This window comes from Trachurus trachurus (genome assembly GCF_905171665.1).
Source record: "Trachurus trachurus genome assembly, chromosome: 16".
In the NCBI taxonomy this organism is placed as follows: Eukaryota; Metazoa; Chordata; class Actinopteri; order Carangiformes; family Carangidae; genus Trachurus; species Trachurus trachurus.
Window position 1 is genome coordinate 10,679,695 of NC_139902.1, and position 66,997 is coordinate 10,746,691.

At 42.9% G+C, this 66,997-nt stretch overlaps 2 protein-coding genes across 4 annotated transcripts; one reads left to right on the top strand and one right to left on the bottom strand.

Annotated features, from left to right (window-relative positions):
* The first annotated feature begins 33,964 nt into the window (after positions 1-33,964).
* LOC310998735 (polycomb protein SCMH1) lies at positions 33,965-50,303 on the top strand. Of its 3 annotated transcripts, XM_083988914.1 has the most exons (17): positions 33,965-34,011; positions 34,687-34,818; positions 36,478-36,549; positions 36,831-36,908; positions 37,186-37,256; positions 37,375-37,609; positions 38,112-38,200; positions 38,472-38,718; positions 42,501-42,745; positions 43,156-43,347; positions 43,929-44,055; positions 44,396-44,596; positions 44,884-45,054; positions 45,568-45,690; positions 47,769-47,900; positions 49,212-49,345; positions 49,522-50,303. In XM_083988914.1, the coding sequence occupies exons 3-17, from the start codon at positions 36,525-36,527 to the stop codon at positions 49,639-49,641; spliced, it is 2,190 nt and encodes a 729-aa protein (XP_083845040.1). In that variant the 5' UTR covers positions 33,965-34,011; positions 34,687-34,818; positions 36,478-36,524; the 3' UTR covers positions 49,642-50,303. The 3 variants fall into 3 exon arrangements, with proteins under 3 accessions (XP_083845040.1, XP_083845039.1, XP_083845041.1); XM_083988913.1 differs by lacking the exon at positions 33,965-34,011 and having other exon boundaries at positions 34,618-34,818; XM_083988915.1 differs by lacking the exon at positions 33,965-34,011 and having other exon boundaries at positions 34,618-34,818; positions 38,475-38,718.
* A 6,720-nt stretch (positions 50,304-57,023) lies between these two features.
* Positions 57,024-59,927, bottom strand: cited4b (Cbp/p300-interacting transactivator, with Glu/Asp-rich carboxy-terminal domain, 4b). The gene is made up of 2 exons (XM_083988962.1): positions 59,740-59,927; positions 57,024-58,725 (listed from the first exon to the last, which is right to left on the bottom strand). The coding sequence occupies exon 2, from the start codon at positions 58,714-58,716 to the stop codon at positions 57,928-57,930; it is 789 nt and encodes a 262-aa protein (XP_083845088.1). The 5' UTR covers positions 58,717-58,725; positions 59,740-59,927; the 3' UTR covers positions 57,024-57,927.
* Between the last annotated feature and the right edge of the window lie 7,070 nt (positions 59,928-66,997).

Here is a 66,997-nt window from a genome sequence, read left to right on the forward strand (position 1 = left end):
GGATGTTTCTTGCTCTTTGCATGTGGTCATGAACTTCTCCATAGGAGTGCACCTGATTTTTACATATCAAACAAAATGTTACCCAATGCACACCTGAGGAAGGTTCAACAACATTTTGGTCATGAACCCTCATTTTCACGATGTAAAACAATACATCTTTATGTAACAGCCACTAGGCATGTGTACGGTTACCCGGGTACCCGAGTACCTGAGGAGGCAATCTGCTAATCGGTTACGAATTATTACCCAGTTAACCTAGGATTTTTGCTGTGTAAAAGCATTTTAGGATCGAGCCTCGAACTTCGAAGAATCTGTGGTGGTTTCCTTGAGGTAAGCCGTAGGGAGGGAGACGATAGGTATCATCAAGTCTGTTAGAAAATAGGCTTTCAGCCTACGAACATTCTGAAACCTTCCGAGTTATTTCCTGAGATGATGCGAGGCAGAGAGGAGCGTAGTCGCCAAAATGTAGCGTGGACTAATAAATAAGCACTGCTAATGACAAAAAAAAAAAAAAAAGTTTTCCCCTCCGAGGCAGCCGGGGCATAAATGTGCTCTGTCTGACAGAGCGCATTTAAGAGTCATTCTATTTTTATTAAAGTAATCGGTTACTCGAGGAAGACCGGGTTAGGTTACTCGGTTAGAAAATTACTCGAAATGCCCAGGCCTAACAGCCACTAGCTCTAACAACCAAGTGAAATGAGGAGACAATCAGTACATCAGTAATATATAATTAACCGTTAAAATATCCTATAATGTCATTATTATTATTATTATTATTTTTTAAATATAATGTATTTCCTTGACTATACCTCAGAATATGAAAATCTGTAAAATACAAACAATGTTCATGATCCTGTGTTTTCAAAGGTTCTGGGGTTCTGATTGGTCATCGCAGCATGTGGCTGTATAGTAAAATGTGTTGTTTCATATTATGAAATATTATGACTGTCAAAGATTCACAACCCAAACATTGTTTCAGCTCTGACAGTCTGCGGGTATTGACCCTTTTCTTTCATTCTCAAGTACACACCCGGCATATACGTATGTCTTATTGTTGATGATTTCGTATTTTCACTTGAGTGATTTCAAGCTCTTCAGAATCAAAAATCTATTGGGTGCAGTACCTTTAGTCTAAAGACCAGCCTCTTATAAATAGAAAAACATAATTGAACAGATATTCAATATGGTGGCACAAAACAACACATTCAGACACAAACAAGGATTAAATCAATTAAAGAAATATACATTGAATCTGCTGCAAACACCAGCACACACTAGAGTTAAAGTACGGTAGGCTACTATCATTTATAGAATATAGTGCTCCACTTGCACTGTAATGATTATAACTCACAACTTAGTGAGTGAGCATTATTAACATTAAGCTGTGGCTTGTATGTGTTGATATATCTCTAGTTTTTGGAGAATATTTCCCATGTCCTCAGGGGCCACCATAGTTTTTACCCAAAAGCAATCCTGCTTTTTTTCATTGATATGAATATCTAATTCCAAATGTGTGTGTGTGTGTGTGTGTGTGTGTGTGTGTGTGTGTGTGTGTGTGTGTGTGTGTGTGTGTGTGTGTGTGTGTGTGTGTGTGTGTGTGTGCACGCCCTGGCTACATCTGTGTGTGAGTGTGCTCTCTTAGTGCGGGTGGCAGGAGCTAATATCAGATTACGGATGTAAATTGGCAGAGTGGCTCTCTCTCATTATCACTAATAAGACTATGGCCTCGCTCTCTGTGCCCTCTCTCTCCCTCGCTGTCTTCCCCTCCTTCTGTGGTCGGTTAGATGAGAGAGAGATGAGCTGATAGAGAGAGAGAGAGAGAGAGAGAGAGAGAGAGAAGAGGGTTGCTGCAACCCTGCTCCTGAAAGCAAATGATTTCAAATGGGTCCACATGTACATGCGATGACACACACTGATATAGCACATACACACACATACCACAAATCTCACACATCACTAGCAAAGACGACTAATGATCCCAGTCTGGACTGCACTGCGAATTATTCTCATGTATAGAAACACTTTCTTTTCTTTCTTTCTTTCTTTTTTTTTCTTTTTTTTTTAAATAAATCCTCTCCACACTGAAGCCTCCTTCCTCCTTTTTGCCTTTCTCTCTCTCTCACAATGCGAAGTGTAACATGTACACACCCACTCACTGTCACCGTTTCTCCCCCTGTCTTTGTCTCATACACAATTACACATGTGTGCACACCACCATTCTTCAGACGTCAGTCCAAGGACATTACACTAAATTAGACAAAGATTTATTTTTAGTCACAGAAAATTTCTGAGGCAGAACTAACGTGCTACGTACAAACTAACACTCAATTATTCTCTCTACTTATAGTCACAAATGCAGTGTAGTTCATAATCTGAGTAATAAATCTGTTTGTTATATATGTATTTCTCCAAAGATATGCATTAAGATTAACGATCCCAGAAAGACACAGAGGCAATTCTATTGGCACTGTAGTCAATCATGTAGCTGACTGGATATATGGAATTCAGAGATATCGCTGTAATTCATCTGAACATGTGTGCACACTTGTTTTCAGACACATAAAACAGTGGTTTGTGTGTGTGTGTGCACAAGATTTTTATTTATGGACATATGGAATTATTCTAGCACATAAACTTTGATTGAAATGTGCTGAGAAGTGTGTTTAACAACGTATTAATAACACTGTTCTAACTGTGGGACACAGACACAGCACCAGTAAACTCACAGAATGCAGTCGTATATTTATTTAGTTTTATTTTTTTCAGTTCTTCTCCGTCTCTCTCTGTCTCTGCTTCCCTGTCTGTCTTCCTCGTCTCTCCATGGACCACATTTTCTCAGTAATTACATTTCAGCCATTATTCTCGGCTGACATTTCTGTTCAGTTAATCATGCCCATTTCGCCATCATGCACAGGTCAAAGTGTGTGTGAATGAGAAGAGGCTAAGTGTGTGTGTGTGAGAGAGAGAGAGAGAGAGAGAGAACCTGAAAGGATGAAATTACATGTGAGTTGTGCACGCCTGCCAGTATGTCTGCTATGTGAGCCCCCTCTTGACTGTACATATACGTTTCGCGATGCGTGTTAGCTGCACATTTTCATCTATTATCACATTGAGTCATCCGTCTTGAATACGTTGTAATTAATGCACCCGGATCAGAACAGAACGAGGTCCGCTGGCCAAGTATGTGAACACAAACAACTAGGAGCTGCATGCTGACGCTCCCCGCGATCAGATGATCCCGATCAGCTATTCATGAGGATGATGACATGAGAAAAGAAGCAGCTCTGGTGGTTTCTGAGGACATGGTTCTGCAGCGCCTGCTGGAGGGGAGGAGTTGAGAAAGGTGGTGTCCAGACAGAGTGTGAGGAATCTGTAATGATTTTCTCTGCCTGTTTCCTGGTTCTTGAAGAGTGCAAGTCCTGGAGGGTGGGCAGGGGAGTGCCAGTGTGTTTTTTAGGGGTGGGAATCTTTTACTATCTCATGATTAGATTCGATTCTGATTTTTGGGGCTACGATTCGATTCAAAACGATTTGATTCATAATGATTTCTGCTTCAGTCTATCGGTGTGCAAAGGATCCTCATGATCTACTCCAGTCTGCTTTGCAAGACAGAATGACTGAAGTGTCTTATTCACATTTATTGAGTTTGAAACATGTATCCATGCTTAGATGGAATTGTTGAAACTGTTGCATAAAAGTAATATCACATATTGCTTAAGTAACAAAATTAAAAGTGCCTCTTTATTAAAAAAAAAATAGTGCAGTTAAACATGCTGCCTTTTAAATTCTAAGGAAATGGAGGCCGACAGCCAGCAGATTTGTTTCATTATTTTATTTTTTAAATCGATTTTGGGACATTTTATATCGATTCTGAATCGCCACACCTCTAGTTTTGTTGTTGTTGTCCTCACACACATCATGTGTTCATCTCTGCTGCATATGTACACGTGTTTGTTGTTCCTATACAGTTTGTCGTGACACAGTATATGACCAGGGTAATGATGTGCAAAGTGATGATGTGCAGCCACCCACTCTCACCAGGAGGGTCACAGCCCTTGCCCTCGGATGCACCCTCGCATACGTTTGCGTGTGCGTACGTGTGTCTGTTTCAAGCCAATCTGGCTGGCGTCTCCTCGCTCCTCTATCCACTGCGGGCCGTCTGCCGTCTTTTATTTCTGCTTTAATGACCTATAAAGGGACTGTTACTTTTTAAATAAACCATAAAGCACGGGTCATAAAAGGGGAGTGCAATGCTGGGCTTAGGCCAAGCTCTGAGAGAAGTGTGCGTCTCAGTGAGCATGTACGCCGGGGTGTGCGTCTGTGGATGCGAGTGTGTGTGTGTTAGCAAGCACATGTTTGCATATGCAGCAATGTGCCATAGCACACGGAACTAAAAACCAGCAGCCAGAGATATTACAGTCTGAGAGAGCTCCTGGATCAACTATGTGTCAAACGCAAGTCTGTGAAATGATAAACCTACATAAGTGGTGACCTTGCTTCACATAGAGACGAGTGGGTGGGTGAGGAGCAGGTCCAAGGCTAGAGCTTTTTTTTTTTTTTTTTTCCAAGCCACTGTCTCTGAGCTGCTGTAGTGGGTGTAGAAAGAAGCGAGCCTGGGGCGGCTTCAGTAGCTCTTCATACAATGAATAAACCCCTTTACTGCAACTTGTATCACGAAGGACTCTTTTATATTCCCACGACCGACACAGGAAGCTTATGAAAGTGCTTAGAGATGCTGAGAAGTGGTTGAGGCAGGTTCAACCAAGCACTACTGACAGTAATATATGGGTCTTAATAGGTGCATGCTGGTGATATCTGCAGGAGGTGTAATTTCAGTAATGCTTGTGACAGAAAAAAAGAAAAAAAAAGTTTAGGAAACAGTAAAGTGTCTGTCTCAGAAGAAAGGTCTTTGCACCATGCATATTTACGTCTTAGTTAGAGGATTGTGTGGGTGCAAGTCATCCCTCCCTGTCTCTCTCTTCTACCACCTCCTTATGCGCCGCGATTCCAAAGCCGAACATAAAAAAGGGGGGAAAAAAAATAATTGCCCGTTTTAGCAGAGTGTAACGTCGAAAATGTGTGTCGCTCATGCAGAGCTTCAAACGGGCTCGGCGAGGAACAGAGAGCAAATCTTAGCACGCCGCGTTTAGGACATCAAACGGGCCGCAATCAACCGCTTCGCAGAGAGGAGGAGGGGTGACAGGAGGGGCTCGGAGGTGGCGGCGGCAGTTGGGTGGCGGCGGCGGCGGTGGTGGTGGTGGTGGGGGGGCTCATTTCCTTTGACGTTCATGCACTTCTTCCTCTCCCACTAGGAGACGTTTAGCTACTTCAAGCGTCTATCGAGAGAAACCGAGAAAGAGACGCTGAAGGTATGTGGAAGTGGAGCGGAAGGTGCAAAGGTGACACAGGTTGTGCCAACAGGTGACGAGAAAGCAAAGAAGGAAAGACGGACACTGCAGGGTGAAAAGAGCGAAACCCAAAAAACTTTTTCAAAAATGTTTCCCTTAGATGTCATCATCTGTTTGCAGTCGTTTCATAATTGAGAGACAATCTTATTTTCCATGCAAGTGACAAAATAGACTGATCCAGCTTTTACATACAAACAGTTCTTGTTGCAGAGCTCCGTCGCTGTTGCTCAGCCCTCAAGAGGAGCGGTTTGTTGGAAAAACTTTTTCTGTTAATTGAGAATAGATGCTTGGCTGGGATTTAAGAGACAAGACCATTAATTGCATAAACTGAGTAAAAGGAATAAAATATTGCCTCGTATCTAGAGCTGCAAATATAATGATTACATACATTATTGATTAACCTGCCAATTTTTTTCTTTTATTAATTGACTCAAGTCAGTTAATCCGAAAATGTGGCAAAATAATAAAAAACAGCTGTTTATTGGAACCAAAGTCGACATTGTCAAATCGCTTGCTCTCTCCAACTAGCAGAGTGAAAGATGCAAAATTTACAAAGGCATTAATACAGCAAATTCTCATATTTAAGCCACTAGAACTGTTCAGTATTACATCTTTTTTTAGCCACGTTAGTAGCATGGCTCAATTGCGGCCTTTAATATCTCAACACACAATGAATAAATTGCCGTTAAAGAGGATGCAAGACTTTTACACTAAACAACTTCAGAGTAGTTGCTATGGGGAGAATGGAAGCCTTCTGCCTTCCACCTAATGTCTCTTGGCTGAAAACCAACCTTGCAAGATCCGCGCTTCCAACCCGTTGTCCCAGCTCTTGTCTCGGCAGCATCACAACACAAACACACCCCATAATCCATAATCTCTTGTTCATGACAGATAAGACTACACAAATATACATATCGTAAAACATAAATACCGTCATCCACCGCTCCATGGTTTGCCTTCTCGCCAGCTTCGTTGAAAACAAATGCACATGGCCGGGAGGAGGGTTAGCAAAACAACGGAAAAGCGACCAGACTTGCAAAGTTCCCCTTTAAATTCTGGTCTACATTCTGCTGTGGTGATCTCTTGACATTTCATCTAATATTGCCAGCTGACAGTCACTTGTGAAATATGTTTTCTTGCCCAGTCATTTGGTTAGTGGATGTTAGCATGCTAACACACATAACTAAGATGATAAATGCGATAAACGTTACGCCAGGATCCACGCGTTCACGTCGTTGTTGTGAGCATGTTAGCGTTCTGATATTAACACTTGAGTACAGCCACACAGAGCTTCAAGATGCTGCAACTTCAAGTCTTAATGATTAATAATTTAGTCATTCAGTCTATAAGTAGTGAAAAAATGAGGGTTTTCTTCTTTGGAGAGCCTGAGGAAGCATCTTTAAATTGCTTATTTGTCTGATACAGTCCAAGAAAGATATTAACAGGATAGATATTTAATTTAGAAAAAACAGAGGAAAATGACAGATTCAATGTGAAACCAGAAAATGTTTGACATCTTTTCTTCATAAATCAAATAACAACAGGAAAAACTCAAATAGTTATTAAAAATGCTGTCAATGAATTTTCTCTCATTCAACTAATGCATATTGACTATTAAAGGCTCCTTTGCACTCCATCTGTCACATCACCATCATATTGTGCTCACACTGTGTCCATAGTATTAATATGTAATTTAAACCATTGTGGTTTGTGTAATTAGAGAGACTTAATATACCTTAAGTGAGAAATATGTGCTTCGATATCGATGCACCTGCATTATTCCACACTGAGCTTTTAAATGGCCGGCACTTTGCAGCGTGGAAAAATGTTTCACCGCTTGTCCTTCACAATCATCAAAACACACTGCACTTGTTGTAAGCAATGTTAACAATGTGAGCACTATTTACAAAAACTGCCGAGCAGATGTTTTCTTCCTCGATGTGACAAATATGTGCTGACAAAAAATAACCAGATATATTCAAAATGTCAAGGTGTGCATTTAATTCCTTTGAAATGTACCTTTTTCAAATGCTACAAATTTGCCCTTTTATGGGCACTGCCACAGTGACAAGCTATTTGTTGCAAGCTGTTCTTTAAAATGCAGACAAAACATGCAGGGAGAAACCTTTCCTCTGGATGCTTACTTCAGGGTAACAGTCTTGTATTTCATAAACCTGCAGTAGATTGACAGGCTGACAAGCTGCAATAAAGTGTTCTTTGATCCCTCTCACACTCGGAGCTGCACTCTGCTCATTCTAGTCCTCAACTTAACATGTAACTTTTACATTACAAAGATCCTTGCCTCCAATCACCTCTTCAAACACGTCATCTCTCCACTAGTCGCGCTGCATTTCTCCTCTCTTCTCCTCGACCCACCTCCCCTTTCTTTCTTTCCTCCCTTCATTCTGCCGAGTCGCTCTGTGCTTTTCATTCTTAATGTTAATTCACCTGTGATCTTTCACTGCTCTCTCTCTCTCTCCGCTCTGTCTTTCTCTCTCTTTCCCCCCTGTTCTTTTCTCGCATCTCTCCTTCACTTCTTTTGTCCTTGATTACCTAGTAGTGAGCTCCTGGCTGTGTCTCCCTGCCACTGGGTAATGGACTATTTGCATGCAAATGGCAGTGCCTGGAAAGATTAGACAGGGTGGAGTGGATGGTGGAGGAAGCAACGGAGGAGGAGGAGGAGGAGAATGAGGAAGGCAAGGAAACAGACAGACTTTATTGAAGGAGGGAAAGGCGGTGGAAAAGAAGCTCAAAACCAGATGAAAGGCAGGGATGAGTGCATTCTGCTTTTTATCATTTTGGCTGTCTGGAGGTCTAGATGATTGTCTTCGTTAAGACGCTATTATTGACAGTTACTTCTATGTGTGTGCGTGCATGTGCATCCTGCTGCTGCTGTGTGTTTGCGTGTGTGTGAGTGTACATGATGCTCAAAGACTGAGAGAGAAAAAGTTTGAACGCCTGTGCCTCAGTATTTGCATGTTTATGTGCGCCTAACTAGCTTAGCTCCAAACTTGGGGAAGATAGGGCACTGCGGCATCTCTTTTTCTGAAAAATTAAAGCTGGAGACCAAAGGTTTTTTGTCTGGAGAGAGAAGCCCAGGCCTCGCTGCCTCCTCCCCCTCCTCCGACTCCTCCAAATAAATAAGAATTTTTGATTACAGTAATCAGGGCCATTAATAATGCAGACGCTGTGATGATGCAGAGGAGATGAAAGATGGCTCTTCTCAACCTTTCTGTGTTAGGAGCGAGGGGAGATAGCTGCTAGCTAGCCACACACACACACACACGCACACACACACACACACACACACACACATACTCACAAATATTCAGCATCAGTGGAGACTTGAAACCCAAAACACAACCTAAAAGAGATATAAAGTTTTAGGGCTATTTTCATCCGACTCCCAATTATATTTGGTACAACAGTCTCGACGAGAACAAGGGTTACGTTTAGGTCACTTTGAGAGCCGTTGATAGACATTATAAATATCTGACGTGAGTAAGCAGCTGTATGTTTCACATTGAGAATTGGAGAGTTGTGAATTGGGTTTGCAGCATCTTTCTTGTTCTCTTTAGCACTTTGTGAATGCTCCCTCTCACACCTGCCTCCCTCTCTCGCCCTCTTACACACACACACACACACACACACACACAAAATCAGAACATATTACATACCTCACCTTCTTCTATCTCTCCCTGTCACGCACACACACACACACACACACACACGCACACACAGTCTCCTCACACCGTGTATACCTCTCCTTCCCTGAGGGTGAGTTGGCAGCGGGCCAGCAGAGGGGAGAGAATGCATAAAGAGCTTTTGTGGCTGTTGTCGTTAATCAGGCCCGTATGCTTTCTGACAGCAGCATGCGAGGAAGGAAGACTGTCTCTCCTATAGCCTCTCCATATGCTTGCTCTTCTCCATTAGCTTACATCAGCCAGACAGACAGTCTCCAGTTACAAAATGCTAAAGCGTAATGGCACACAATATCGAAAGAGAAAAGGAGGCAGAGGGAGGGCGAGACATGGGAGAGAGGTGTATAGCACCAGGGTGGCATAAGCCGGGCGCCCCGCCACCCCCCACCAGCGTCCTGAAATTCACGTTGGAGCCAAAAATGTGGGTGAGTGAACAGTTGTCAACGAGGGGTTAAAGACGGAGCTCTCTGTCTGCCTGTGTATGTATGCATGCTGGCTGGCTTGTGTCTGCTGGCCCATCTGTTGGCACGTCCATAAACGTGCACTTCTGGACGTGTGTATGTCTGCAAACATGTAGGATCAATCATATGTGATAATATCTATGTGTGTGCGTCAATGCGTGTGTATGCGCTCATCACACATCCACAGAGAACATGTCAAAGACTGTGTCTCCTACAGGTGTAAAGCCCCGAACATCTGGCTGGCACATTTCAAACGCCGGGAAAGGCAGGAGAGGTGGGGCAAAGCCACAGCGTAAGGGCTGTACCACAGTCATTAAACAGCAGAGGTCCAGGGGGTGGGGTGGGTTGTGGGGGGGGTAAGGACCAGGACTGTACCACTACGGCATACACCTGCTCCTTGCGTGTGTGCCTACCAGTACTCTTCCACTATGTGTTTGTGCAGAGCAGTGGCCAACCGTAGAAAATGACATCAAGGCTTAAAAAAGCAGACATCTGGAGCCAATCAACACTGCAATGGTTCATCAGCAGTGACAGGGGAATACCACTTTACAAACTTAGATGCATCATTCTAGTGGCATGGTCCAGTCAGTGATGACAGACCAACTTTTAAAAGTAAAGAAATCTGAAAGTTGGGATGTTGCATCAGTATTGATCGGCTCACCCAACATGAGGGAAGAGTATTTGAAGACTTCTGATGTTAAATAAATTCATCCCCCCTTAAAAAAAGAAAGAGGAGTCATTCAGGAACCTGGTTTGAACCGGCTGTCCTGAGGAAACATCACTCGCTAAAAACGCAGGCGTTGGCTTCTGTATGGCTCATCTGACAAGACTTAGCATGAAGTTAAATTGATTTCAGGTCCAGTGTGTAATAATTGGCAAGGTTTATTGGCAAAATATGAATAAACTACCCGTGAATATATTTGTATAAGTGTATAATCGCTATAAAATAGAAATAGTTTGGTTTTCGTAGCCTTATAATTATTCTTTTACATATGTACAGTACATATAACAAGGGTCTTGCTTTAGAGGGTGTCGCCATCTTGCGCCGCCATGTTTGTACGGCAGCCCGAATGGAAAATCCAGCCAGCCAGAGAGCACGTTTTGCGAGTTTCGCGTTCATAAATAAACCAATGAAGAAGAAGGCAGAAGGAAAGAAGGAGGAAACCTCATCGCTCCATGCTCCTGAAATACTTCCAGTCGTGGTAAACAAGTTTTTTTGTCCTCGGAGGCCACCGTCACTTTGCTGACGGGAGGGGCGAGTGCAAGCGAGCGAGTGAGCGCTGCGATCTAGAATCTGAACGCTAGATATCACGGTTTTCCCACAATTTTACATGCTGCACCTTTAAGTAAAAGATGAAAAAAAGACATTTTTAGGTTAGGTAATGAGCTCTTTTTTGTGACTTACCCAAATCAGAAAATGGGACAGTCAGTCACCTACACCTACATTTTCTGGCCAGGTGTGGAAAGGTGTCAAGACGGGCAGAGATCCAAGATGATTCACTGTGCTGGCAGAAGAGGTGTTTCACTTGCTGAGGAAACTCGCTGGAAAGAATCTAACATGTGAAAAATTATGAAAAATACATGATATGATGACATGTGATCCCATCCCCCCCTTAACCTTGGATTTAATTCTTGTATTCTGTGATTTTACAAGGAGATGGAGCTACCTGTCGGTTACGTGTGAATCATGCAATAGTTATTTCTCTATAGCCTTTTTTTTTTTTTTTTTTTTTTTTAACTTTTTAAAATAACTTCCTTTATTTTTCAAAATACCACTTTCTGTGCGTGACTCATTTTCCATTCTCGTTGTGAATGAGTGTGTAGAGGTGGGATGCTGAAAGGTCTTCACTCAGGTTTTGCGAAGCCTGTCAGCTTTACTGCATTGTATTTAGCCTTGACAAATGTTTCATAAGCTGATGATAGCCGGATGTAACCCACGATGATCTGTGATGGCAGCCAATTCCAAATGACTATATACAGTCAATGTAGTTATTTCCATCATATACTGCTGCTGCAGTTACTTCATATACACGGTAATATAAGCCTAAGGCATTTACAGTATGTTGTATGTTTTTCAAGACGTTATGAAGAGTCTGACGCGGTGATGTAACTAATGCATTCATTACATTATGCGGAGGCCAGTAGTTAGCTATAGACAACACTTGACCTCTGCTGTATTCCACTTAACATCATCTGCAGAAAGGGATTAATGCACTGTACACACACTCAGCATGGAGTTTACACATGAATGATGGAAGCACGGTGCCGGATTTAACATTCATACTATGGGCACTTACATGTCAGCACACATCAGCTGGAGTCAACTGTGCTCATGGTGTACGTGATTCACATGACAGAGTGGAGAATTAGGCTCAGAGCGAAGATTCTCAATGGGGTCCGCAGCGTCGCTCACGTCAGCTTCAATCGAATCTGGGTGAGTCAGGTTGAGAGGGTGATGCATGGCCCGGACTCTCAATGCTTGTTCTGTTCGATCGCGCAACGAGCCCGCGTGGGTTTTGACTCAAAGTCAGTCCCAATTCACTGCAGCGCCTGCTCGGATTTTTGGCTCGTAGTTGCTTCCGCCCATGATTCAGACTGATTCAGACTGGATGTCCACTCAGTTTATCATCTGTTCTCGTTTGATAGAGAGTCACTTTATCTGACAGCGGAGTCTCTTCCACCACGACTCAACATGAACGTGCCGGTCCAGTCTGCTTCAGTCACACAGCCTGCGAGTCGTGTAGCATGTCATCTGATGCCCGCTGTGCCTGCAGATGCCAGGACGGCTACCTCCGCTGTAGGACGGGGCACAGGTCACCACCCCTCTGCCTCTGCCTCTCTACCCTCTCTTTTTTCTCTCTCCTTCAATCACTCTGCCTCCCTCTCTCCTCTCTGCTCCCTCACCCACCCTCTTACCCTCTCCCTCCCTCCCTCTCTCCTCTTTTTTCACTCCTCTGCACTGACACGTTAGTCAAATCTGCCCATTATGTGCTTCGTTGGCCATGCATCGGTTTTTATATCTGGCATAAAGCAGTCAATGACACTGAAAAGAGAGAGCACATGAAAAGAAAAAAAGAGAGGGTCCACACAGAGAAAGGAGTCTTACGGTTTGGTAGCCTTTCAGTGTGAGCATCTAAGAGTAGGCATCAGTCGTCAGTGTCACTGTTTGTTTTTCTGAATGCTTCCTCGTCATTGGTGTATACAGGGGAAGACAGAAGGCTTGTTACAATAATTATACACTCTGGAGTACGGCCTATCATTTGCCACAAAAGACAGGAACAAGAGCGGACCAGAGCTGTTTTCCATCAAAAACTCTTGGGGTTTATGATTTCTGCAGTCATAACTGGCTGTATGCATAAATATACACTTGTCATATGTACTGTATTTACATATTTAAATGGTAATTGGCTGGTAATATCTGGACGTTTTGACAGCAGTAAAGTAGTGTGACTAGTTTTTGATTTAAATTAGGAACTGTATGTGCCATCTCAATACAAACTTAGGAGGCTGAGCAGTAACTCCATGCTATCACACATTTTTGTCAGCACCAATAAAAATAAAATCTTGTGGTTCAATCCAGCCTGAAATGGTTGACTTTTTTTTTTTTTCATCTGATTGTCAAAAGCATCTCTTGAGAAAATTGGGCCAACATTTAAGGTGGAGTAATTCATTCTGTGATGTTGTGCACTGTGCTCAGCCCTATCATTATACCATTTAATTCATATAGATTCCATTAGGACTGAATGCTGTGTTTTCAAGCCAAGCCGTCTGACAGTGTGGCTTCTAAATTTTGTTCCGGGAAGCCACCGGCCGAGCTGCTGGAGGCATAAAAGCAATTCTGGATCCTGCACAGTGTTGCAACTTTTTGAAATATAGGGCTTTGGCCATGGCTATAGTTGCCTGTGATGGGAGTGAGCTGTGAAGACTATAATCAGTGTCAGCTCACACAGCCAGACCTGACACCGCACACTGTGAGACGCAATATCTCTCCCTCTCACATACAAACACACATATGCACATCATGTGCACACACTCTTTTTCAATCTGTCCCTCTCTGTGTCCCTCTCTGTCTCAGTCTCGCACCCACGCTTTCTCTCTCTCTCTCTCTCTGTCAAACACACACACACACACACACACACACACAGATGGATGCTGGGTGCCATTACAGTGAGTGACCAAGCACACAGGCATCAGGGGCGGACTGGACAAAGAGATTGTCACTCCACGTTCAGTGTGTGGAGTGTGTATTGGCTTCACCGACACAGGAATGGCAGGACTTGTGTCTATCTATGTGACAGTGGATGTGATACCCGATGAAGTGTGTGTGCGCGCGCGTGCGTTCGTGTGTACTTATGTGCATTCCTTGCCTTTTATCTGGGTATAGCCTCAGAGCAATTCACAGCCTGTCACTCACTCTCTAGGACTGGCAGTAAGAGTGAGAGGGAGAGAAGGATGGGGTGCAGAAAGAACGGAGGAGCAAGAGAGTCAGCGGCAGGAGAGAGAGAGAGAGAGAGGAGGAAGAGAGAGGGGGGAGATTAAGAACAGTTGGGAGAAGGGAGAAGGACAGTGAGTGGCTGAGAGGGAGGACAAGAGAAGAAAAAGGAGAGATGGTGATATAGAGCACGGCAGAGGCAGTGTGCTCCCTTGGGTGCATGGGCTAGGGCAGCCCGCGGGCGCAGTTGGCATGCAGCTGGGCACACTGTCGCTCAGTCCCTACGGCAGGCTGTGTGCTAGCACTGCCTTCCCTCAGAGAGCAGAGGTCGAAGGGAAAGAGGAGTGTATGTGTGTGTGTGTGTGTGTGTGTGTGAATGTGTGTGTGTGGCTGCTGCCTCATCAAAAATGCCAACACTGCTACACATATCTGTTTATGGGCTCATTGCTCAGTCTTGTTGTTGCTCAGGGGGACCATTTGCAGTCACACTTGCATAATGATAATAATAGGGTGACTTGGAGTGGTTGTGCTGTGTGTGAGTGTGCTTGTGCTTGTGCTCGTCTCGCATGTGTTTATGTGCGTACCGGCTCCTTCATTTCCTCCCTCCATTCATCTGTCTATCCTTCAGCTCTCCTCATCTCTCCCACTTACCTCAATCAACCCCCCCACCCCGCCCCCCAACTCCCACCTCTTGCCCTCCTACAGTACGTCTCTCCCTTATCATCATGTCCCTAACTTCTCTCCGCCCTACTCCCGTCCCCCGTCCTGCCTTCCTAAAACCGAGCACCCACACACACATGCCTCGTCGTGACCCATGTGGGCACACCGCAAACTGCCGGGGCACAGCCCACTTTAACCATACACCGGACGAAAGGTGATGATTGCATCACATGCTTCGCTGGTCTCCAAGCTCCTCCGCCGAAACCAGCACCCCCACCAACCCATCATTAGTTCACATGCCACATTGGGTACGCTCATTTTTCTTCCTCCCCTTTTTCTAATTTTACAGGGCTGGGATCATTTTACACCCAGCATGTTTTTTCTTTTTTCTTTAACCGCAGCGTGGTTTGGGCCTGCAAAGAATTTTACAGAGGCAGAGAGAGAAGACAGAAAAACAGACAGGGAGCGAGGGGGCCCTCCCAGTGTATTCCAACTTACAATATAAATGCATTAATTAATTCATGAAATGAAACAAGAGCGTACAAAAAAAGAGAAAAAAGAAATAAAATAATAAAAGATGCAAGAAGGGACCAGGGGACTAACAGTTGATGTCTTTTTTTCTCACAGTAAACTGGTGAGATTAAGTTAGCCTGTTTTAACTATTGGAGATCTACTTAAAGGGACAACGAGGAGTTTGTGTCTGGTTATAAAAAAGTCTCATATTAATGTGGATGAATCTACGTTACCCACACTTGTTAATGGCTCCATTTTCAATAAATATATCATTTTGTCTTTATCGTTATTTTGGTATTTATTAGTGGTGGAAATGCTGGGTGAGCCGACCAGCGTTTCCTACCAGCGAATAACGCCGCCAAATCGCCGTTTATGGTCGGAACTACGACGGTATCTGATCGTCTTTGAACCTCCGACTTTCATTCTTGATGAATGACAACATTCTTGGCAAGACGTCCATCTTGCACCGGTCCAAGAATTTCACAGTGCGCGGTGCGCGGATGCTCATGGGAAATGTAGTGTGAAAACACTTTGCTTTCCAAAACTCCTCGTTGTCCCTTTAATCAACCAGCAGTTGCTCACAAAATTAGATAAATATGCATTTTCTAGCACCTTCTTCAGTATTACTTAAACCTATTAACCCTATACTTTGAATATCATTTTATACATAATAAATACATGTAATTAAAAATGAGAAAAAAAGACCATAAGGTTTTAAAGTGGTCCTGACATCAATTTGATGTTTCAAATAATGCAATTTAGCATTTAATAGCTAATTAGCAACCTTATAAATGTTAATTATGGTGAGTCTAACTAAAACCTTAGACCAGCTGCTGTGAATTAGGGGTTACCTTTACTATGTATATACTAAACTTCACTATTTACATAGTAAACAGCTGTGGGATTGGCTGACACCAGTTAAACAGAAACAATCTCTAATTTGCCCTGGAGTAACCCAGACAATCTCATAAATGTTTGCAATGTGTGATTTTCATACCGAACACTGTGAGGGTGTAGAGGTAAACACTGCTGTACAACCTGCTGTGCAGGTGTCATTTCTGCTTGCAAGCACTGAATTCCTGTCTCAGGATGCCTCCACTCTGTCTCATGTGTCCAAATGCCTTCTACCATATTAAACAGTGCTGCTCATTCCTCTAATTCAAAATCTCTTGAATTGAGGAAGTAAAGTTTTTTTTTAAAAGGAGAATCACACATACTGGGCAGTATGCATTCTCTGCCTTTCCAGACATAACCTGTTACCTCACATGTTTTCTTGAACCATCTGCTGTGGTGCCCAATGCCCATATCATGTGGCATCTGTGCCCACCAACTGAAAGAAAAAAAAAAAAAAAAAAAAAAAGTGTGTCTGCCATGCCACATTCCTGCCATCTTACTAACCACGTTCCTGCCATAGCCTGGTAATTAAAAGCCTTTACCTCCAAATCCCCACCACATAACCTAGCCCAGCAGTGAACTAAGAGCAAAGAAACCCATTAAAATGGGAAGTGCATGCCAGCTTCTTAATCGAAACACATGTAAGCCATTAAGAGTACACTTCGAATTCTCCTCTCTGAGCTACGGGGGGAAACGAGACACAGAGGGAGAAACAGCCAGAGACAGACGTCAGCTTGGAGAGAAGAATTTGGGATTCTCATCTCACTTAAAACAACTTCAAAGTCGGCAGCAGAGGGAAATAAACTGAGATAATAGTAAAAGAGACAGAAAGAAAAGACACAAGGAAAGTGAAGAGACACTGGGGGCTTTGATTAGTGGGCCGGATGATGGGAGTATATGGGCTGTTTAAGCACTGAATCCACACTCTGGCTAGGCTTTTGCATCTTAACCCCCCACCCCTCCTCCTCAACTTTCAGATGGTTTGGCCGGGGGTTCTTTGAATTGGGTCCCTATGGCGACAGCCCGGCTGGCGGCCAGAGCAGCACTCTTTCCTGATGCTGTTTGGAAGTGGCAGGGATCACAGAAGGCCACTTCTGAGCAAAGACACTCTGTGAGGGCTTTCAGTCTGTCTCCCTGTCTGTCTGTGTGCTGAATCTCCCTCGCTTAATTCAGCTCAATTACTGCTACATCACCAATGTCTTCTTTTATTTTGATAGTTGTGAGGACGAAATCTTGTTGTTGTTGTAACTTTATGGAATTTATGCCGCTACTGTGTCTTTTATTCTTGCCCTTACCTGGAATTGTAATTCCTAATTCAACCTCCTACCATTGTCCTGTGGTTGTTACATAAGCCAACCCATCATCACACATGCACACTCACGTACACATAGCACCCGTTCATAGACCCCTCTCTCTCTCGTTAGACTCAGACATGCACGTTGTTTCCCTTCATATTTCACTGTCATGATGTTGAGAGAGGCACCAATATTTTACAGATTTAATACAATGGCATTTTCCAGTGCTGGTGTTCAGTAATGTAAACTAACAGCAATGGCTTGGGGTTTTTAGTGGGAAGGGTTTAGAAAGTAGTATTTCAATGGTAATTTCTTGAAATTACAGGATTTTAAAATAAATGCACTTGAGTCATTTGTCTGTTTTGTGTCCACTGCAAAGTTCCTCAAGCAAATTGTTTGCTGAGGTGGTAAGCCACCTACATCTGGATTGATATCAACCCCCAATCAATTTAGTCAGTAGATGAAGGCCTTGACAAGCTAACTAGTTACACATATATATTTTCCCACTTCATAAAAATGTATGACTCTTTTATGCCGTTAGCTGAAGTTCATGTGAGGTAACCTTCCTCTTTTTTTAAAGACACCCTGCACTCCATCAGGGTTTCATAAAAAATGAAAATGAATCAGCTTTTCTTTTAATAAACAGACATCTACTACTGATGTGTGTTTGGTTTTTAATGTCCTCTAGAAGTGTCCTGGGCAGAGAGAGAGGCTCACAAGTGGCAGCTGGCTGCTAAGAGGGAGTCTCATGCGCGCACACACACACTCAGACATACACATGTTATGGGCTATGTCCAAAGTTTCTTCCTTCTCTCTGCTCTGTTTTGTCTTAATTTCTCCCTTTGTAATTTTTCTTGCCACTGATGTTTTTTATATTCTCCTCCTTTTTCCATCTCTTTCTTATTGTCAAATCCCTCATGCACTCTCTTTGTACATAAAGATACACACTCACATTCTCAAGCACACGCTGCAAACCCTCATAGAAACACTCCTCTATCCTGAATCATGAATCCCTCTCTTCTCTCTGTGCCTTCCTTTTTTCTTTTCTCTATTTGCCCTCCCTCCCTCCTTCCGTTCCCTCCTCCTAACCATGCCTCCTCAATGTCCCCTTAGATGCCCCTTTTCCTCCCTGCACCAGTCTATGTCTCTTTTCCCCCTCTATGTATCCTTCTCTCCTCTACCCTTCCACATGTCTTTCCCTCCCTTGCTGTCTTTGATATAGTTGGCCTCTCTGTTGGCTGGCCTGACAGACCACTGTGGGCTTTTTGACCAGGGTCACGGCACAGAAATCCCCATTCAGACCCCCCTCAGCGCGACATGGACACATCTAGCACATGGCCTTAGTCACACTTAACACTGACAATAATGGCATGACTCTCTCTCACTCTGTCTGTGACCTTCTTATGACGAGACCCAGGAAGCACTTAGATGTGTGTGTGTGTGTGTGTGTACGGTATATACTTTATTTAAGGTAAACTTACCTTCAACATGAAAAGCTTCCACTTACATTATGCTGCATTGTGCTGTATGTTGACAGTGTGTTTCACAGACAGTAAGTGTTTGCTGTTACACACCTTAAAACGAGTGTTAAATGATGAGTGATTTTCATTTAAAACAAAGAAAACGTGTTTGGCTTTCAGCTGTGCCCTGTGAACCTCTGCCAATTATGTGCTGTAACTTGCTTTTCCATGCTGTATGTATGTAAGCAGACGTCCACAGGTGTTGAACAGCGTGGCTGTTTGTTTTATACTTCCACGGATTTCCGAATGCGAAGCCTAAGCGTTTTCTCCTCTTCTCGTTTGCTCGCTTTGCTCATCTGCAAAGCTTATGCAACCTACAGCAATGCATAGCACCATTCCCTGCATAGAATCACAGACATTAACGGTAAACCACACACCAACCGGCCACATCATTAAAAACCTTTAACTGGCTCTAATGATGTGATGGATCGGTGTAATACCTTTAAAGCCTTAAACCCACATCGCTACCTGTCTCTTGAAAAGAAGTTAGTTCAAGCAGGGACGCAAAGTTGCCTTTGCCTCAGTTGACTTGGATCAACCCGCTTCACCATCCAGAGGCTCTTTCATGATATGCTTGACTACCAGCTGACTCACATTCACATTCATACATGAATCATGTATGAATCAAACTCAAACAAGTGACCTTATAACCTCATACTTTTCACTATTACTGAGCTGATACCTTTATGTGGACGCTTGTTTTCTGCTGCAGCTGCCTCCTTCTGTATTTAATCTCGTGTTATTTGACGTTACTAAGATGTGATGTTCGTGTTTGTCGTTTCTCCAGCAGACTCTCGGTCGATTCTTTGAAAGCTTCCAAAAGGACGACGCCACTGTGTAACCATTTCATATAAAAAAGAAAATTCCTTGACACGTCCCTGATTGAACTATACATTTTCCCTCCTGTGTTGCCCTGCAGCTGTGTCATGTCATTCTGCAGCAGAAAGACAGACAAAAGCAGATGTTTTGGAATTTTAAGTGAAATTCGCAGAAGGCTAAACGCTTTGTCTTGGGGTTTTTGGCGTGTTTCAGTCGCTGATGAGTGGGTCAGGTGGACAGTCAGGGTGATAAACAGCCTGAGAGGAGCAGAACAAAAAGAGGTGGAGAACGGTGGAAAGACAAAAGAGGCGGCAGATGTTAACTGCCCAATGACATAGCCGAGGGGTAATTGTACAGTGCCTGGATTCCTCTGTAGTGAGCGGTCTATATTGTGCACGCATATGCCCGTGTTTGTACAGTATACGTGTGTGCGCATGGCTTTGCGCGTGTGTGCGTGTGTGTACATTGCAGCCACAGGCAGACACATGGGAGCCTGAGGAGTGGTGAATATTACAGAGGAGTGGACCACAGAGGGACCAGGCCCATCGCCAACAGACAGGCCCCACTCATAAATCCTTTCCACACTGACGCCTCTCCCCTCTGTCTCTGTCTCTCTTTCTCTGTCAATCTGCCTTTTTTCTACCTCTTCCACTTAACGTTTCCCTGTTGCGTCTCGCTCACTCCGCATGACTTTGTCTCCTTAGCTGGAAAAAAGGGTAGTCACTGATAAAATATTCAGTAATGGTGCATCCATCCCTTAGTGGACAAGATCGGCGGGTGGGGATATAGAAATAGGCCCTTGTCCTAGGTCTTGTGGTAACAGCTCACTTATGTGTCATAACATTGTAATGCGTGTAAAGAATATAACCTTTGACCTACTTTGTACAGCTGCTTGTTAACTTCAGACTTGAACATTTCTCAGCCAAACTCAACTAAATTCTAGCAGACGGCAGTCACCTTTTCACCCTCAAATCATCAAACCTCCTAAATCCCAAATCTTCTCCTCCATTAAAACTTCATGGATTTTATTTGAACTCACATTCTGTCAAATCCTCACGCGCTGTCTGAGACAACATGTTTCCCAGCCACAAAGAAGTTTGTGCTCTTAGAAGTTTGTTTCAGCAAAAAAAAAAAAAAAAAAAAATCCTAAGCTAGCAAATGAACTCTGGAAAGTAATTGGGGGGAACATTGGTGTGGTTGAAATGGGTGCGCAGCATGTTCACATCTGTCTTCCAAAACAATAATGTTGCTAACCTAATATGACACAACCAGTTGCAGTCAACACTAGGCTACCTTCATCAACAGCAATCAGTTCAGACAACGGTGCTTTCACGGTTAGAAAAACTGCTTTCAGTTTGACTTCACCAAAGACGTAGCGCTGACATTTTCATGTACTGGTTCACCACTGCTGCAGCTCTGTACCACAGTAATCAAAACACAACCACTCTATCTAAGCCTCACTTACCTTGCAGGCCAGTCACAACACCTCAACTCATATTTTGGCGGATCCCGGTCAGTCACACATAAGTACCATGTAGTTGCAGTGTTGCTACTCAAGGCTTTCAACCTCTGTGCCCTCCGTCCAACGGGGACCATCCCTTTAATTGTGAATGTCCCCGACTCACTGTTAACTGAGTGAGTGAATGATGGTGTTTCTACCACTGCTCAGTGGAGTGATGAGCCACGGTCCACCAAGCTGCTGTTTTTTCTTCTCTGGAACTGCAGGTAGACAGAGGAGCACTTGCTGCCCTCAGAGCAAATAGACTATTTTCATTACATGTATTATTATTAAATAAAGGAGAAGAACAACTATGCATAAACATAACGGGTCTTAAATGTGTTCAGAAATGGCCGTTTGTCTCCTTCCACGAGTTTCCACGAGTTGTGAATGTGTGCGAGTGTGTTTAGCTAACGTAGCTAACTGTTAGCTCGTAGGCTTGTTACATTATAGCTTGCTAACTTAGCTAACAAGGCTAAGTGATGGACCGCAGGGATCTGGAGGAGGAGAGTTTGTGTCGATGGTGGTGGACGAGTCTCCTCCATCGTACCACTCGTTTTTCTCATACATTTGATTGACGGATGACGGATCCAATAGCATTGGCTGATGAATCGTGAGCAACGTGACGCATATTTGTGCGCCTGCGTTATCCAATACGGAAAAAAACTACCCCACTTTCACCCCGGATTTACTCGAAAATAGAATTTTGCACAAACTTTGGTCTACATCGTCTGATAGACGAGTGATTACACTAATTTTAAGACCCATTAGTGGGCTCAAATTAAATTTTCTTTTCTGAATACCTTTAAGGTCTTCTTCAGTTTCGCCCATTCAGACCAGAACACATTGTGGAGTATAGTGGGAGATACGAAAAATAAAGTCATTGAAGTTGTATAGCCTCAGACGAAATCATGCTTGCAGAATTGTTTTGCAAAACAACCCCCACAATGCAGCTTCACCATGGCATCAGTGGCTGATGGAGTTCACGTTGACTCGTGCCCATCTGTCCACCGTGACTTCTTCCTTTTTCCACTCACCAGCCAAGGTGTCAGAGCAGCAGAGATCTTTTCAGCAGGCAGAATGTGTAGTGAGTGGCAGAAATGAGATTGATTTTAATCAGAGAGCCTATAATTACATTGCTGCTGTTGTTGTCACTGATGCTGACAACAGCCAGCCCTCCTCTTTGCCTGTCCTTCAGTATGACTATATCTCTTTGTCTCCATGCCTAAAGCCTGTCTCACTGTCCGTCTGGCTGTGTCTCACCCTACCTCCCTGTATTCCTCTCTGAGAACCTGCTGCCTGCCGTCCTGTCTTTCTGCCTTGAGTTCCCTGTCTTAAAGCATGTCTTTCTATTAGTCACCATATAATAAGTGGTGTTTTTACTTATTTATGTGCATGTCCCTGTGAACAGACTTTTACACGCACGCTTCTGCCAGAAGGAACAAATAGAAAAGTAGCCTTGAAACGGTCGCTCACAACAAATGACCTTGGGACAATTCACAACCTTCTGTTGGGGTCTTGTGTGCTGCTGTCGCTTGTGTTTCTGTCCCCGTCTTACCTTGTGTATATGAATGTACTGTCTCTTGCAATGTGTGGCCTTGTGCAGCCAAACACTTCCTTTTTACAACACCTGCCCGTGAGTTTGCTTTTGAGTTCAGCTATTCACATCACAGTCTTTGTCACAGTTGGGAAAAAGCGCACAAATTTATTAGAACTCCTTCAGTTTAAATGCAGCGTTAACATGTATTTGAGTTTGTGTAGGACGTGACCTTTATTGTAAAGGAGTGTCGCCAAAAATGTAAGGGCATTTATTTATTTAATTTTTAATTTCTTTATTTTACAAATGATAGCAGTAAATTTCTGCTTTAATACCAACCAGTGGCAAATGGCACATGTTCTTTGCACCTGTCTAACGCAGTTAATTTTTACATGCGCAACTCGGACGAAACTCGTGTCTTACTGTGACTCTGAGAAGCAATGAAAAACAAACAAACAAACCCACTCTTACAACCGGTTAAAACAAAGGTATAAAAAAAGAACTGCCACAGACAAATGAAAGCGCACTAATGTATGATGTAGTTTACATCTCACGCCTTCTTTGTTTGTAGTTGTTCATTAAAGCAATACAGCAGAGTCTGCCACGCTTTATTCTGCTGCAACAAGTGATGGCGTTTCATGGCAACATTTGGAAGTGTTATGTGTTGGTGGGAGTCATGTGCAGGGTCAGAGTTCAACAGTTTCCCAATCACAGCTACTGCTGCGACTGATGTAAACCCAACCTGCTGAAAAATTTAATGAGTAAATGTATCATTATTAAACAAAAATGCATACATTATTCAATACAACTATGAAAAGATGGTTTGGAAAGAGGACACTTTTAACTTAGACCTGCTGGAACAAAATTAAAATGACCTGCTGTAAATTGTGTAAAGAAAAATGACATATGATCATAACAATGGATTGACTTTTTGGGCTATTTTGATTTGCGATTGTTTGTTTATATATTTTTTATATTCATTTTTATGATTGTTTATTTTGTGGTTTTATTTATTTTATACTGAAGAAGACATTTTGGCAGAATTCTTACATACAAACTTTGATTACCGTGTGGTGTAAGATGGTTTGTGATACAGTATGTGACAGGCAGAGACAAATAAAGACTTACAACCCTTATTATGTTTGAATTAAAATTCTATATTTAAAGTTTGAATTAAGGAAACTAACTTGAATAATTAATTGGCAAATATGTTTATATAACAGTATAATGTTTTTTTTCAATACAAAAGTCAAATTAAAATTTAATCAACTGATTGTAATTGCTTTTCCAAATGCAGTACGGTACCACTTCGGATATTTACTAAAGGTTAACTGTCGATATCTATATGAAATTGTCTAACATATATGTAGAGCTGATTCTCTCATATCTAAATTAAACATCACTGAGTAATTCTCGCAGTACAAATGCATTGATTCAATCTCTAGAAATCTGAGTAAAATTTAAAACTTTGATTTGAGCATAGTCCTGATAACATGGAGCCAGGTCGGTGCCTGGTGAAAAAGGTCCTGTGGTCCTCCTTGTTCAGGAGCCACTGCATCCGTCTGTCTGTTCATGTTTGACATGGCAGGGTGCAGCGTGGTGAACTCTGCTGCCTGGTGGCGCACAGGACTTGTGACACTGCTTATCCCCACACAGCGAGACGCTGTCGCCGCAAGCATGACAGAAGGGCATAGGTCAACTCCTCTCTTCTCCTTCCATCACCCTGAATGCCAGCGGGCAGAACGGACTCCCAATTAAATGACTGTGATTCCCTCATAAACAAGGTCAAAGGGAGAGTTTGGGGAGAGCCAGAGCACTGGTTTTGGACCAAAGAAGCAGAGGGAGGGAGGACAAGCGGAGGAGATGTAGCAGCAGAGGAAGGGAGAGAGATAGAGGCCGGGTGAGTGCGCATGGAGAGGGAGGGAATAACTGGGAGGAAAAAAGAGAAACAGAAAGAAGGGAAAAAGAGAGGGAGATTTGAGAGACAGAAGGAAAAGGCAGTATTAATATTCACAGACTCCCAGCGCTTCCTAAATATTTTATTACTTCCAGCTGTTTGATGTTAAGGAGACTCACCAGAGAGCCCCCCCACTCACACACTCACACACACACACACTCACACTAATAAAAATGGATACATGCACATACTATCACAAAGCCACATGCGAGTAAATACCAACACACACACACAAGCTCGCAACCACATACAGTCACATGAACAATATGTGCAGAAACATGAAGACCAACACACACACACACGCATATGAAAACATGCATGTTTACAGCCCAAAACTAGCACACACACACACACGCACACACACACCAAACCACATGCAGTGTCGACACATAGCTGTACATAACCATAACATGCAAAAAGTAAGAATGCATTTAGAAGAACTCACACACATGCAAATGCACCAACACTGTACATCGATCCTAATCTGTTTTTCAGGAGTACTATCACGTTTATTCATTTATTTATTGGCTTATTTATTTATTTATTTGCGTATTCATTATTTGTTGGACTGACTCTCTTTTTATTTGCGAGCTCGGTTCCGAGGGGAGAGCAGGAGAACATTCATCTTCTGATGAGAGCAGTCATTAATTCAGAACAGGCCCATCCCTCGCTGTCTCCCTCTGTCAGTCTGTCTCTTTCTCTCTGTCCATCAGACGGGCTCCCTCGCTCTCTGTCTCTGCCCATCAGCCCGACTTTCTGCCACTGCCTCTCCCTCTGTGTCAGTCTGTCTCTCCTTCTCTGTGTTTCCCAGTCTCTCCCAGTCTCAGTCAATGTCTCTCTCTCTCTCTCTCTCTCTCTCTCTCTCTCTCTCTCTCTCTCACACTGCTTTTTCCGGCATCACAACCTTCTCCTTCTGCATGTGAGACTGTATCCTGTGCAGATTCGTTACGAAAAATGCTGTCTACGTCTGAAAGCGATGCGTCCAGTTCTACAGATCTGCTTCCACTCTAAAACACGAACAGGAAAATGGCTGAATTTCTTCCTTCTCTTCACTTTCTGTTGACAAACATCGTCACACATCACCACAAAATCTCAGCTGATTGACCCACGATTACCTAACTACCACGTGGACACCAACCAGTCTTGCGTCACTGTTATATAAAAACCCAGCCCTTTTTCTGCCTGTACTTATATATGAGGCCAAACTTTTCAATTATATCCACTCTGGGTCTGAAAAACATTTAGTGTGGACATAGTGCAAACCGAAAACAGCACCACGTTAAATGCGGTTTGCTTCGCTGGTGAGGGGGTGTGTGTTCTCAGTGCCTTTGATGATGAAATTTGATTCAAGAAGGCCAGTTTAAAGGTTCATCTATGACTTTTAAGGCTTATCAGATGCCAAAACACAGCACAGTAGTTTATAATACTCTGAGGATTTTACGACTCTGGAAAGAGACAAACATTTTATCCTTAAACTGAAGAGTGTGGCGTTCACATTACACTACTAGGAATGTGTGTTTGCAAAAAGTTTTCATTTCAGCCTCCTGAAAATAGAAAAAAGTAGAATCTGCATGTTCTTTTGTACCTTTCCCATTCCCATCATTCGGCTGCTTTTCGATCACTTGACCTCTGGCATTTTTCTGATTGGATTTTTAAAGGTATATTGTGTAGGAATTACTCCCATCTAGCGTTGCGGTTGTATATCGCAAGCAACTCAATCGTATTTTTCATGCTGCATTCAGGTGAAATTGGGCAGACGGCAGACGGACGACAGCCGCTGCACGTAACGGCATAAACAAGCCTCTATGTAAACAAGTGGTCCGTCAGCACGAGGCAAAACAATACACGTGACAATATGTTGTCATGGCGATGTCGAATTATTTACCTGACCCACGTTTTACCGGCTTTCTCTCGACTTCTGTGACCAAAATGACATCTGGTTTGTTACCGACGGCCGTCTGCCCGACTGCACATGAATGCAGCATCAGTGTAACGCTCCATTCCTCCTCACTGCGTTACCGCGGTGACGCCACCTCGACCTGAGCCGACAGCTCCGGTGTCTCCGGTGAGTTTCTGTGGTTTCCCACCGTCACGCTGCCACTGAACGTAGAAACATGGAGACACCACATGGCAGCCAGCACCGAGCTTACCCGCTCCATGTAGATATGAATGATATGAAAGGCAAATTCAGAGCTTACTGGAACACTTCAGTTTGTTGATGGGGGGGATTACTGATTAATGAAAAACATACTTTTGAACCAAATAATCAATTTTCGTGAATAGATAACAGGGGAAGTTACACAATGTCCCTTTAACCCCTCTCCTTTGTTCATACATGCATAGGCCTATACCTTCTCATGTATTTTCAATAAGAGTTTCCGTCAGGGCTTTGGGAAGTATGAAGAAGGATTGTAAACTACCATATGCTTTTATCCTTTACTCAGTGAGGGTAAACATTAGGAATACGGTGTTCACACAGTCAAGTAGTTTCCCTGGAGTGTGTGCTTGCATGAACCGCCAAGATTGGACACAGAGCTGTGCTGGTGGATGACATGTTGTGTTGTTGACAGATAACCCTGGATGTTAAGATCTCTGCACTGGCATCACCGCTGTGCCCACGCTGTTGGTCTCACTGAAATAAATTGGGGGCTACTTTTTTTTTTTTTTTTCACACGATGCTGAAACGGTCTGGACGTAGCCTTACTGTGGACATACTCTAACTTGCAAAACCCCCCACCACCCTTATTCTTTCCCTCTGTCTCCCCCCTCCCTCTATCTCTCCTCCTCTGATCCGTCTACCCCCCATGTTCCCAAGCCTGTTAATCAGCAGATTGTTAATGAAGGCCTGAGTTCAAAGACAGAGAGAGGGAGAGAGAGAGAGAGAGGAGGCACAGAGCAGTAAGATAGGGAGGAGTTTTGGACCAACTGTCTGTTTGTCAAAACATGTCCACCCGTCTGTCTCTTTGCCTGTCTTCTCCTCTGATGTGAGTCCCTCAATGAGCTCCCCGCAAGGACCACAACACAGGATTTGCTCTTTGGGTTTCCCTTTCATGTTCCATTAAATGTGAGCGAGAAGGAGACAGAGAGACAGCCAGAGAGGGTGAGAGAGAGATTAATTACATGTTTCAATAATGGAGATGAATTAGTATTATTTAAACAGTGACAGTATCAACTAGTTGTCAAGCATTTTGCGAGGCACACACTGGAGTTCTAACTTTAATGGGTAAATTCATGTCTCTCCGTGGCAGCCTGAAAGTCATCTCTTCACATCTTTTCTCTTCTTCCCCTGCTCCTGTACATCAACCACGCTGGCATCTGAAATTGTTGTTTTCGTGCATATCATTTCATGTTTATTCCTACCTATATTAAGCTTCCCAAAGTTTGAAAATCTTACTGACATTTAGCTTTTTGCTACTTTTACCAGAACTTAGACAACCCACAGCTTTTATGGAAGACAGCAGCACAGAGGAAACTCTCAAAGTGAAAATGGTCAAGTTGAAGCACTAACCAATCAAACCCTTCCCCCTCCCCATTGTCCTGGTTGATGCCAACACAAAAGCGAAAATGTAAAAAGGGAAAAATCTGACATATTGCCCATGAAGATGTCACAAAAGCCCTGGAAAACCATCAGGGCTCCGCAGCCTTGGCCCCTATTTTAGTGGATGACAGGAAACAGTGAGGGGAGAGGGAACGAAGGCACTGAGTTACTGTAGAGAGGAGAGCGTGAGCTCTCAAACCACATCCCGACACCACAGGCCGACTTCACCCTTTTTAACAGCACCATATTTCCCCAAAATGTATCAGACGTAGCACGTGATCACCAAATGGCAGTGAAATCTCTGATAAATCCAGGGAGGGAAGTGCTGTCTGCTAAAATCATTTACAGGGGAGTGACGGGGGAGAAGTATTCAAACAGCTAGATGCAAAACAAACTCAAACATGTGCTCAGTCACATACACACAAACAGCTAAGCATACAAGCACACACGTTCATCAGCAGTAAAATGGGTAAGAAAGGGCACAATTATCTGTAGTTCCCAACCCAACCTTTCTTATAAGCCTTTGAAAGGGCTGTGAGATTAATGTGATTATTAACCGAGAGGAGAATAGACAGTAAGAAAAATAGGCACACTTATGAGGTGGGCTTCTGAAAAAATCCTCAAATGAAACCATCGGAGAAGATAATATCGTTCTGAAACGGCTCTCAGCACAATCTGGGCCAGTTCTCAAGGTTCATTTCAAAGAGGTCAAAATCAACCACATGGATGGATCGTGAGATGAAAGTCCCCTGAGAGCTTGAAGCCACCTGCTACTATGAACCAGCTCCACCTTCCTGTCTTTGTCTGTGACATTTTTTGCTGCTAAACAATGTGATCATTACTGGCCAAGTTCTCTGTTAACAGCAGCGGCTTCGTTAAGAAGCACCAGCCTATAGCAACACCGAAACCTTGTACCCCCGTGTTGGTGCCTGGCACTGTAGAGCTGTTCAGCTCTATGTCTGTGGGCAAGATGGCACTGTCTTTGCTTTTGCTTTAAACTAATATTCTGCACACTAAATCATGAACATACACAACACTCAGTGCAATGTTGTACATCTGCTCATGTGTGCGGCCAGTGGTTGCGAGGTATCAGGCTAGAAACCTTGACTATCCATTGACTTGTTTCTCCAACTGTTCATCCACCGAGGGCAGGTAGGCTGTGTTGTTTTGCACCGAACATCTTCTAGTTTTTCTTGCCCTCACAAATGGGAGCTGTCCTGCATTAACCTAAGAGCTTGCTGTTGAAAAGCTCCAACACTGGAGTGCAGAAAAAGAAACTGCACTCCATCTATGGCGATATACACTGGTATAAGATATATACTGAAGTAACAAGGTCTCTGGTTGAACTCTCACAAGAAGGAGATGAGGGAAGTGAAGAAAAACCAAACAGCGGGCATCCGCCTCATACTCGACTCTACAGGGTGCATTTGTGTGTGTGCGTGTGTGTATGTTTGTGTGTGTGCGTGCGTGCGTGTGTGTTCGTATGTTGTGGGTGTTTGTGTATCTTTTCTCCAGCAGGACCCCCAGATCAAAACCACAACCCACTCTCCCTCCCCATGTCTCTCTTTCTCTCTCTCCCTCTCTTTCTCCATCTCTCCACCCCCTCTCTCATTAAAAACTGCAGGCCCTGGCTTCTAATTAAATCCCACTTGAAAAGTCTTAAAGTCAGCCTCAGATTGATTCAATTTGCATTTCTGAACAGAGAACATTGCCTAAAAGGATTAATAAATTGGACGAAAAAATGCCTTCTTTCTGCGCCATGCCGTCAGAGCTTGTAAGACAACATCCAAAGAGAAATATCCCCCCTCACCAAACGTCTATCCAACATATGCTCTTGCTTTCTCTCTTGCACGTCCCTCCCAGGATGCCAGCAGAGATGGGAAGTGTGTATCAGGACTGCGTGAGTGTGTGCGCGCACGCATGTCCTCGTCTGTGGAACAAGCGCGTAGTCCTCTGAGGCACAGTTGGGAAGGAACACACGCAATCTGACTCTCACTGTTTGTGCGTGCGCATGTGTGTGTGTGTGCGTCTGTCTATTTATGTCCGTGTGTGTGTGTGTGGTGGTGGGGCGGTATTTGTGCGCGAATGAGAAGGGCGACTTTGCTGGATTGTGCCAGAGTGTTGAAAGTGACGAGGAGGCACAGTGGGAAAAAGCTCCATGCCGTACGTACTGTCTGTATGTGCAGAAACAGGCCGTGATGGTGGAGTCATGCCATTGGCTAGTGGACACCTACAGAAACATGTTTGGAAATCCAAAAAAACACATTGCCAGCTAAGAGAGCCAGATTCAATTAGGGTGATAAAATGAAAAGAGCAAGCAAGACATTCCAAGCAGACCGAGAACTGATATTGCTGCCAAAAGAAAAAAAGCAAACACTAATACGAGAATTTACGTTTGCGCTGACACAATAGGTCTGTCTCCAGAAATTGTACATTTATAGGTTCTTTGTATGTTCCTATTATGCGTAACTGTGGAATCGTGCTAACAAGATAAGAGGAAATTACTTCTAAATTTCCCTCTGATGACAGCCATCAAATGAATTTGCATCTTCGAATCCAACGGTGCAGTACTTTGTATAAATGATTTCCATGTGCTTTGAGTGTGTAGAATAAGCTTGTTGCCAGGCATTTTCACTCTTTCAACCCTTAAAATGTTATTTTTTAAAAATGAAGCCAGATTATCTTGCTTATCTTTTTTGCAATACCTTTATCAAATACTTGTGATTATCCGGAGGCTACAGAGTCACATACTGAATAAGTCTCTTTATGATTTCATAATCTTTGCATCAGTGAAGAACATCTTGGCACACATAGGTAAAACTTAATCACCTGTCAATTGACTCACAAAATTCACACAGTTTTTCTTTCACAAAAACATTTCACAAGAATCAAACAATTGTGTCTACTAATGGGTTTTGTGTGTGCAATTTGTTGAACCTCGGGAATGTGATTTATAGAGGAGTGGTCTGTTGGATGGGACACATTGTCAGTGTTATTAGTTGCCAGTCAAACTGGCTTGTATAATGGCTGATGGACTTTCATAGAGTGTTGGTAGCTCAGTTGTTGAAATCGTATTAATAATAAAAGAAAAACAAGAACCATATGGAGACCCTGACTAAGACACAGACACACATTATACAGTATAAGCCTCGCTGCACACTGTTTGGTTGGTTTACCTTTAATGACTAGAAAACTTTTAACACATCTGAGTCACATCTGTCTGTAAAGGAAACAAAACCCAAATAGCTTTATGTAATAAAAGTGAAACAAAGAGTCTTTGAAAACACCATTGTCATTGTTATAAAAAAAAAACGTTTGAGAGTTTTAAAAGGACAGTGAATGGCAATGATAATAAGCAGAGATGAGCTGTGCTCAGAGGAAAGCTCGCATACATCATGATGTTGTGAGTTGGATGTAATGAGAGGCCCTGCTTTGTATAAAACAACACTGACCCCTAGTGATATTAGTCAGAATTATCCAAGAAGACATTTGCATAATGCCTGTGCATACAACTGTGAGCACACTCATGTCACTGCATGAGGACAATGACTTCATCATGGTGCAATACTTCCTTTAAAGTGCCTTTCTATGGTTTCCTGTATGTGAGTGTATGTTGTGTTGTTTTCCTTGTCTTGACTGTGTGTGTGTGTGTGTGTTTCTGTGTGTGCACATGCGTTCACAGGACAGGGTATGCACAAATTATGTACATGTGTGTGTATCAACCATGTACAGTCTTGAGAGCGTTACATTTAAGTACAGTGGCTGTGTACAGTGTATGTCCATGAGGTGTGTTTGTGTGTGTTCTAATAATGGTGCCTGGTGGACTCGGGCTTCCTTTGATGCGATGAAGGCCGACAGGCGTGAAACAGGTCCAATCAGGCGCGTGGGCGCTGCCAATTAACCCTTTTCACCGTGTGAAACCAAACATAATTGCCTGGGGTGCAGGGGGCCACTGGGCCATGGCCTGCCCAGCGTAGGCTGAAATGGGCATTAGCAGTGCTGCCAGGTGACCATTACACACAATTGAACTGCTGGGTGTTTTCTTCAAATCACATAGTTACAGTTGCTACCAGGCCCTAATTGGCATGGCATTACCAAATGGCTCCTATTTCTAATTTTCACACCTACACAATTTATCTGGATTATCTTTTCAGATATTGTAATGTGCCAGGTTTATTACACTGCTGCAGGCGCACTGTTGCACAGCAATATTTTGCTTCCATTTCAGTGTGGATTGTATTTGGTTATGTTTGAAAATCTACAAATTGTGAAATGTATTTTAGAGTGTTATAAAGATCTCAACAGGAACAAATAGTGGTTAATAAGTTAAGCTTTGTGTGCACTGATAATCAAATTTTATTCATGTTATGCTCAAGGCAAATACCCCACATTTTTAGTCAAACACCCAAAACTAGAGCACAGTTTAAATGAAACTACAGCAGTGCTCTGTGCCGCAGAAATACGGCAATAACATTTACTAAAATTCCATTCTTATTTGTCTTCTTTCATATTCTTGTGATAAATTATTGATCATGGTTATTAACGCTGTTTAATCAAATTAGCGTTTATTATTAATAAGGAACTTTATTTCTAATGTAAGAGTTACATAAGAACTGCAAAACTCAGTTTCTGCAATATTCTTACTTACAATTCAGCAGTTGCAGCAGTTCCATGTGGGACTTGTGGAAATAGTCTGTTCAGTAGGATAAAATACAACCTTTTACATAAAACTACAGTATGTAGGAACTTCTTTGTAAAAGTTTCATCCACCTGTATCTAATTATTTACAAATGATAATCAACAATATATTAAAAAAAAAGAAAAAAAAAAGGTTTCCACAAATAGTTTTACCTGAATCTAAATGTCTTTCTGCAAATGTATTGCTAGTGAACCTGTGATGAATCTCAAGGATATTGAAAAGTTTTAATAACTCACTAATGTTAGAATAACAGAATAAAAACAAGCTTTATTGTCCAAAAATGCTTAAGGACTCAAGAAATATGACTCCAGTTTCAGATAGTATTTCCATTGTGTTTACATACAGTGCAAAAAAATAAATATAACCAACGACAAAATGTCTAACAAAGAAGGAAACATACACAGAGCTGGTAAAGATGAACTGTTTATAAAAACATCAAACAGAAAACTTGCTGTCAAGGCCTCCAAACACGTGAGTAATGTTCATTTAAATATATGTTTGTAAAATGTGTCCTATCAATTCCAGCACTGGCCTCAAAAACAAGTGAACAAAAAGAAAACAAATCAGTTGAGCTATAGTGTAACCGTTTATATCTTAAAATCACATGCCAAACGCATGCCATTTATTACAACTGTAACATGAAAAAGATACACAGATAGAGACAGAGAGAATGAGGCACAAACAACTTAAATATATAAAAATATCAAAGAACAAGCAATTGGTCCCTGTTTAAAGACAGTTTCAGTTGAAATATTGCTTAAATATATTCCTACTGACTGTAATGTTAAGTACTATAAACCTGGGATGTTAGAGGGATTATTTTTGATTTACCCATGGGGGAAAACTGAAAACTGAATCTAGATTTTCCTTTTCATCATATTATTTGAAATACTGTGGTTTCACCGGCAGGAGTCGCTGATACCCCCTGGTCTCCGTCCCCCCGCTCGCTCTCCTGCCTTGTCTGACTGACTGGCCGACAAAAAAATGTTGGCAAAACACCCCCTCCTCATCGTGTAGAAAAAAATGGCGGACAAGCGCTAAATCCACATCAGAAACAAACACACACGTTACAAAGCAAGGTAAACATCCTCGGATACACCGAGCAACGTCTCCGTTTGGGCTCGGCTTCAGCGCTGAGCCCGGGTTAGCCCGGGTTAGCGGCAGCGCGCTGGTATGCTCCCTTTTCTGCTAATGCTAATATTTATAATCAGGTCAGCGAGCTAGCGAGCCACCTAGCATGCTAAGCTAAGCATCCCGGGCAGTGGGCATGTCTGTGTGTAGCCGTGCGTAGCATAGCATGCTGCTGTGTTGTCTGCGCCGCTGCTCCGCTGGTGTGTGTGTGTGCGTGTGTGCGTGTGTGTGCGCACCCACACACGTTTGTTTAGCTGCAGTCTTGATGCCTCGCACATTTGGCGGTAGCGTTGATTTAGTTTCAACTCTTGAGCAACACAATTAGCGCTGCTGTCACGTAAACGAGCATCTAGCGCTCATGCAAATGTAGCGGGGGGAGCAGGGGGCTGTCCCCATGTGTTGGCTGCTTTGTGTTTTGAATGGAGCTCAACAAATTCCGGCAATGTAAGTAAGACGGGAGGATTTTTGGGCCACACATAGAAACATAACGGCCCCGTACAGATGTCAGACGAGTGTTAGCGGACGCAGGTTGAGTTTTGGACACTCAGAGAGCCAGCAACAGGAGGAAAGGTGTACCTGCCGGACGGTCTAACGCTCGTGTCCTCCTGTCACTCTCCCCCCAGACGGAAAAACAGGGAGCGGGGTCGCTTTAATTTGGACGCCATCCCCCTTGGCGGAGGAAAAAGGCGCACTTCTATTGAAAGGAAAATCATCCGGAGGGGAGAGACGCTGCTAATCGGTTATGAAGTTGTAAGGTAGGCATGTGTTTGTATGGCTGCCTGGCGCCTGATTTTACTTTTACATTGTGGGACCTCTCTCTCTCTGTGTCATCGCGCTTTTATTCGCTCATCTGTCTCCAACTCCCAGATTAAGCCGTTTTCTCGGCACATTCAAAATCTTTGGTTGATGTTTTTTTTTCTTTCTCAAGTGTCGCTGTGTTAACAACACTATATCATGCAATTCTTAATGTAATATATTGTGTACGTTTATAAAATCCTTTGTGTATTTATTTGCCTCAATGCCTCGTAGTTCTGCATCACACACCGTATGATGTTTGTGTCATTTGGACCCCGTTGGAGCGGGGCCACTGTGGGACTGAGTGGATAAACAGCCACTTGAAGCTGTTGTTTATGTGACTCTGACCTGTTGACCCGTGTGTTGTGTCTGGTCGGTAATGCTGCTGAGCCCACGGTCTGGGTTACAGGGGTCACCTGGACTCAAAACATGCCTCCTGTCTCTGAACCCTTCTTCACTAATTGACAATGAGAAAGTTTGTAAACACTCCCCAGAGCCATTTTTACACATTAGTTTACATTAATCAAGAGTCCATACGTTTAACTGCCAATGGGACTGTTCCATGGAAATGTATAATTAAAGTTTTGTGTAGTTGCATTAATAGTATTTTGAGATGAATATGACATCATTCTTGGAGAGGTGTTTATTTTTATTTTGAAAGCTTTTGTAGTTTCAGTTACTGCTGAATGTTTTTAGTATTTTATCCTCTTTATTTCTATCAATTTCTATGCTGTCTGCACGTAGTGTTAGTACAGCAATTATTTTGATCTTACAATGAATCTTTGTAGCATGAAAAAGTTAATGCGATCCATATGTATTACACTGTTGGTATGATCCTGGGCCTCTTTGTTGAACTTGCTCCTGTCTGCCTTCCATGACGACCCCCTGCCTGCCATGAGGTCAGAAAGACAGTGAGCTGCAATAGATAACAGTGACAGCACTCTGGTTTCCCCCTTAAAACACAGTGGTATCCTAACCACGGGGTCTGATACCCCTGAATTTTTATCGTTATGATCAGTGTTTTGACTTAATAAAAGCTATAACACCCTTTATTACCCTTTTAGTTAACCCCTTAATGTATTTGTATTTTCTTAAATAGCTTGTGAAATTCACAATGCCTGATGTTATCATGTAGGTTAGGGTTATTTTATCAGGTTATTGTCCTAGCTTTTTATTTCAACTATTCAATATTAATACAGGATGGATATTCAACCCAAGAGAAATTATTTTGTGAGAGTTTAGCCTCACATATTTGGTATCTTCAGAAACTTTGGCGTGACCGCTAGAGAACTGTTGGGCTGTTCGGCATCATCAAGCGTTGACCTTGTCCTTGATAAGTCTTAATTTGGTTTACATGACCTTGTTTATTATGGCGGCACTATTGCATCAGATTCACATCATTTAGATGCTGTGTGATTTCTCTAATCTTCAAGGTGAAATACTGTTTGTGGTGGTGTGTTTGGTTCATGACCAAATTTTGAAATAATGTAATAAAGAGCTATCTATTCTGCATACACTGTTAGTACAGCTATTATAGAAATGGTTGAAGCCAAAAATAAGAGTGACCAAATTCCCTACACTAGTGTTAATTTCATGCTTTTACCTTCCCTTGTCTTTAGAGTGGAGGCCACTGTTGCATCGCAAGCTTGGTCAGTATTGTTGGAGCATGAGGAAACCTGTACCACAGAAAGGTAAGACATTCTTACGCTACTCTTAGCATCCCCCTTCCACCAAATATTTTTAACAAATTAACGTGCACAGTAACTTGCAGGCAAACTCAGAAGTTTGACACATTTTGCTTTGATTTTGTTTCAAACAGTCCCCTTGTTGTCTTTGCGTGGGCAGATTCGTGCATTAGCTTGTAATAGTCCTGTAATCCTCTACAATGGGTCGGGCAGGTATTGCAAGGTATTGACTGATGGGAAAATCACTCATAGTTGAGAGCTTACTCTGTCTTTCTTGGCTCCTCCAGCTATAGAGTGGAAAGATGCCAGAAGGATCAAGCACGCCCGGAGTGGACGGCCCTCCCGGGTGCCCTCACAGTACCAAGGTAAATAACGTGCTGCAGCCATTGATATATGAAGTAATGTTGGCAGACTTTGCCCCAACTGTTGCCTCAGCGTTGCTTCATTAATCATCAGGATGATGTTTACTACAGATGTTGATGATGGATTTCAAGCCTTATGTCTATTTGTTGTTTTCAGTGTGTGGACTCACAAAACACTGCAGTAAAGCTGATATATAATTCAACTAAAGATTTTGAGAACTCCATGGTAATATGATTAATATCGGCAATTTCTAAATACTCTTGTTCTTCTGTTCTGCAGGGCACTTCAGTTGGGAGAAATACCTGAAAGAGACGGGTGCAGCTGCTGCACCTGCGTCATGCTTCAGACAGGTGGGCACATTGATCAGTCCACTCTTAAATGTTAAACCCGTTTGTGGATACGTCTTTTCCAGCCACTTTAGGGTTAGGGTTACCACTCTCCAGTTAACGTTTGTCTGTCATCACTCAGAGCCTCACACCTCCAGTTAATGAGTTCAAGGCCGGGATGAAGCTGGAGGCCCAGGACCCACGAAACACCACGTCCACCTGCATCGCCACGGTAGTGGGCCTGACGGGCTCGCGGCTGCGGCTGCGTTTAGACGGATCTGACAACAAGAACGACTTCTGGCGCTTGGTGGACTCCTCAGAGATCCAGCCTATTGGCAACTGTGAGAAGAATGGAGGCATGCTGCAGCCACCGCTCGGTGAGGACACACACACACACTAGTCATGAAAAAAATCGATTGATTTCACAGTATCTTTTTCTCTTTTTTAATTTTTGGGGGGTTTGACTATTTTGTCCACTAGATGTCAGTGACTGACAGCTCAGATTGCCAGTGTGTTGTGTTAACTGTCTGACACAGCTGATAAAGCCACCTACCCAGGACATTCTTGTGTCAGATATCCATGTGAAAAAAGGCACAAGAGTTGATATAGGCTGTGGTGCTGCAAACAAACAGTTCTGCTTATTATCTTCTTTATTAATTGTTTAGGAAATGTTCAGAAAGTAGAGGTAAATCATAATGTCACAGAGCCATGGTGTCAGAAATGCCCTATTTTATCCAATCTGCATTCCAAAGCACAAAAGATGTTCGATTTATAACCAAAATATTTTTATGTCTTTTAGAGAAAAAAAAAATCAAATAACTGTTTGCAGCCTTGGTTTTCTACACCTGCTTTACTCATTATGGTTGTCGTCGTCCTCAGGTTTCCGTCTCAATGCATCATCCTGGCCCATGTTTCTTCTGAAAACACTAAACGGAGCTGAGATGGCACCCTCGCGAATTTTTCACAAGGTACCTGTACAAGGCTCACAAGCGTCAACACGCTTTGTAGTTGCTGTCCTGTTTCATTTTATTTCGTAGCATTCTTAATTTGATTTGCTAGAGTTCACAATCATGTCTTTTAGATTGAGAAAGTCACCCATGACAAAACTTGCTTCAACCAGGTTCCTTAAACGGGAGAAACACCAACATTTGGTTGATTATTCTGTTCATCCTTTGTACAAATAAAGGCCACGGGCCAACCTCCATACTTGACCCTTATCTTTCTCTCCATGTTCCCCAGCAGGAGCCTCCCGCCCCGGAGCAGAACTCCTTCCAGGTGGGCATGAAGCTAGAGGCGGTGGACCGGAAGAATCCCCACTTTATCTGTCCGGCCACAGTTGGCGCACTGCGTGGTGTCGAGGTGCTGGTCACCTTTGATGGCTGGCGGGGAGCCTTTGACTACTACTGCCGCTACGACTCGCGCGACATCTTTCCTGTTGGCTGGTGTTCCCTCACCGGAGACAACCTTCAGCCACCTGGCACCAAAGGTACGATCCTCAGCAAGTAGGTGGGCGGCTTTAGGTACAAGCGTCTGACCGTTTGTGTTTACACCTTCGCTCACACGGTCAGTTGAGAGGAGATGAGAAAGGAGCCAAGGCTGTAACTTCTTTTACAAAACAGTCAGACGTCATTACGCCTCACCTTCTTTATAATGACTCGGCTTTTCACTTATCTTGGATCGTGGCAAGTCACAACAGATGAAACACATTGGGTTCCAACATCGGCAGACACAAACACATTGTATGAACTTGTTCTGCTTTAGTATTTGATGGTATGGTATCTCAGGTTTTGTCTACTGCTCTATAATAGATCTAAATTATTTTTGCGGTGGTCACTGCATTGAAAAAAGGAAATTAAAAAAATCAACAACCACATCTCTTTCCAAAACAATGTCCCTGTAACTTTGGCCGATCTTCCATCACAGCAGGTTTCACTGGGAATATTTCTGTTGTGGGAAGAGTTTGAAATGAAAACTGCCATTTTTTTCTTTATGAAACAAGCAGCTTTTACCTGAACAGTGCTGCATGCAGTGAGTTTGACTGAGGACAGCTGTGTGCAGGACCTCTATAACAAGGTTTATTACTAACACACTATTCACACATTGTTTACAGTATCTTACATCGTAAAATGGGTTTCTGCCCTCCTACAGTAAACACAAATACACAACTTAATGACTCTCTACACCAAGAAGGATTATGATAAGGATGTGAGCATCCACACTGATGAACCATAATGTGCTATGAGTATTGGTGCAAACACACTCTACGAGTTCCTGCAGTGTTGGAGCCACAGAATGGATATTGATAACTGTTGGGCTGGACCTGAAAGGTGTTTCCTGTATGTTAGAAAGAGGAAGACAGATGCAACATTGATAAGGCACTCAGTTTTTCCCCCATTTATTTATCATAACTCTTTTTAATAAGAATATGAATTATAAGAAATAGAAAACTGGAGATGATACATCTGTGCTGCTGGAATCCAAGACTCATTTGTACAGCAGAGTCATTGCATGACAAGTTGATTGATACTCTCTGTCAGGATGCAAAGCATTTTTGTGGTAAAAGAAAGCATATTTTTGAATGGCACTCGGTGGTAGAAGTGTTTTATTTTTATCCAATTTGCTTTTAAATGCAAGACTTGTTGCAGAAAAACAACCGGTTGCCACAAAAAGGAGCAAAATTTCATCAACACATTCTACAGAAATATTTACTATTACATTCATTGGTATCTGTGCGATTGGCTGGTTGACAGCGTGGAACAGTGTGTATGCATCATCTGCCTGAAGGCATCACATTGAACAGTTGATTAAGTCATCAGCATCGGGTTGCTATTTTTAATTCCTGATGGGAATCTCTGTGCAGCGATCATGTTCTTTTGAACTGTGTGACTTCGGCTCTACAGTCGACAAATCTGGTTTCGCTCGCTTTTGTGTGACAGAATCTGACAGTTAATGCCACTACATGATACAGAGTTTACTTGTTTTTTTACATCCAGTAAATAAGGACGTTTTTTTGTTGTCAGATTAAAACTGAAAAGGAACATTTCAGAAGTTGTTTTAATGGTAAGTTTTCAACATGAGGACTTAGAGCCAGACCCAGAGCTGGAAGCTTGACTACGCAAACTGTTACACAAGAAACATAAAAGGAAGAAGTGGATACGAGGGTTATCAGCCACGAGGTCAGCTGTACTCATCCACAGTCTGGGGGAGTGGAAAAGGAAGGAGGAAAACTGGGAGGCAGGACATGTCTTTGTAGCCTGCTAGTGTTTTATGAAGGCCTGGCACTCGCCCAGTTGGCAGAGTCGGGGCATGACGTGGTTGAAATGAGCCTTTGGTGCCCCCTCCGTAGGCCTCTCGCTGGCACCCTGGCTAACAGGGACTGCCTGGACACACTGGAGAGAAATAAGTTAAGAGAGAGGACAGAAACGAAGAGAAAAGACAGACATATGCTGCGAAAGGTAGAGTGTTTACATTGTCAACAGATGGTGGGAGGAGAGAAGGAGAGAAGGGAGGAAAAAAAGACAAGAAAGGAGGAGCAACACAGATGAAGAGTGGGAGAGGAGAGCAGGGCAGGAGGAGAGGGTGAATCTGAGGACAGCTGTGCAGACAACCGCACACTTTGGACTTTTGCTTTGAGCCAGAGAGAGGTGAGTAAAAGATGAATGAAATGACCAGAATTCAGTCGGGGCGATAGATTCAAAGCACTTGAGAAGATATCTTGCTGTAATATGAGGCTGGCAGCGGTGGCTTTGTGAACTCAATGAACTCAGTGCACTCAGAGGAGAGGGAAAAAACAAGGGTTGGCTTGTTACGCGCTGACTGTATTTACAAGCACTGCCACTTGATCAATGAACATCTAACCTCCAGCTCTGTAAACCTTTTAAACATATTATCTAGGAATTGTCCGATCTGGAGAGGATCAATCAGATATCTTGTTGTTGTTGGGGCCATTTTTTTTTCTTAAGCTTTACAGCGGCTCCCATATGAAAAGTAGCAGTAGCCTGCAGAGCAGACTGAGCTTTGCATTGATTGGTGTGCCTGTGTGAAAGTGTGTTTAATAAATACAACCCCACGGGCCAAGACCAGTGTTAATGAATGTGGTCGCTCCTCTCGTAAATCTGTCATGGGCTGATCCAGGATGAATACCAGTGCGTTTTAGTTTGTATACGTTAGTGTGTGTGTGTGTGTGTGTGTGTGTGTGTGTGTGTGTGTTTGTGTAGGCTTGCAGGTGCATGTGAAGCCAGGAAGCCTTACTATACTGTGGATCTGGTCCGTTGTTTTTTCATGTATACATTCTTGAAGTTTTGCCAGCTGTGGTATCTTATATACCGTATATAAGTGTGTTTTGTATTTGTGTATTTGATGTAGGCCCTCTCTTGATGTGTGTAGCATGTGCTTTTCAGCATGAGTTACATGTGATTTCTGAAAATTCTTTCCACTAAGACAGGAAGGGTTTGTGTTCATGTGTGGGAGTTTAAGAGATAAATTTTAAGACTGTCTCACAGCTGTCTGCAGCTTCCTTCTTTATTAGGGCTTATTCCCGTGGCTTTCAAGGTGTTCATACGTTTCTCCTTACTTTATTCTAGCCTTAAGGGGCTTGAGAGAAGGCTGAAAGAAAACCATCTTTGATTACCCTCATCCAAAATGACTCATTTTTATCCTTAGACTCTTTCTGTCCTTGTTTTACTTCTGCTCCGTCTGTGTTATTGGCCACAGTTCATTCAGTTACAGTCTCTCTGTGTCTCATTAGGCAATAAAGCTAAAGTGACATACTGTGCCCACCATAATAATATACATTTCCCTGCTTACTTTTAGTGCTGTCTGACCTAGCAGGTGGTTGGGGTTTATTTGCTCAGATTTTTAAGACTCCTCAGATTGGAAGTTAATTTAATTTTGTCTATGGTAGCATGGTTAGCATTAGCAGGTTATTGATGTCTTACTGCAAGAACAGTGTACCATCACAGTCTGATTTCTGTGACCCAATTTATAGACAGAAAAAATCCAGCTTTGAGTTCACTGAGAGGTTAACACAGAAAGAGCCGTCTTAGGGAGAGAATTGCAGTGTGCTCCTCTATGTGTAACCTCTCGCCCTCATTCCTTCTCTCTAATGCAATTAATGAGAAAATAACTACTCTGTGATTACATTTCATTTTACCCGCTGTGATTACATGGGAATCCTAGAGCTTTAACTCTTAATTTGTTCTTTTTCGCTGTTGTGCCACAGCTTTTTGACTCAAATCCCCCTTTTCTTGTCCAACTTTATCCACACAGTAGTGTTGCCTAAGAGCCTCGGGGCACTGACGGACGGGAGCGTGGAGAGCCCAGCCATGCACCCCACCCCAACGGTGGGCAGACCTCCAGGTCAGAGAGGACGGAAGCCAGGCAGAAGAAAAACCAAGGTCACGGGCCCCTGGGGTCAGAAGGCCTCAGCGTTGGGGCCACAGAGCATCCAGCCAGGCAAAGACCTGGGGCCCATCAAGATTCCCAAAAAACGAGGGCCAAAGCCCGGCAGCAAGGTAGGCACAATGTGGTTTATAGACACCATCAGGCACAGATTGAACTGTTTGGCCCTAATTCCAAAACATGTGATGATGAATGCAATTCAGACAGTTCTGGTTTTATTTTCCAAGGTTATAAGATAATTGTCTAACATGTTTCCATCTTAGAGGGAAAATCTTAGGCTCTTTGGGGACAAATGCTATTCACTGTAAGGCTTGAGGGTTATCTACGGTAACTGGGTCATCGTTTCTGGAAGGAGATGTTGGTTTGACTTTTTCATGCTGTGAGCACCACAGATAAAAAAAAACACCACTCACATCCTTGATTCTGTGGTGGCAGAAATCTGAGAGGAAAACATCTCAAAAGTGTCACAGCAGGAGAAGTCTTCCCCTCTTGACTCGATGTCTCCTCCGCTCTTTGTTTGCAGCTGGGCTGGGCAAAGAGGGCCGGCTGGCTGGAGGATGCCATGGCTGGCCCAGGACGGCCGGTCACAGGCCCGGGGCGCACCAGGGGCAGACTGCCCGCCAACTGGGCACAGAGGATAGCTCTTCAGCAGGCCCAGAGTCAGGCAGAACCTATCAAGATCCCAAAGAAAAGAGGGCCCAAGCCTGGCAGCAAGGTACATGCCCCTCACATACATACACACACAGACATGCTGAGTATTATTAAATAACATTGTGCAGTAATCAACTGGATATACTTTTTGAAAATACCCTTCCACTCTATGGTTTAAATGTTTCTTAAGAAAATATGTTTGTAAATGCTGTGCAAAAAAGATCCATCTTTCAACATGTTTGTTGTGTCCTGTTTGAAAATGTATAAATGAATCCCATCCTGTTTGTTGGTGCTTTCCAAGTAAGGCAGATTGAGCCGGTTTCCATTTCAAATAAACTGAGGAAAAACACAGTGGTTGCACACAGCAGTTGTTGGCAGCATGCAGTTTGTGTGCTGGCAAAGCAGGTAGCTGCACTCATCACGCCCCGATAATGTACCGAGGAGGGATTAATGGAAATACTTGGCAGAGTTATGAAATTTCCGTTTGATCTTTGTTTTGATTTTCCAGTGTTGCGACTTGTTACATTCACACAACGGCAACAGAAAGAGTCTCATCATCGATCATGAGACGTTCCTGTCGAATGCCTTGATGATCATTAACACGAAGAAGCTGTAAAACATCTGCATGTGTGTGTTTGTATCCAGAGAAAACCACGCGTGGTACCCAATCCTGTCCCCACGTCGCCCACCAGCAGCACCCCAGAGCCCGACACCAGCACTGTGCCTCTGGACAACGCCACCATCCCCAACTCTGCACTACAGGCTCCCACAGGTATATCACAGTCACAGACCTGGACATGCTGCCCATTATTATTGATGGGCTTTTTCCTCTGCCTGGGATATCCAGCGCATGTTTTGGCTCGTGACTCATGCTGCCACACACTGTCACTGGCTCTGTGCTGTCTGGTCAACGGACTCTGACAGATTCAGATCATAGAGATGTGCAGTAGCTTGGTTTCACTTGACACTGGTGGTATACAGTACTACCTACCAGAGTCTCTGTGAAGCAGAGAAACCTGCCAAGTGTTGTGAGTGATAAAGAGTTTCTGGAAACAAAGTTTACAGTCAGCAAAGTGGTGAATTAATGGATTCAATCTTTTTGCGTTCTGCAGTTTGTGTCTACCTTAACAAGTACGGCAAAGTGGGGCCCCATTTGGACCAACGGCGTATCCAGCAGCTCCCAGACCACTTTGGGCCAGGCCGGGCTTCTTCTGTGCTTCAGCAGTGTGTCCAGGCCTGTGTGGACTGTGCACACAACCAGGCCACCGTCTTCTCCTGCCTCAAATCGGGCCAAGGTGGCGAAATTATCTCAGGTAGGAGTTACAGACGCTCAATGTCAGTCCCTGTCCTTCTGTGAAAAGTCCTCAAGAAACAGCATGTTTAATTATATTCAATTAGAAGGAAAAGATTGCGCTTTTTTCAAGGAACCACCAAAAGTATTTTGGAAAAAAAAATATATATATTAGGGTTTTGTCTTGCTGAGTTCCAGAAAGCTTTTGGACACTAACCCTCACATCTGTGAACAAATGTTGTTGTTTGTAGTGAATGTGTCATTGAACAGCATATGATTTACTAACATGTGTCCATTCGTCCTGTTCAGCCTACTTTGACCAGCAGCAGCACACTCTGACCCTGCCTACAGTCAGCAGCGTCACCTATGTTCTCCGCTTCCTTGAAAAACTTTGCCACAACCTCCACTGCGATCCTCTGTTCGGCAGCCAGCCTGTGGCCAGAGGAGGCCTGCACTACAACAGCCACACGTACACTACAGGTCAGTGCTGCGCCTTTACATCTTTATAACTGAACTACTACTAACTCCTCTTGTGACACCTTAATGGTGTAATTGTTTTGGATGAAGTTCATTTTAGGAGATTTTAAAAAGATCCCTACAGAAGAAGAAAATCTGTCTGCTTTACTCATTTAGAGATGTCAGCAGCAGCAACAAATCTTTCAAACACGACAGGGAGGCGCAGCACGTTCCTGAGTATCTGTGAGGAGTCTTTTACACAGCTGCACAAAAGGAAAATAACTTGTAATCAGGGAAATTTAGTGCAAAGAATTTAGATCTCTTGGGAAGATGGATTAGATGTGAAATGCAGACAAGAACCAAAGTCTCTGCTTAATGATAATTTACATATTTGACATGTTCTGCATTTCTTCTACTCAGAATACACAAACATCTGTATCCCTCTCAAGCATGCAATGTCTCGTTAGGGTTCTACATGCGTTTAACCAGATTTTATACAGTCTGGTTAACTAATCTGGGTTTATATGCTTCTTTTAGAGAGGAGAAGTTTTGGTGACAGCCTGGCGACGGGCCCAGGCCGAGGCACCAAGAGGTTCCTCCAGAACTACAACAGTCCCCTTCCCCAGAAACTGGCCAAAATTCCCCGGCACTCCATTGAAGGTATTCCGCCTTTTAAGTTTAGATCATTTGATCAAGTCTACCATGGACCTCTGACACTATGGCAGTGTTGGTAGTCACATGACAGTCATGTGTGGACAGAGAACAATGGCCCTGTTCAGACGTTAAAGTGCATACTCGATCCGATCTGTCAGCTGTACATACATCTCACACTTGGCTTTATCTTCAATGAAATCTTCACATGCACCACAAATGATCACATGTGATTGGATCTTACTTCCCTGCTCTATATTCAAATAAACAGATGTCTATTTTTAGCCAATTCCACTGTTCCCTTGTCCATGTGCCCATTGCACGAGAGAGGAGAGTGTGAGTGAGCAAGTAGGGCACGGAGGAGTTGAACAAATCAATGCACTGTGCAGGTTGAATATGTTAGGGTAATGTAGAGTGAGCAGGTTGTTATAGAGAAATAAACCCAGACAGGATGGATATCCATCCTGAAGAGGTTTAAAATGTGATCTCGGGATTTATGAATTACCTCTGAAACAAGCTGCCCACTGCAGTTGAACAAACCTCAACCTGCGCCAAAGCAACAGTTGATCAGCGGCGAGCCGAGACGATGAAAACTTTTATCTATAATTCACATTAAACTGGACTATGCCGTTTGTAGTGAAATGAGACAGGGAGAATGGCACTTCTGTAGTGTTGTTAAAAGTAATGTCTGTGTTTTTCTAAAGCTGTGGCCCCGGATGTGACAAAAGATGGACAAAATTTTTATGATTAGAAATCGTCGAAATTATCACACCGCTTTACACGAGGCACGAGCGATCTGCTACTATTGCCTCAATTGGCAGGAAATTGTCCAGGGAATTTTAGGCCATTAGTCATGAATGAAGGGTTTCTATAACTCCTCTCTTTTTTAGCCTAATGGAAAGGTAACAGTTGTCAGGGCCGATCAGAGCGGCATCCCTTGCAATGATCTGTTACACAGAAATAACAGACCTTAGAATACAGTGATTGACCAATCAGAATACAGCATTTAACAGAGCCATGTAATAAAGTGAAATAATGTTTTATCCATTTAAAATTTCCAAAATATTTTTGGGTCATAATAAAATTGTGACAGGAATTAAACTGTGGCAGAGGATGTCGGTAAGGTAGGCAGTCGTCAGTGTGGCCCAGGAGGCATTTGCACTCACATTGTAAAAGGAATATAGCCTCATATGACCCAGATCACCTGCAAATGTGGTCAGTGTAATTTGATCTCAAATACATCTTCAGTGCGTACTGGATATGTTCACATCTGTATGTAGACCTGACCACTTACCTGTGTTAATACCAGGTGTGAATGGAGCCCATGTTTGCAGTTAGTTTACTTTCCATCTCTTTTGATGATTGGTTTTCATTCCAGCATTAACGGTTATAATTTATTTTTACTAAACGTTGGAAGATAATATGCCAGCTGCTTTGCATTCCCACATTTATGCTGAAATATAGTCTAAATTTTGCCATACTGACTTCATGCTCTGCTGGATCGTTGAATATAAGGAGTATGCTGCTCCTGGCTTGTAAAATATGAATTAGACATATAGTAGTTAAAGGAATTCACTGATTAACCAATCTTACACTCATGCATATAATATTTATTTATTATAATCAGTGGCTCTCAGCTCTAATGCTGCACCACATTTTATATGAGGCATTTTATTCTGTTAATCAACTGCTCTGAGTTGTCCAGTAAAGCCTTTATATAAGCATATAAAAGGTGCTAGTAAAACAGGAGAAGCTCTTGGCTCAAGAGCAAGTGGTATTACGTTCTGGGGCAGGAGGTTAATCATTTAATCATCTTTCAATTTCCTTTGATTTTAATTATGTTAATGGAATATTTGAAGAGATTTATGTTAAAGGGCAACGTCCCTCTTTTAAGGGGGCCTTCCTCTTTCTCAGAGGGCCAGAACACACTCATATCGCTGCAGTTTTTTTCTGAGGGTTACTGACATTTTACTGTGAAATATGACATAAGAAAGAAAAAAAAAATTACATTCTGTATTTTTTGGCTTGTATTCTCCTGCGGTATTTGGGATTGTTAAAGTACAGGTGTGTTGATTTATATTTCCCAGGCGAGTCCTTCATGGAGAACAATGTTGCTGCATCAGAGCACTTAAAGAAGAGCCCTCTCTCTCCAAACTCTACGGGACTGACACCCGGACTGAGGTCTCCCTCCAAGCTGCTGCATCACAACAACTTTACAGGTGGGAAGAGACACTGATACTATCACTAGTTTTTCTTTTTTTCTTCTTGTAGAGACGTTGACTAAGCATAACTGTTAGTGGTCTATGTCTCTACTGAGAAGTTTTATGGGAATAAAGCTGTTTTTTTTCTCACATGATATCATTCCAATTAAATGTGACAACAGATTTACAGCAGTCTGCCTCTCAGTTTAACTGGCTCCCTGGGGCATGATACAGCATGCGCCACAACTTGAATGTGAAATAAGTGTTTCCATTTCAATTTTAAGTATTGCCTTATCGGAAAGTCTGAAAAAAAAATAGAAATTCACTTGAGCAGGTAAAACGCACCTAGTGCATGCATCTGTGCAAGAGTTGACCACTTCAGCTGCCCACTACTCCTAAAGGGGTGACCGAACCAAAAGCACACTATATCTGTTGTTTTATAATAATAGGACACTTGATTTTACATCATCATGTTGAGTATTATTTTATCTGTCATTTAAATGTGTGCTTACCCATTTTTGCGTGAACAATGGTAGCAGTTTACTGGGTGATGGCGCTGTTGGTTTTCTGGAGTTTTCTGCATGGACAACCAAGCTATGACGCCAAAGATTAGGAGCTGCGTTAGTTTGCGTATTCATGCTAAGCCGTTGTCTAAATGCAACGTAACACCTTGGAGTCAGAAGAATCACAGTGAATGAACTCTAAGTAAGTAGGATTTATCCAATACAGTTTTTAAGGCTGATACTGTATTTACAGATTTATAGATGGCTTTTTAAAAAGTGCCGTTTGCTAGAAATGTTATAGCTCTGCAAGATAAATAATGTTTAAAGATTGAAATCTCCCTTGTTGTTGAAGTTACTTAGAGTGGGTAAATTAACAGTGGATAGTCCTGTTTTACTACCTTGGGTATCATTGGAGTGCTCACATGTTTGTCAGTGTGTACAGACTGAGAATGCGGAGGAATTGTCAAACATGGGCAGAGATGAGGAGGTATATCACGGAGGGTTCCACACAAGTGTTGATAAAAGAAGTATAATTTGAGCATTAGCATTAGATAAAGCAGGTTTCACAACTCAGTAGGTCTCATAAACAATGTGTCCAGTTTATTTGACTGGCTAATGATTAGCTTGCACACTTGGATGCCTCTGAAAAATATTACTGTAGAAATAATAATTGGGGGTTCTTTTTTTTTCTTTTTCTTTTTTTTAATTATATAGAGGAAGTGGAAGTGTGTTGGTGCTCGGTCAGTTAGTGGATCTGTGTGTAGAAGTGTTAGGCAGACAACATAACCGATGGATGAATCTTGAGTGTGTGCCCGTGCCTCCTCAGGCTCAGGCAGTTTCCGGGAGAGCCCGCGGCCCAGTGGTCAGGACCCCAACCTGTGGACAGTGGAGGACGTCATGCAGTATATCAGAGATATCGATCCAGTGCTGGCTCCACATGCTGACCTTTTCAGAAAACACGTATGTATTCACTCATAATGATGAAGATGTTTAGCAGAAATGTGTTACAAACCTCAACATTTCAGATGGATTTTTTATTTTTATTTTTTTAGATCACATCAACTTTTCTTTAATACCTTTCCTACTTGGTTTGCTTAACAACAAAATATTTGTTTCACTACCTCCCTCTTCTACAGGAGATTGATGGCAAAGCACTCCTATTACTGCGTAGTGACATGATGATGAAATACATGGGCTTGAAGCTTGGTCCCGCCCTCAAACTCACCTTCCATATCGACAAGCTCAAACGGCCTTGAGGAGGTCAGCTGACCAAGCAGCACCCTTCCACAGGACTACAACTCCAGCCCCGCCTCCCTGTTCTGTGATCAGTATATAATGCACTGCATATTGGACATATACTGACCATTTACATGTAGCAGCCTCCATCAGACCACCATATCTGGTATTACATACCCCTGTCCTGACCTCATCCAATGAGGAATGTCTATTTTGTGTAGCACAATCCAGCCCTAAGGCAGCATGGGATACGTAGGATCACCCACTTGTCTGTCATCTGTTCTGCATTTCAGTATAACTTGAAGAGTCATATGTGGCCATTTCAACTGTAAAAGGCATTTTTGGCCTGCTTTTATTATGTTACATTTATTCTGAACATTTCATATTTTGTACTTCATGAATATATGGACTTTTATGGTATTTTTGCCTTTTTCAATGGTTTGTGTTGGACATGTTCAAAGAAAGAAAACCCTAAAGGAAGAAAAGAAATCACTACATTGATCCCAATGGTTGGGAGTGCTTCTGATTAATGTCTCTGTTTGAGGCACAATTTTGCAATTTCAAAAATATTAATTATGGGGAGAAAAAAAAACCGTGTTTTATGAAAGGAAAAAAACATTTATTCTGAAAATACTGCCATGAGGAAATCTGTTTCTTTTGTCTTACTCTGGATGTTGTTTACAATGCCTTGTCTTGTCTTTGTTATTTGTACTTTTTTAATTTTTTATACTATATTATTAGAGTTCCTACATGGAGAGCCCTATCATACTTAACATTGTTCAATAAATATATAATTCAAAAGTTGGCTTAGTTCTCCTCTACTACATCTGCAACAAACCACAATTTGTGACTACATCCTGTTTACACTCTTACCGTTGCTACACAGATTGTTCGGTTCTCCCCTTGCACTCCTTTGCACTTATTAATTTAAAATTATACGTGTATCTTTTAATTTAAACATAATTATTTATTCATTTTCTGTTTCTTTTAATTTGAAAAAGTGCAATTTTTGGGGGGGCTTTTGTACTTGCAGCAGTTGACCAACAGGGGGCAGCATAGCACTGTTTACCTTTCTGCAGACATGTCTCCTTGCTGTTTCTCCTTGGGACTCACTGACATGCACTGCCATAGGTGGCCATATCTCCATCTGGTAGACTCTGCATGATAATGTTGGTGATATTTTTATACCACATAATGCTGATTTATCGCCGTTGTTGTTTTGTTGCTTCACTGTCAGTTTATTCTCCTGTGCTGTGTTGCTGTCTCATTTATTCTCCACTACTTAAAGACCCCTCCCTTTATGCTTATGTGCATCTATTGTTCACGTTGTTTCTGGTAAATATTGCTGTCATTGTTTCTGTCAGTACATGAGTGGGCTATTAGGCTTGTGGGCGTCAAAATTACTTGTGTCTGCTGAAGGGACTCAGCCTAAGAGAGAAAAATCTAACCACATCCTCCCAGTGAAAACAGGAAAACACAACACGTAGGGCTGAAAACAGTGACCAAACCCACTGATTCTAACTGACATGGATGAGTCTGAATGCCTATGTGTGTTTCTGTGTGTGAGCATATGACACACACACACAATCTGTGCTGTGTTTGCGTGTTGTGCTCAGGCACATGTGACACGCTCAGAGCTCATGGCTGAAGCCTGTGCTTGTTGATGTGTAATAGTAGCCAAAGTGTTGTGCATGAAACCAGTGCTATTTATAGAAATAACAGCTCCTCGTGCCACATATTGTGTTTGTGAAGGTTCGGGTGGGGGGGGGGGGGGGGGGGGGGGTTTAACACTGCAGTGTGATTTTTATCATGTGCTACTCTTGTTTTTGCTGAGAAATCTCCAGGCAGAGGTCTTCAAGTATTATGGTGAAAATCCAACTGGTGGGCTCCTTTGAAAGCTTACAAGCAGGATAGATTAATATTATTATTATTATGACATACCGTTCAGTGGCATTAGGCACTTTGGGGGAAATCCTGTCCTCGATATTTACCAACAATGCTGTACAGAGCTCCTGAGTCATCCACTGTGTTTGCCCCAACAGTCATATACCGTATGAAGCAGTGAGACAGTTTCAGTATGTATGAGAGGAAGTCTTGTGGGCTTGCAGATCAGTCAAAACTGTGAGAAAAAAACTGCTTCACAGTATGTGCCTCAGGTGTTGTATCACATAAAAATTGGCCAGTCTGCAGAACCAGCATGGCATGTTGCTCTCTGCAGACACGTGTGGGCACAGCTAGAGAGAAACACTTGCAAAAAATACAGTGCTCCGTCCACCACCTTCTCTCCAGCTGATCCCAGAATTCCCAGCATACCTCTGGGCTTTCAGTGAGGGTGAGGGTCCTGTTGTGCCTGCGAACCCCCGAGGCCTTGGTTACGAATAAAGTATACTTGAATTTCTCTGTCATGTTGATCTTTGGATGATGTTTTCAGATTGTTCAAAGCCCTGGTATGTTTTTTTTCTAGCATGTGCAAAATAGAAACGCCCCCAAAAAGCAGCACAGCATGAACTGTCAGTTACTTCTGAGAATGATCGGCTTGACTATCTGTCACCGTTTCAGGCTTGTTATTTTGTTTTTCAATGCAAACCCAGTTTGTTTTACTACATAATGAGAGGAAGAAAAAAAAAAGAAAATGGGATCACATCCCAGTGGAACTGGGCTCAAAGCATACGTTTTTGTCTTTTCTTGGAAATGATGTTTATAGAACAGGACACTAACAGCCACGTCTAGCTTCAGATGCTTCTAAATCAAATTTGACTTCATCACTTTCTGTAAACGAGGCCACAGAAGTGCTCCACTGGTGGCTTCTGATCGGGTGATAATATCCACTAAGAACTGTGTCTTGACAGCCCTCACCCCCAACACACTCACCCCGTCCTGCCCATGGCTACAGATGGTGTGGGCGAGCTAATGTCAGGATTTTCCTGCGAGGGAAATGGGTCTATCTAATGCATCTAACTATGAGTGCATGCAAGAATCACACATAAACATATGGATAGACAGAAATATGTGGATGAAAATCACTCACTGACATAAACACTCAAAAACCATATGATTTCCTTGGCAAAAACACAGTGTTTTTTGCGATGCATTTATACTGTATATTCCAGCAGCAGGATAACACTTGTAAAGCCTGACAAGAAGTACTCTCTTGTATTAATTCCACCCCCAGCCTATAGCCTGTTACTCTGTCTTTGGTAGCATGTGCTTGCCACTGTCACCAGATTAGCACACAGGCTTAAAGCCCTGCGCACAAAGACACTGTGTACAGAACATTGCCTGCACTAATACTGTTTCCCTCCTTTCTAACCTATGAACCTGTAATTCTCACCGACTGAGCCGAACTGTTTTCCTGCTCACATTGAAGAAGACCGCGTTAAATTAAATTGCAACTGCAGGAGGTGAGCACAATAAAATAAACGTATCCACAACATATACAGCACAATCCAATAAAGTTAGTCATAATGTTGAATCTAATCGTTGTTGAGGCTGTCAGGTTCAACTCTACATTATGTTATACAGTAGGGTGTAATAACAGGAGCGCTGTGGTTGATTTAACACCATGCTGGCACACAGTCAAAAAAATTGCACATTTTAAGCTTTAAAAGCGTAATATTATTTCCACAGCTTATTTAGATTGTATCACATTGCACAAGTGTTGCTGTCAACTCCCTGTTATGTTAGTGTTTCCTTTTAATCTGCACGGCAGGTTTTGACACATCAGAGTGTGAAATAATAAAGTGGTTTGAAAGGCAATTTAAGATTATTTCTATGGCTGAATTGGTTTGAATTGAGTGATAAAAAAAACTGCTAATCCATGCAGTTAAAAGACTATCAAATAAAATGCACACTAAATAACATTTTAACAAGGGGTGTTATCTAAAATCTCTACTTGGTATGTGCTGACAGCAGCAGGGTTTACATTCTGCCACTATTGCGAAACGCATCCCTGCTCGGTTTGGTTGGAACTGTGTAAATCACACAGGCCTTAAATATTTACCACCTTTAGACATTGTTGGGACACCTCGATGTGTTTGAGCTGCCTCGATGGAGAAGTGTCAGCTGTGTGCAGGGAAATAAATTATTTACACCCCCTCCCCTTTACTTCAAAGAGGCTTGCAAAACCGTTCAACCCTCAGATTTGGGGAGGGGGGGGGTCAGAGGAGGAGTTGCTAGTCACTAGGCAACGTGTGTGTCACCTGCCCCGACATGCCAGACTCAGCCACTTACCACTGCGTGCACAAGGTACATAGCTGCATTTAAAAGCCCCATCTGCAGGATTCACATGGAAAACAAAACAATTACCGAGACACAGCTAAACTATGCAGCTCCAGGAAAGAAAGTGTGATGTGATTAGTGCTTCTTTTTTTTCCTCCTCCTTGTGTGGGAAGAGGAAGGGTTTTGTTGCTCACAAGCTGAGTTGCTGAGCTTTTACTAAAAAGCCCAGGAGCAGAATCCCACAGTGCAACAACTGATGTTTTCTACTGGAAGCCTGTTGCATTAAAATAACTGGTGATGTGTTAGCTTCTTCTTTATTTCTTCTTTCTTACTTAAAGCAAGGGGAGGGAAGAGCAGTGTCCAATAAGAATACATGTCAAGTGGAGATACAAGGTGACTGTTCAACTAGAAAATCAGGAAGTTCGGCTTGAGCAACATGTCCACTGAATGAACCCTGCCCTGAGGGATCTGCTGTTTATTTACCCCCTGCCAACGCGCAACCCTTCCACACAGCCGCACATACAGAAAGTTAACACAAACACACTAAAATCCTCCAAAGTCTCTTGTTAAAGCAGACAGGTTCAAACCTGCCCCGTCCTCGCACAATATTCACACACAGATAGAGCCATGCTCCTCGCTGTCAACAGATAACTCATCCTCTCATCTGGGAAACTCGAGTCTGATTATCACTTTCATTGCGAATTTTTACTCTTTGCTTTACAGTTATTCACACATGGGGGATTCTTCAAGTGCGTTTTTTTTTATCTCAAGATTAGCACTCCAACGAGAGGCAAGACAGTTTAGTCATACTATTTCAAAATGACACAGTCTCTAGAATGTAAGGTACATTTTCTTGCTTTCCTTTACTATAGTGGGGTTTCCTCAATGAATCAATGATGGATCCACCAGTGTACACACACACACACACACACTGCTGTAGGTGGTGGGTGTAAGGATCACAATGACCACAGTTGAGACATAAATCCTTTATCTTCCCCTGGCTCCACACTGATATTGAGGTATCCCTGTCTGCCTGTTTGATCAGGTTGTGTGCTGATGCTGTGTGTGTGCGCAAGTGAAGACCTGGCCATGCATGACAGCAGCAAATGACCACCTATCTGTCACTGGCGCTAGTGCCTGAGATTATCATGAGCTCCGGCTTGGCACCAGGTGGACCAGAGCCAGGGATGAGAAAAGTAGACAGTGCTCAGTGCATAGAGCGATATATACATTTCATTCACAGATATGAAGACTGTAATCTGGATTGCGTTTAGCATACCTCACATGATGGCTTTGCAGCCTTTTTCAATGGAATCGTAAAAGTGTTGTGGGAAAACCCAGCTAAGAAATCCCCAAAGACATGAACGCAAAAAATCCCTCCAACTAATTTCTAATTGTTACCTGGAGAAATCCTTACATTTCTCTCTGCACCCTTTCTTATCTTCTCTCTCTTTCACTCTGTCACAATGTGGCTTTTGGTCTCTGACTTATATTGAGAAAACAGCAAGCTGCCACAGGAAGACACAAGTCTTGTGTCGAGCAGTTGCTGTGGGTGGGCTGAAAACGAGAGTAAGAAAAACAGAAGTAACTGTAAACGTCTCTGAGTGTCCCACCCTGCTTAGCCTGCGTCTAGACTGGCCTCCGTGAGGCAGGCAGCAGTCATAACAAGGGATTGGGAGAGCAAACAGGGCTGTTTGGCATTTGTCTGTGGAGTCACAATCAAGAAACAAAAACCTCTGCATTTAATTGGGGCTAAACAAGGAGCTCACAGTGCAGTGTACAATTATGAGATATATGAGGGAGACAGGGTTCTGACAGTGTGCCAGCATGCCCCATGTGCCACACACCAGAAGACCATCTCACCAGATTGGTACTGGGCAAGGGACCCACAACCGTTACTAAGCACTGTGCCAAGGCTGTTGGCCTACTTATGAGCCATTCTCTTGACAGTATCAAGCCAAGATCCACACACACACACACACACACCCTTAAGCAAGCCTTTGTTGCTTGAAACAAGCCCGAATTCAGGCCAACATATTTCAGTTCGGATCATCCATGATACCATGTTTCAGATTCAACTCACTGGCCTTTAGCACAAATGGACTAATAGGAAACGGATGAGGCTGCTTTAAGAGCAAAGATGACTCACAAATTGAGCAATCAGCAAACACTATTCCTGGTTTCAAACATGCTCTCATTTTCTCCTCGTTACCCATGATGCTTGCTTAAGATGCCTTTGTTGACAATGTGAAAAAGTTAAATGCGGTGGTGACATTCCCAACATGACCTCAATCAAGCATTTTCACTGCCTGCAGGCACAAAACAATCCAACCAACTCAGCCACTGCGCAGAATCTCTTTACCCTCATTTCTTAATGAATGCAATTATACAGGGAAAATTGTTTTACTCTTCCATCTGACTGTGGTGTAAACTAGAGAGGTTGTTTTAAATTTGCATAAGTCATTTGTTCAAAGTTATTGTTTAAAGCCTGTAGTCTATTTTTTTGGACCATCCGCTGGTTGACCTGGGAAAAGCTAGCACTGTCTTTGAGTCGAGGCTTACAAGCTCTAAGTCAGTTAAACCCCCATCAAGATAGGCATTCTTTCTTTGGTCACCTCCCCCAACCACACACACTCGCATTACTCTTCACACACAGCAAAGAACCAAATGTTTGGGGTGCTATGGAGAAACCAGTGTCATTCAAATACTGCTTTTGTAAAACCACCAACCTTTGTGGGAATATCGTCACCGCCCTTAATGTCAATACGAGGCAGTTGTTTAGCTAATCAAGATCAACCAAGAAAGAAATGTTAAGCAGAAAACCCCACTTGTATATCACTACATATCATATCAGATGTACTCTGACATAATACAGCTGCTCTTTTTCTAACCTGCAAGAAAAACATGTAATTATCACCATATGTCAATCATAACCCTCTAAGTGACAGTGTGGCTATTTTTTGCAATGAAAATGGTGAATAGAGGAAAAGATAAGCAACCCAGGAGATTTGACAGAGTGGATATCCTTCTTGAAAAGCATAAATATTGCATCTGTTTAAATATTTCCATACCAGACTTAAAAGAAACTGAGGTTTCCCTTCACCCACAGGTTAACCTAAGCACTTAGCTAGCTCTCCGCTGCCCGGGGGAAGAGCTGTGCAATGAATGGAAAAGCAGGCCACACTTCTATCCAGGCCATCTTTATTGATCCTCAAAACCCCTTTCACAAAGACCAACCCCCCCCAATCTTGACCACAAAAAAGGGGACAATATAAACAACCAATAAATAAGAATCTGCGTGATTAAGGCGGTTCTACGTCTCCAATAGAACACAACAGTGTGGACATGTTGGAGTTATACAGCTTCATACAGTACAAGCAGGAGATTTGAGAACATCACATCTAAAAAGGCAGCACTTTAACAAAAGTGAACCATTTTTAAAATCTGGATGAGACTCCCATTCAAATGAGATATCACTGTATTTCTGTCGTGTCTGAATTTTGTGATTGAAAATTCAGGCTCTTTATAGATGACCTTGTCATCTGAGCTTATTTTTAATACTAGGCCAAATAGAGTGGGAAAAATCATGAGCAGAGAACTTGAATTTAATTTCCTCCCCCATCCTTCTCTCAGGAAAAAAAAAATTAAAGCCACTTGGTTCTCAAAATGGAGATGGTGGTTGTTCTTTATATCAGTTTTCTCAGATAGGAATAAATAAATACACCTTTTTACTGGTAAACTGTCATGGAGTCCAAGCTTCGAGGTTACACAGTGTCATAGCATTGTTCAGAGTGGCTTTTAAGAATTTCAGCATTTCTTTATTACATTCATGTCCAGGAAATTGGGAGAAGTGGAATTAGGCCTTAAAGCCAGCCACCCTCTGGCTGCTAGCACGTGTGAGACTCGTGCACTGTGCGTCCACCGTGGATATCCAGAGTTCTCTTCTGTGCACCCTTCACCGCAACTTGGTTTAGTCGTAAAGGGGGGTGCTCACAAAATAAAAAGTGACGAGATGAGCACCCGTCAACCATCCTGGACAATTCTCACTCTTCTGTGTCCGTTTGTGCCCCCTCTCAAATCAGGTCCTCTCAGCAACTAACAGTGCTGGGTTGCTGTTTGCTAACAAAGTCTGAGATGAAGTCAAACTCGTTCTGGCCCAGGAAGAGTTCTGGCAGCTCCTGGACCCGATCCAAGCCCAGCTCCATGACCAGCGAGGTCAGGACCTCCTCGTCGATCATATCCGCATCCATGCCGTTCAGGGCCAGGGCCGGCCCGGCCATGTGCTGCATGTTAGCCAGTTGGGCCGGGTTCATGCGGTACTGGGTCGTGGGCCCCATGTGGTTCCCACCCATCGGCCCCAGTGGGTGTCCATGGTACTGGGTGTTGAGTTTCTGCAGCTGCATGCTGGCCATGAGCTGTTGGGATGTTAACCCTCCATTCATGAACTGTTGTTGCTGCTGCTGCTGCTGCTGCTGTTGTTGTTGTTGTTGCTGTGGGTGCTGGGCCTGTTGCTGGTGTTGTTGGTGTTGCTGTGGGTGCATGTGATGCTGCTGCTGAGGATGATGCTGTTGCTGCTGAGGCTGGCCATTATACATCATGTTACCAGAGGTCATCTGGTGGTGACCCATCTGGGCCCCGTTCAGTTGTCCGTTCATGGGTCCTCCCACCATGCCTTGCCGCTGCCTCATGGCCGTCTCCATGTTGGCCTGGGCGCCACCGTAGTGCATCATCTGGCCATTGGGCAGCGCCCTCATGCCCTGCTGGTTGGCATGCTGCTGGTGACCTGCCTGCAGGCCGCCATTCATGCCCATCCTGTAACCGTGGAGACTGGCGCCCGCTGAGCTGTGATTCATGGGCATCATCAGATGGTCTGCCATGCCTCCTGTCTGTGAGCAGAGAGACACTGTTAGGACAATGCAGGGAGTAAACAAGATGTTGGGAACCAGCAACAACATTACACAGAACATGCATCAGGGTTAATGCTGCCATGACAGGCACATATTTAGCTGTCCATGTGAACCAGTATCAAACTGGTTTCAGATACACAACAATGGTGTTAGGTGTTAATGTTGCCATGTGTGATGTGCTTTGCTGCACTCCACACCAATGTCATAATACCCTGCCTACTGACTCCTTTCACAGTGACCACAACATTCACCTTCATTGATATATACACATGAATATATTTTCCTTATAATGTGACAATTCCAGCTCTAGTTAAACCCACCAAAAAAGAAAAACGCTTCCGTAATAAAATATCTGCAAGACTGTTTTGCCTGTTGGCGAACACTGAGAAAACCTTCCTGGTGTGTTTAGTCTTCCTAAAACCTCCCCTCTTTGTGCCAAGGTATAAACGCCCAGGTTGAAATTACAGGTTAACATACATTGTTTGGGTGCATTTAACAGCCGGATAATTCGTGCTGGACTGGATCGACAAAACACAGGAGGAAAATAAAAATACGTGCATCGTGTTAATACATCGCTTAAATCCCCATCCATGTTGCATGTCAAGCTGAGGCAGAAAAATCTGTTACATTTTACGCACGTAAGGTTGCAACAAAGAACACTGACATCATGCAACATCTCCCCAACAGCTGAATCACCACATTTTCTAACAGGCAGGGGGGGAAAAAATTCAACAAAGGCTTCGTGTTTCTCTCGCTCACATCGTCTCGATTTGTTTAAATGTTTGCATCCAATAATTTCCTCCCCCTGCCGCCGTTGTGGGGTGATTATTATCCGTTTTGTTAATCTCGAGTTTGGAAACAGGGGAATGCAAACAATGGAGCAGCAGCAGCAGCAGCCTCCGAGACCACCACACACCGAAACCCCCCAATTTCTCTCCCCCCTCCAAAAAAAAGAGAGAAAGAAATAGCATAAAGCCGATAAAAATCACTTACCCGTATCCGCTTCGTTTTCACAAAGTTCCGCGACTCGCTTCGGCTCCGTCCTTTTTAAAAAACTGATATCCTCTGCAAGGCGAAGCTCCTCTGAATTACAGTATGTATTCCACAGGGTTACGCTTCATGCTCAAGCGGGGACGGTGTGCACAAAGACTGCCGCATCAGATCTTGAAACGACTGCCTATTTTCTGGGTCAACTCAGGGATTATGTACATCTAAAAAGCTCAGAGGAAGGCAGTCGGGGAGAGGTGGAGCCTCGGTCCTGCCTCTTCTTTGTTCCTATTGGCCCTACTTAATATAATTGTGCATGGGCGTAGAAAAAAAAGGGCTGTTGGAGAGCTGTGACACAGTAGCCAATTTAAATACCCTCCTCCCCACTGTTTCTTTTTGAAAGAATATTTGGACATTTTGTTTGTCTTTATAAGTTACTGCTGCTGTTCTGTTTGAATTTTTACAATGAAAGGGCAATAATTAAGATAGATAGATAGATAGATAGATAGATAGATAGATAGATAGATAGATAGATAGATAGATAGATAGATAGATAGATAGATAGATAGATAGATAGATATTTGCTTGATTTTATGTTTGATGCAAATACACTAAGGAGTTGCCTGTCAGCATGCATAATGAAATCTGACAGTGAATGTGGAACTCCACAACATTATAAAAAAAATTCTTGTTCCCAACTTGGCTGTACCTTCTTATCTATTTAGTGTAGTATGCATGTGCGGCGCAGCAAGAGCGTTAACCTGGTATGTGCATGCACACTTCATCTCCGGGATGACTGAGATCACCGTTGGTCCATGTGACCCACCAGTCTGCTGTGTGTTCGCCTCAGCCAGGCAGTGGAGGGAGGGCAGAGGAATGTAGCCTGTGTGCTATTCTAGGCCACACTGGCTGCAGCAGCAGTGTAACTACTGCTGTGCACGGATGTGTGTTTGCCTCCTTTCTACGTGTGCGGACTGTGGATGCAGTCGTACGTGTGTGCGTATGTTCCTGTGCATGCGTGCGTGCCCGTCTTTCTGTGTGTTTTTGCACCTCGGCTCTGCAGATGCACGTGTCTCTTGATTGCCCACTTCAGGACGACGGCCTCTTGCCTGCAATTGCAAATGAATGGAAACCACTTTGGGAGAACGGGCCAATCTATTGTCAGAGGGAATTCGTCTATAAATGGGCAACCACTGGCAGGCATTTGTCATTGTTTGACATTGTCCGGCCACTTTAAGCGAGTGTTAATAAGCCACTCCCAGGTGTGGGTGCCTTCTGAGAAACTCACCCAGCCAGTCAGGCCAAACAAAACACAGAATCAACATGACTTTTTCCTGTACTATGATGAACACTTTTTTAATAGAGCGTGTGTGTTGTGTAAGATTACCGCAGCCTGTGACCATATGACAAACAAGCATTTTGATATGCATCAAAACTATCTTTAGTTTTATCCTAGGGCCAAAAACCCCTAATTGTGTCATTTGCGTTAAAGAGCACAGGCAACATGCCCAAACCGTCTGGAGCTCACCAATCACATCACTGTGTCTGTTTAAAACCCAAGATATTTGCATGAAATTCTAATCAGCCATGATTGTGGTGGAAGATATGCATTGTGTAATTATGTATCCATTGTTTTGTTGTAATTTGGTGGAGGATTATACAACAGTCCTGTCCCTGAAAAGCTTTTTTTTGTGTATCTATATACAGTATATCGTGTATGCTCCACAGACTTATCCACATCTCTGACTCCACATACCTTGCCTTTAGCCATGTATTGATTTCTATGTTAACGTGAGAGTGAGCATGTGTGTTTGCATTTTAAGGAGAGAAAGCAAAAGGAGAGTGAGAGTTGTTGTGAACACGTTAACAGGGCCATTGAGCTTGGATGCATTGCTATACTACACTGTAAAATATGCACAATCATCATTGATGTGTTGATATCACACAGGTTTCACTCTACTGGTCACCAAAGTAGTCACGCAGCTTCACATATTTGTATTCTCATATTCTCTGAAAACCACACGCACAACACACAACAACTTTGTCAACTCTGACTGTGGGTGATATTGCAGCCAGTGATTGTTTCATCACCAGTCTGAGCACAACTTTGCCCCACCTACTAGGGTTTGGTCACAACAGTTGACATACCCTGATGGTGCATCATCTGCCTGCATATTCCCATTCTCTGCCTGGGGCGGCTGCACTACCTCCAGCAATCTTCCAACTTCCTGCCCCTTAGCTTCCTGGCTTTCCATGTCATCCATAAAGCCGACAGACAGTCTGCGGAGGCCAGTGTTCATTGCCCCTTAACAAAGTCTGGGAGTGTGTGGTGAGGCCCCTTGGAGCCAAAGCACCCAGTGGAGTGGAGTGCAGTGATGCCCTGACTACAAAGTTCATTCCAAGTTGGTAAAGGACAAACTTACAGAAACGTGACAGGAACAAGGAAATGGTGGAACAAGACATTCCTCTTGGCAGCCAGTCAACAAGCTAACTCTTGTTTTGTTGCTCCCTCGTGTACATACCATAAAGAGATAATGACAGAAGAAATCTATGTCAGCTGTGCATGTGCATTATCATGCTTTTTAGATGAACCTCTTTTGAAAACGTGTTGCCCCCATTCCAGGCCATGTGATTATATGTCCTTCGTTAAGGTTAGTTAACAGCTTGCAAAGCGATTGTTTTGTTCTTAACCATTATATTTTTTCTGTTCTGAATATTTATTTATTTTATTTATTTATGACCTTTATTTAGACTCGGTAATATATTGAAGTAGCAACCTCATTTACCATGACCAAGTCCAGTTGCTTTTTGAGTTAAATTCCTTTGGGGATAACGATGACCTGGACAAATGAGAATATTCACAGGCTCATTTACAATATAGCCGAGACATAAAAGTACATTAGGAATACACAATCAACATATCAGCTATACAGTATTAGAGAAAAGTAAAAGTAACAGATGATCACATTAGAAACAATAAGTTCTCCTGAACTCTGTACATATTTCTTCTCCAAACCCTTGGGAGTGAGAATGTAGAAATCAATAAGGATACGTGATTATATTATTTAGTTTTAATGATGAAAATCCTTATCTGCCAATATGTGAAAATTTTGTATTTTGAATTTGTACTTCATCCTTTGGACCTATGCTCTTATCATGTCCACATAATTTAGTGTTTTACCACAGTTGCGACATTAGCTCTTCTTGCAATGCTTCATACCGAACCCATATGAGTTTCACTGGATTTGCTCTGTGCAGTAATACCTATGTCTATGTTCTGCAGGCTGAGATGAGTGACTTATCATGTGTTAAAGGGCTGGCAGATTAGATGGACAGACTGATGGGCAGCTCAGCTTCACACTATGCACTGCAGCAATCATCCATGAGCAGATACTGAAGTAATCACTCGAGTCATCTTTAATCTCTGTCACCAACAACTAATAGCCACTGATCTAAGACCAGCTGACTCAATCCTACCTGCCTTACTAATCCTCCCAGCACTGTCTCTGCCAGTAATGACAAGCAACGTTAACAGTGCATCAAGCACTGTAGCTGGTACAGACATGTTGGTTTATGGGTTGTAGCCATAACACTGAGTGTTAACTAAAATCTCGCCACATCCTCAACATACAATTGGTTTCACTTGCTTCATTGCTGGGAACAATTCCTCATATACAGTGTGTTGGTTCAACCTACATATTAAAAGTACATGGAAAATATTAGGTCTCTAGCAGGTAATGGGAATATAAAACAATCAAACCATTCATTTCTGCTGCCTCCAATTATGGTGATCTATGAATGTAATTCTTTTCACTTGTTGCTCTCACTAGTAAACCAGACTGAAATAAAATGCTTAAAACAATGCTTGACTACAAATGCACATCATAACTTGTCAAAACATTCCAGAGGTTTGCTCCCCAGAGCTTAATCTTAGCCGTGAATGAACTATGAACTATATAACTTTAAGCCTGCTCTGTTGTTATTGCCACACAGCATCAACATGAACAGCCACCTTATTCAACAGGCCAAAGTCTGTCCTCGTACACACATTTCCCCCAAGATGCGAAACCAAAAGTAAGTTTGCCACTCTCTGTCTCTCTCTTGGTGTGGGGGAGGGTTGTTATTGTTCTGGTAAATGAGAGAGTCTCTAGTCTCTATAAATACTCCCAAGGCTTCCTTCTCCATCTCAACCACCAATCAACAGTCACTGTTCAGCCAAGCAGCTGAGAGAGGGCAATAAGCCTGAGTCAAGGCTATCAGGGGGGGAGGGAGGGACTGGGGGAGGGTCTGACTCAAACATACCATGGGGGAGAAGTGAGTGAGGGACTTTGCACAGGGAGGGGGTCACCCAGTAACTGCCACTCATAGACCTGAGGCCACAAGTTGGGGGTGACGCTTGAGAGAAAGTAGTGATTTGGTGGGGCGGGGGTAGTCAGAAGGTACCACATTAAAGGGGCTTTCCAACAACCTTTGTGAGTGTTCCATGTAAAGTTAAGTGAACACTTTACCCCAGCCATGAATAACTTTAGTCCCCTAGCATGTAATGGTCCCTGATTGGCTTGTTTTTACACACTTACTTCAAGCCACTTGAAAAGCCCCAGTAGGACTGATCTCTACTTGACTTCTAACAAGATAAAAGTGAGACGAAACCATGAATGAGCTAAGAATGAGCTCAGGGTTAGTTGCCCTGTCAGGGTAGACAATATAGTTAATATTAATATCACCAGAATGTATAAGTATATAGCCAGTGTATGCTAAATTATAAAATACTCAAACCAATGCTCAGTGCTATTAATTCTGTTCCACATATGTAAATTAAAGGGATAGTTCACCCAAAATTCAAATTTCACTCATTATCTACTCACCCTCATGTCGACTAAGGGCTGGGAGAATTTTCAGAGTCCTCTGCGCCTTCACGGAGTTACGGGGGGGTCCACCCAGCAGTATTTGTCCATATAATGGTTGTGAATGGGGCTCACTTTTCTTCGTCCAAAAAGACAAAACAAAAAACATCCAAATACCTCCATACTGCTCGTCTGTAATGTCCCTCTTGTATTGAAGCCCCGAAATGAGAAATTGTTACAGATGAGCAGTATGGAGGTACAACCAAGTGCTATATAAATAAAGAATTATTATTATTATTATTATTATTATTATTATTATATGGACAAATACTACGCAGACCCCCCCCCCCCCCCCCCCCCCCCGTAACTCAGAGAAGGCACGGAGGATTCAGAAAATTCTCCCAGCCCTTAGTTGACATGAGGGTGAGTAGATAATGAGTGAAATTTGAATTTTGGGTGAACTATCCCTTTAAGCATAATGTGCGATATTTTTTTTTTTAACTTTAATTACAACTGGCTTAGACGTATTAATTTGGATAAATGGACATATTTCAGTACAATAATAACATGAAATCATATACAGAATAGGATCCCACAGAGAGGCAATATTTTTTGCCATATTAAATTATTTCACATCTCTGCAGTAAAAGGTCAGGGGTAGCTACCCTCTAATTGAACATGACTGGACAACATGTCAGTAGGAAAAAGTGTTACAGTTGTAATACACCCTAACACATTATGAAAACCCTGTTGTCATAGATAGAGATGTGAGACACAGTAACTGTTCCAGTGCAGGTTAGCAGTGCAGTGTTTCCTCCGCTGATGCCTTAAGGGTCTCAGCATGCTTCAAATAACATGCTTGTCAAATCGTCTGATACGTGGCATCTGAAGCGACACTTGTGACAGTGAAATCATGGATGTGTGGGGCTCCATCTGAAGAGTTTTCTGTAGTTTCCTCCAAAACAGACCAGTTTACATTCATACAACCTTTATGAAGCCATGCTAGAAAAGAACTGGTTTGTCTTGCGTGTGTGGAAGATACCACAGACAGTGAAACACAACAGATTGTGTTTCAAGGCTTATCAGACACCAAAACAGTATGCATTGTGATTTTTTAAAACTCAGACAGGATTTTAAGACTGAAAATCATCACCACAATGACAATTGTAGCTTCTGTTACAATGATTGCAGGGTAAACAAATGGGCCATTCAGACTTCCACCAGGAATGTGCTCTTACATGTCTAGCGCCTTGACCAATGACGTTGCATTGCATCAACAGCAGAGTCTGGTTTGTTGACTGTCTCTCCTGACACGCCTTAGCTCGCCAGCCCTTTTACCTCAGAGGAGAGACTATCCAAAATTGTGCACCATTATCCCCATTTGTGTGATTCATCCCACCATTCGCAGGGTTTTTTTTGCCCACATAGCTTTGAGCGCGGCTGTTCTGAACCCGTATAAACTTTTGCCTTTAAGATGCAGTCAGGTGACACTTCATGTGACTTTGGCGACACTCACGGAGGCCTTGAGAGGTAGAAGGAAGAGAGTTGTCATGATGTTGAAAAGAATGCGAAGTTCCTGTTCGTCGAGAAAGCTGAGACGGTGAAGGGATGTCTGAGGCAGCAGATAACCACTGCAGCGACTTCCCTGCCACAGCTGAGTATTACCAGCATACTTATCATGATAGCAAAGACATGATAAGTAGTGTTAGTGCCTGCAGGTGTTCGCAGTCTCCAGTGGTGACTTAATGCAAGCTATACAAACACGATTGGAGTTCTCCTTGGTTTCATGTATCCAGTGCTGTAGCCTGGCTCATTACCAAGCAGTGTCAGTCATTTACAGTCAGCACCACAAGCCCACTGCCTGCCTGCATTTTCCAGGCAACACAATTCTTCCGCATTTACTAGCCTGAGGGATCATTGTCGACACAAACACTAATCATGTCCCCTTCACTGCACTTCCTGTCTTACAGCCACTGATGACGTTTGGAGTTACCTCAAGGAACATGCACACACAGAGCAGGAGTATGTGTGTGTGTGTGTGTGTGTGTGTGTGTGTGTCTGTGTGTGTAGGGGGGATGCACTGGCTAAATGGACAACAGGAGCTAGCTCAACCTGTCAAACAGCTTTTATGGAAGGAGGGAGTGGGAGAGCACAGTGATGATGTGAAGAATGACCTATTAATCATTCATTATCTCTCAGCACTGTTAATGAGGTGACGACTCTTAAATAATTAGCAATGTGACTGAAGCATACGTATTTCCATAGCAGTAGCCTCGGGACACTGAGGGCATTGGGGACGAGTGGGGAACAGAATATGGGATGCACCAGGCACAAAAAAAAAAAGAACAGCCCCCACACCAGCTTAGCAAACAATAACTGTCCTGATAGGGGAATCTGGGAGGCATGGACAGAGAGATAGA

Coding starts and splice junctions, on each gene's coding strand:
- LOC310998735 (XM_083988914.1), top strand. CDS start 36,525: ATGAGGAAACCTGTACCACAGAAAG. Junction 37,610..38,111: donor CATGCTGCAGCCACCGCTCG/GTGAGGACACAC, acceptor CGTCGTCCTCAG/GTTTCCGTCTCAATGCATCA. Junction 43,348..43,928: donor GGCCCAAGCCTGGCAGCAAG/GTACATGCCCCT, acceptor GTTTGTATCCAG/AGAAAACCACGCGTGGTACC.
- cited4b (XM_083988962.1), bottom strand. CDS start 58,716: ATGGCAGACCATCTGATGATGCCCATGAATCACAGCTCAGCGGGCGCC.